The 60,948-nt window shown below is 46.5% G+C and overlaps 2 protein-coding genes across 3 annotated transcripts; one reads left to right on the top strand and one right to left on the bottom strand.

The window, feature by feature from the left end:
- Positions 1 to 2,543: 2,543 nt before the first annotated feature.
- Positions 2,544 to 19,332, bottom strand: slc5a9 (solute carrier family 5 member 9). Of its 2 annotated transcripts, none has more exons than XM_034078240.2 (14): positions 19,242 to 19,332; positions 18,703 to 18,800; positions 17,053 to 17,124; positions 14,942 to 15,046; positions 12,575 to 12,739; positions 12,163 to 12,268; positions 11,728 to 11,808; positions 11,417 to 11,622; positions 10,821 to 10,956; positions 10,588 to 10,695; positions 10,052 to 10,202; positions 5,670 to 5,838; positions 4,973 to 5,188; positions 2,544 to 4,247 (listed from the first exon to the last, which is right to left on the bottom strand). In XM_034078240.2, the coding sequence occupies exons 1-14, from the start codon at positions 19,255 to 19,257 to the stop codon at positions 3,903 to 3,905; spliced, it is 1,974 nt and encodes a 657-aa protein (XP_033934131.1). In that variant the 5' UTR covers positions 19,258 to 19,332; the 3' UTR covers positions 2,544 to 3,902. The 2 variants fall into 2 exon arrangements, with proteins under 2 accessions (XP_033934131.1, XP_033934132.1); XM_034078241.2 differs by having other exon boundaries at positions 19,168 to 19,247.
- A 9,973-nt stretch (positions 19,333 to 29,305) lies between these two features.
- Positions 29,306 to 31,648, top strand: LOC117442248 (chymotrypsin B-like). The gene is made up of 7 exons (XM_034078246.1): positions 29,306 to 29,357; positions 30,050 to 30,153; positions 30,221 to 30,300; positions 30,711 to 30,792; positions 30,868 to 31,048; positions 31,225 to 31,358; positions 31,435 to 31,648. The coding sequence occupies exons 1-7, from the start codon at positions 29,306 to 29,308 to the stop codon at positions 31,594 to 31,596; spliced, it is 795 nt and encodes a 264-aa protein (XP_033934137.1). The 3' UTR covers positions 31,597 to 31,648.
- Positions 31,649 to 60,948: the final 29,300 nt, after the last annotated feature.

Here is a 60,948-nt window from a genome sequence, read left to right as displayed (position 1 = left end):
CTGCCACGTTTAACTGAGCCATGGGTCAGCTGCCTCAGCTCAGGGGAACATGATGGAGGATGAAACATGTCACTTCCTGCCACGTTTAACTGAGCGATGGGTCAGCTGCCTCAGCTCAGGTGAACATGATGGAGAATGAAACATGTCACTTCCTGCCACGTTTAACTGAGCCATGGGTCAGCTGCCTCAGCTCAGGGGAACATGATGGAGGATGAAACATGTCACTTCCTGCCACGTTTAACTGAGCCATGGGTCAGCTGCCTCAGCTCAGGTGAACATGATGGAGGATGAAACGTGTCACTTCCTGCCACGTTTAACTGAGCGATGGGTCAGCTGCCTCAGCTCAGGTGAACATGATGGAGGATGAAACATGTCACTTCCTGCCACGTTTAACTGAGCCATGGGTCAGCTGCCTCAGCTCAGCTGAACATGATGGAGGATGAAACATGTCACTTCCTGCCACGTTTAACTGAGCCATGGGTCAGCTGCCTCAGCTCAGGGGAACATGATGGAGAATGAAACGTGTCACTTCCTGCCACGTTTAACTGAGCGATGGGTCAGCTGCCTCAGCTCAGGTGAACATGATGGAGAATGAAACATGTCACTTCCTCTCACGTTTAACTGAGCGATGGGTCAGCTGCCTCAGCTCAGGTGAACATGATGGAGGATGAAACATGTCACTTCCTCTCACGTTTAACTGAGCGATGGGTCAGCTGCCTCAGCTCAGGTGAACATGATGGAGGATGAAACATGTCACTTCCTGCCACGTTTAACTGAGCCATGGGTCAGCTGCCTCAGCTCAGGGGAACATGATGGAGGATGAAACATGTCACTTCCTGCCACGTTTAACTGAGCGATGGGTCAGCTGCCTCAGCTCAGGTGAACATGATGGAGGATGAAACATGTCACTTCCTGCCACGTTTAACTGAGCCATGGGTCAGCTGCCTCAGCTCAGGGGAACATGATGGAGGATGAAACATGTCACTTCCTGCCACGTTTAACTGAGCGATGGGTCAGCTGCCTCAGCTCAGGTGAACATGATGGAGAATGAAACATGTCACTTCCTGCCACGTTTAACTGAGCCATGGGTCAGCTGCCTCAGCTCAGGTGAACATGATGGAGGATGAAACATGTCACTTCCTGCCACGTTTAACTGAGCCATGGGTCAGCTGCCTCAGCTCAGGTGAACATGATGGAGGATGAAACGTGTCACTTCCTGCCACGTTTAACTGAGCGATGGGTCAGCTGCCTCAGCTCAGGTGAACATGATGGAGGATGAAACATGTCACTTCCTGCCACGTTTAACTGAGCCATGGGTCAGCTGCCTCAGCTCAGCTGAACATGATGGAGGATGAAACATGTCACTTCCTGCCACGTTTAACTGAGCCATGGGTCAGCTGCCTCAGCTCAGGGGAACATGATGGAGAATGAAACGTGTCACTTCCTGCCACGTTTAACTGAGCGATGGGTCAGCTGCCTCAGCTCAGGTGAACATGATGGAGAATGAAACATGTCACTTCCTCTCACGTTTAACTGAGCGATGGGTCAGCTGCCTCAGCTCAGGTGAACATGATGGAGGATGAAACATGTCACTTCCTCTCACGTTTAACTGAGCCATGGGTCAGCTGCCTCAGCTCAGGTGAACATGATGGAGAATGAAACATGTCACTTCCTGCCACGTTTAACTGAGCCATGGGTCAGCTGCCTCAGCTCAGGTGAACATGATGGAGGATGAAACATGTCACTTCCTGCCACGTTTAACTGAGCCATGGGTCAGCTGCCTCAGCTCAGGTGAACATGAAGGAGAGACTGAAGATGGCAGGATCAATAATACAGAGAATCCCAGCCAGCATGAATCATCCTTCCAGCATCAACGGAACATTAAATTAAGACTTTTCAAAGAAATCGTTGTTGAAAGCTTTGCAAAGTAGGAAGTTACACACATATATGCAGTATATACTTGTGTCTATATACTCGTATACAGAAGGATTATTCTTGTACATGTTTTGATTCGTTTGAACATTTCAGAAAAGGCTTTAATGCACCTGACTGAATTGTCTCGGATAGATGATATTACTTTATGAAAATGAGGCAATAACGATGTAGACTTTTACAAATGAAAGGTTTTTATTTTAATATATATTTCTTAGCAATAATTTAATTAATTAATCACCAAAAAAACAAAGGCTGGTTCCCTGTATTGACATCACGGTCTGTAGACCTGCTGCTCGTGAGAGAAAGAGCAGATAGTCCAGAACATCAGTCCAGAACATCAGTCCAGTTCATCAGTCCAGAACATCAGTCCAGAACATCAGTCCAGTTCATCAGTCCAGAACATCAGTCCAGTTCATCAGTCCAGAACATCAGTCCAGTTCATCAGTCCAGAACATCAGTCCAGAACATCAGTCCAGAACATCAGTCAAGAACATCAGTCCAGAACATCAGTCCAGTTCATCAGTCCAGAACATCAGTCCAGAACATCAGTCCAGTTCATCAGTCCAGAACATCAGTCCAGTTCATCAGTCCAGAACATCAGTCCAGAACATCAGTCCAGTTCATCAGTCCAGTTCATCATTCCAGAACATCAGTCCAGAACATCAGTCCAGAACATCAGTCCAGAACATCAGTCCAGTTCATCAGTTCAGTTCATCAGTCCAGTTCATCAGTCCAGTTCATCAGTTCAGTTCATCAGTCCAGTTCATCAGTCCAGTTCATCAGTCCAGAACATTAGTCCAGTTAATCAGTCCAGCTCATCAGTCCAGAACATCAGTCCAGAACATCAGCCCAGTTCATCAGTCCAGAACATCAGTCCAGAACATCAGTCCAGCTCATCAGTCTAGTTCATCAGTCCAGAACATCAGTCCAGAACATCAGTCCAGTTCATCAGTCCAGAACATCAGTCCAGAACATCAGTCCAGTTCATCAGTACAGTTCATCAGTCCAGTTTATCATTCCAGAACATCAGTCCAGAACATCAGTCCAGTTCATCAGTCCAGAACATCAGTCCAGAACAGCAGTCCAGTTCATCAGTCCAGTTCATCAGTCCAGAACATCAGTCCAGTTCATCAGTCCAGTTCATCAGTCCAGAACATCAGTCCAGTTCATCAGTCCAGCACATCAGTCCAGAACATCAGTCCAGTTCATCAGTCCAGAACATCAGTCCAGAACATCAGTCCAGTTCATCAGTCCGGTTCATCAGTCCAGAACATCAGTCCAGTTCATCAGTCCGGTTCATCGGTCCAGAACATCGGTCCAGTTCATCAGTCTAGTTCATCAGTCCAGAACATCAGTCCAGCTCATCAGTCCAGTTCATCAGTCCAGTTCATCAGTCCAGAACATCAGTCCAGCTCATCAGTCCAGTTCATCAGTCCAGAACATCAGTCCAGTTAATCAGTCCAGTTAATCAGTCCAGCTCATCAGTCCAGTTCATCAGTCCAGTTCATCAGAACATCAGTCCAGTTAATCAGTCCAGAACATCAGTCCAGTTAATCAGTCCAGCACATCAGTCCAGAACATCAGTCCAGCTCATCAGTCCAGTTCATCAGTCCAGAACATCAGTCCAGAACATCAGTCCAGCTCATCAGTCCAGTTCATCAGTCCAGAACATCAGTCCAGTTCATCAGTCCAGAACATCAGTCCAGTTCATCAGTACAGAACATCAGTCCAGTGCATCAGTCCAGTTCATCAGTCCAGAACACCAGTCCAGTTCATATGTCCAGTTCATCAGAATATCAGTCCAGAACATCATTCCAGTTCATTAGTCCAGTTCATCAGTCCAGAACATCAGTCCAGAACATCAGTCCAGAATATCAGTCCAGTTCATCAGAACATCAGTCCAGAACATCAGTCCAGTTCATCAGTCCAGAACATCAGTCCAGAACATCAGTCCAGCCTCCCAGTGGTTAGGCGAAGTACCCCCACAGGAACACGTTGATGGTCAGCAGCAGCAGGGCATTTATATTGCAGACGTTCCTCCAGAGCGGTGCCTCCTGCAGGGAGTTCAGCTCGAGGCCTTCAGGCTCCGCAGCCTCAGAGCCGGGAGCATTCAGACCGCAGAGCCTCAGAGCAGCCCTCCTCCACCATGAGGTCACCGGGCCAGAGGTCACCGGGCCAGAGGTCACCGGGCCAGAGGTCATCGGGTCAGAGGTCACCGGGCCAGTGGTCACCGGGCCAGAGGTCACCTGGGGAGCCGTGAGGTCGTGGCGAGGCTCCTGGCTGTGCCTGGACCACCAGGTGAGCCTGTAGAGCTGCAGAGAGAGGGGCTCACTTTAATAATATACCTTCTAATGTTAACCTCTGTTTACAGGCTTCACGTCCTCATTAAGAACATCAGTTACTCTACGTGCACCAACAGTTTGACACGCCCCCTCCCTCTTGTTTCACGATGCAACCCAGACTCTATCCCGGGTCTTTCTGCAGACAGTATCTCTGTAGACTGAGAAATACAATACAGCAGCTTAAAGTCTTTATTCACACACTCATTTCTGACTACCATGAGAAGTGTTGGGACCATTAGATACAGAGAGCACAGGATGAACATCATTACCTCTACTGTGGACAATTTACTTTCAAATAAACAAGCAATCCGTCTAAATGACCCCATAAATCTTCTACATTGACCCTACATTCATTTAACTACTGAAGATCAGTCCACTGAGACCCTGAACAATGTCATACATTGAGTCAGCATCCTCAATAACCCCCAGGACCCCTCAGAAGTGTCCAAATCAGCCAAGCCACAGCCCACCTAGGCTAGTATGCTAAGTAATGCTAACACGACTGATGCTAACTGTGTAAATGTCCCAACATATGCAGGTTAGCATCCAGCAGTCTCGATCTGCTGGAGGCCCTACTATACATGTATATCAGAACTATTTGGGGGTCTCAACATGTCCGGGGGTCAGGACTCTATGAGCTGCAAACACACTTTGAGGTCACAAAGAGTACATGTTTGTGGATGTATGTTCCTCACATGTTCTTCAGGGATGGGGGGCGTGGCCAGGCTGACAGCAGCGATGATGAGGCAGGTGAGAGCCAGCAGGATCAGGGCAAAGTGCAGATAGTGGACCTGAGCCAGGAGCGCAGGCCGGCCGTCAGGCTGCCCGCAGGCCGGAGCTTTAAAACTGAACTCCAGAACCATCCGGACCAGTCCCACCAGCAGCCCCCCCATCAGACCCCAGAACGCACCCTGAGGAGCACATGGACACATTCAAGAGTCACTGAGGCTGGGGACATTATAACACTATATCAAGTAGAACAATAACCCTGGTTTACTTTACACGAGAGAACCTCTGGAGAAATGTCCTCTGTCCTCACTGGTTACTGGGACCGAGATGTGGAACCAGTTTGGACATGTCAGTAAACTAATTAAAGAAAATAATTCCTCCTTACTGACTCTAAAACGACCCATGTTGTCTTTTTGCTTTATTATCTTCTCAGAGTTCCAGATAAGGGTTGTTTACATCAGCAGTTATATCAAACTGGCGAGTGTGTGTGTTTGTGTGTGTGTGTGTGTGTGTGTGTGTGTGTGTGTGTGTGTGTGTGTGTGTGTGTGTGTGTGTGTGTGTGTGTGTGTGTGTGTGTGTGTGTGTGTGTGTGTGTGTGTGTGTGTGTGTGTGTGTGTGTGTGTGTGTGTGTGTGTGTGTGTGTGTGTGTGTGTGTGTATTTACCTGCTCATTAGCACGGGGCCACAGGATGGCCATCAGGAAGACCGCGGTGATGGGAGGAGCCAGAAAGCTGGTCACTGATTGGATGTAATCGAACAGCTGTCCACTGTTGGCTGTCTGGATGACGGGAATCCACATCAGACTCACACACACCATGACCAGGACGAACACCCTAACATTAACACACATAACACATGTTACATACATGTATATAACACACATAACCCATATACACTGAACACAAATATAAACGCAACACTTTTGTTTCTGCTCCCATTTTTCATGAGATGAACTCAAAGATCTAAAACATTTTCTAAAAACACAAAATAACCATTTCTCTCAAATATTGTTCAGAAATCTGAAACAATGTGTGATGGTGAGCACTTCTCCTTTGCCGAGATGATCCATCCCACCTCACAGGTGTGGCATATCAAGATGCTGATTAGACAGCATGGTTATTGCACAGGTGTGCCTTAGGCTGGCCACAATAAAAGGCCACTCTGAAACTTGCATTTTTGCTTTATTGGGGGGGTCCAAAAACCAGGCAGTATCTGGTGTGAGGGGTAGGGGTAGGGTTACTCCTACAGGGCTCCTGTTCTCCAGCCCTGTTTTTGCAGGGTGCTGATTCTGTCAGCTGCAGCTGACCACGCCCCCCTTCAGCTGACCACGCCCCTGTAGCGAACCACACCCCCCTGCAGGAGAGGGGAGCGTGCTCTGATCAAGTCAGAAGAGGGGGAGAAAAATAGATTTCCGTCCTCCGTGTTTTATTATATTATTATATAGAGTCGTTATTCATTTTGTTTTAAAGCTCAATAAATAACAAAGAAGACCTTTGACCGGCACTTCTCTAATTTTGTCAGGAAGATTTAAACTTTAACGGACATCTTGACCGGCGAAATAAAACCTAACTGAAACTCTGCCGCACGGTCCCTGGTTCCTTGGAAGAGGCGGAGAGGTGTTTGTCATCTGTTGGTGGACTACCGGAGAGAATTACAGCGAGGGAGGGATTGCATTGAATTACAGCGAGGGAGCAAACGCTTGCCTCGGGGAGGGAGAAAAAGAGTCAGAGCGGAGAATAAACAGAAGGGCAACCATGCGCGGGAAGTCTTCTTCGCTGCTTTTGTGGCAGACTACAGCGTCTCCAGCGCTTTCGAGCGGCAATGGCCGGCCATGGCCCAAACTCTCATTCCACTGATAGGTGGAGAATTGACCAATAGTCGTAGCTCCACCGTCCTGACGTCAGGACAGTGTTCAAATCTGGATCAGTCTGTATCAGATCCGTTGCAGCCCCGTTTTTAGAGATGTGGGTATGGAGGAAAAGAGAGAGGGTTGTGTTTTCTGACACTTGGTGAGTTCCCTGGAACACCGGGGAAACATATTCATAATATTAATAATAATAACTGGGATTTCTATAGCGCCTTTCAAGGGACCCAAGGTCGCTTTACAGGAATAGGGCAAGCACAAACAAAACAAAACAAAACAAAGGTCAGACAGACAAAACAACAGATAGATTTAAGGGCCGAAAGCCTTGATGAACAGATGGGACTTGAGGGTCCTTTGAAGGCGTCCAGCGTGGGGATGTTGCGAATCTCCGCAGGGAGAGCGTTCCAGAGGGTGGGGGCTGCCACACTGAAGGCTCTGTCCCCGAAGGTTCTCAGTTTGGTGCGGGGGGTGGTGAGCAGGCCAGAGTCTGAAGACCGCAGGTTCCGGGGTGGGGCATGCGGGTGAAGGATGTCCGATAGGTACTGGGGGGCAAGGGCATGGAGGGACTTGTAGGTCAGGAGGAGGACTTTGTAAGTTATGCGGAACTTGACCGGCAACCAGTGGAGGTGGATGAGGGTGGGAGTGATGTGCTGCCAGGGCTTTGTGTGTGTGAGGACCCGATTTTTTTTTTTTTCATGTATAAAAGACGTACAAAAGTGCATTTTGCATGATAGGTCCCCTTTATCTAATACATTACTCTAATGAATTGTTGTTTATGTGTTCTTAGGTCATTATGACCCTCCTCTTCTCCTTGTACACAAACTCGCTCGGATCAGTCATCAGCCCGCATGGTTTTTCATACCACTGCTATGCTGACGACACCCAATGAGTCCTGCCCTTCCCCCGCTCAGAGACCCAGGTCGTCGCACGCATCTCTGCTCGTCTAGCTGACATCTCTCAGTGGATGTCCGCTCATCATCTCAAGCTCAACCTTGACAAGACTGAACTGCTTTTCCTTCCGGGAAAAGATCGTCCCACTCTTGACCTGACTATCAACATCGGCCCCTCTGTTGTTTCCCCGACTCAGACTGCAAGGACTCTGGGTGAGACCCTGGATAACAACCTGTCCTTCACTGCAAACATCGCTGCTGCAACCCGCTGCTGCAGATACACGCTCTCCAGCATCAGGAGGATGCCTCCCCAGCTGACCCAGAGAGCCACGCAGGTTCTGGTCCAGGCTCTCGTCACCTCACGCCTAGACTACTGCAGCTCCCTCCTGCTGGTCTGCCTGCATGCACCATCCGACCTCTGAGCTCACCCAGAATGCAGCGGCTCGTCTGGTCTTCAACCTTCCTGAATGTTCCCACACCACTCCGCTCCTCCGCTCCCTCCACTGGCTTCCGGTAACTGCTAGAATCCACTTCAAGACACTGGTACTTGCGTACCATGTTGCGAATGGATCTGGCCCTTCCTACATCCAGGACATGGTTAAACCGTGCACCCCAGCACGTGCACTCCGCTCTGCATCAGCCAAACGACTCGCTGCACCCTCGCTGCAAGGGGGGCCCAAGTTCCCATCAGCAGAAACACGTGGGTTTGCTGTCCTGGCTCCAAGATGGTGGAACGAGCTCCCATTGACATCAGGACAGCAGAAAGCTCACACACCTTCCAGACTGAAAACTCATCTCTTTCGACTCCACCTCGAGGATAGAACTACTAACAAAGCACTTATATACTAACAAAGGACTGGCTTCTCTAAAGCCAGTTGAGTAGCACTTGAAATGTTGGCTCTATGAAACCTGATGTACTTTATGATTCTGTTTTCTTCAAGTTTGTATTTTGTTGGTCGAACGCACTTATTGTGAGTCGCTTTGGATAAAAGCGTCAGCTAAATGCAATGTGATGTGCAGCTAACATGCAAACATTGCACCAAGAAATGGGGTCCCTTGGGTACTTTCCTCTCCTGTTATGGGGGAAGTACCACAATAAAAATAAGAAGTGGACGGCCCAGCTCCAGTGCCCCTTCGAGCTGCCACTGGTAGCCCATGCGGTCCTGGAAAAAATGGTTTATATATAAACGTATAACCCATGTAAAACACATGTATGTAACCCATGTAAAACACATGTATGTAACCCATTAGGGGTGTAACGGTATCCGTATTCGTCCCGCACCGTCACGGTTCGGACGTCGCGGTTCGGCACATGCAGTCACACGACGAATACGCCTCTTTTTTACGAGCCGTAAAAAAGTAATTCAAGGCAGTATCCACTACACTACATATAATCCAGGGGGCGGTATTGCGCCTAAAAGCTGTTTGCCAGCCGCCCTTAAACAACAAACGAAGAACAAGAAGAAACAACAACAAAACGAACAAAATACAAGAAGAAGAAAAGTTAGTATGGCGAGTTCAGATAACTCACAGGAGCTAGAACCCACCTGCTTCTTTTAAACCAGCTGTGGGAACATGTCGGGTTCCCTGTGGACTACAATAACGATGAAGTGTGCGAGTGGTGGATCGGACGAGGACGGTGGATCGGACGAGGACGGTGTGTCGGCGTTGTTCTACAGCGGTGCGGTATGCTAATGCCAACACACTCCAAACATGCTACATCACATCAGAAGGCATCACCCAGATTAGCCAATCACCGGAGCCCGGCAAAAGACAACAGCAGCTCAGCAGCTGATCCCCGCTGTTTGTAAGAAGCAAGAGACACGAGAGCCGAGAGACCAACATAAATAACGGAAGCTTTTGGCATAATGTTTTTCAACGACTGTGCGCTCTGGAAACACTTTCTTATTATTTATGATGTAATATTTTCAAGACATCCTTTTTAGTTTTACAGCTTGATGAAACCTTTTAGTTTGACATCAGCCATTATAGATACTATGGCCATCTGAGTGTGTGGTTTGTTTGTAACTGTTTAATGCAGTTAATTATTCAAAATGTCAGAGTTCTTTATTTTTAAACTGAAACTTGCACTACTGTTCAAACATAAATAACAACAAACCTGGAATTATGTATTTGGGACTTTTTTTTGCTTTTTCTTGTTGTACCGAACCGTGACCCCCAAACCGAGGTACGAACCGAACCGTGACTTCTGTGAACCGTTACACCCCTATAACCCATGTAAAACACATGTATGTAACCCATGTAAACACATGTACGTATCAGTCTCGGTACCTCCCCACCACCATCAGCTCCCTCTCTGTGGCTGCCGGTCTGGCCCGGTGGTACAGGTCCAGAGTGAACAGGGTGGAGCTGCTGTTAAAGATGGAGGTCAGGGAGGACATGAGAGCGGCTAGCATCACGGCCAGCATCAGCCCCCGCAGACCTGAGAGAGACAAAGGGGGAGGTTCGGCATTTAGCTTATTATATTTAAACTGTTTTGATTATTATATTTCAGTATATTTGCTCAACCCATGTTTCTAGTTATTATTATTATTTTATTTATGTTTTTTTCATTATGAATATGACTACTTCAGCAGCCAGGTACAAACATGGAGAAACAGGTGTGTGTGTGTGTGTGTGTGTGTGTGTGTGTGTGTGTGTGTGTGTGTGTGTGTGTGTGTGTGTGTGTGTGTGTGTGTGTGTGTGTGTGTGTGTGTGTGTGTGTGTGTGTGTGTGTGTGTGTGTGTGTGTGTGCGTGTGTGTGTGTGTGTGTGTGTGTGTGTGTGTGTGTGTGTGTGTGTGTGTGTGTGAGAGAGAGAGAGACTCACCCACAGGCATTAGCTCCACCACTAATTTAGGGTAGGCGATGTTGGAGCAGCCGACTGCAGCGCCACACACACTCTGACACACTGCTGGATCCACACAAGCTACCTCGTCTACACACACACACACACACACACACACACACACACACACACACACACACACACACACACACAGATTACCATATGTACTGGTTGATTGGTTGGTTGGGTAGTTAGTGGCAGCTGCATTGACTGACCTGGGAACAGTGATCGGCTGATCATGCCTGGCATGACGATGAAGAACATGGGCAGCAGCTTGAGGTACCCCCCCAACACACTGCCGCCTTTGGCATGAGACAAAGACTTAGCTGACAGAGACCTCTGGACTATAACCTACACACACACACACACACACACACACACACACACACACACACACACACACACACACACACACACACACACACACACACATATTAATCCTGTTCTATATGTGTCAAGGTTTGATGACACTGCAGGAAAGAGAGGGGGAAAGGATGCACTTTTCCCTGGGGCAGGCTTATATATGTATATACTTAAATATATATATATATATATACTTAAATATATATATACATATATAATGTACTAATACATGTATTACTCCCACACGGAGTCTGCTTTGTTGTATGGTGGTACAAACATTACCGATCTAAGAGAATACGTTGTGTAAAAGAACCTGGCAATAGACCTGATTCTGATCCTAAATACTTGCTATCCACAAAGGTTCTATATGGACCAAAGAGAGAGTGGGGGGGTGGGCGGCACAGTGTGGTGGTAGCATGCAGTGGAAATGCATTGTGGGGGATGTCACCTGGTCCGTGCACCAGACCCAGGTAGCCAGAACAGTGAGTCCGAACAGCAGGCCGGGCCAGGGGATGTCCCCCGACACGGGGTCTCTGAACAGGCTGAAGGCGTCGCTGCGAGGCAGGTGGCAGGTGGTGTTAGCAACCGTCACCGAGGGCACCGCCGACATGTAACCCTCCACAAGACCCTCGTACCAGCCGATCTCTGCAAAGGCTGGAAGACGCACACACACACACACACACACACACACACACACTTTACATCACGATATTAACGGGGGTTAGCCCCAGGTCAGCATTCGACCTGTGTCCCACCTACCTATGAACATGAGTGCAAAGGACCCCCCCACCATGATCACAGTCTGGAGTGCATCGGTGTAGATCACTGCTGCCAGGCCCCCTACACACACACATACACACACACACACACACACACACACACAATGGGGTATTTACTGGGGTTAGGACACTGGACTCTCCTCTTGTTAACACAGATCGTATTGCAGGGATCTAAGCTGTTCAAAAGATCGTTGACTTAGTGACGAGGGGACCAGAAGGTTTCAGGACTCTTTATCCACCACCTTGTGTGTGTGTGTGTGTGTGTGTGTGTGTGTGTGTGTGTGTGTGTGTGTGTGTGTGTGTGTGTGTGTGTGTGTGTGTGTGTGTGTGTGTGTGTGTGTGTGTGTGTGTGTGTGTGTGTGTGTGTGTGTGTGTGTGTGTGTGTGTGTGTGTGTGTGTGTGTGTGTGTGTGTACCTGCCACAGTGTAAACAGCAGTGACCAGCAGCAGTACTCCTGTAGACAGATAGAGGTCCCAGCCCAGCGACACCTGGATAAACAATGCCCCCGAAAATATGTCTGTCTGGGACACACACACACACACACACACACACACACACACACACACACACACACACAATACAAATGTGTCTACTCTGTCGGAGATTGTGCATTGTTTATGTGTTTATGTGTTTATGTGTTTATGTGTGTGTGTGTGTGTGTGTGTGTGTGTGTGTGTGTGTGTGTGTGTGTGTGTGTGTGTGTGTGTGTGTGTGTGTGTGTGTGTGTGTGTGTGTGTGTGTGTGTGTGTGTGTGTGTGTGTGTGTGTGTGTGTGTGTGTGTGTGTGTGTGTGTGTGTGTGTGTGTGTGTGTGTGTGTGTGTTCTCACAGATATTTTGGTGAAGATGTACAGGATGAGTGACAGCACGGACATGTAGATGCGGATCCTCTGGCCTCCGAAGCGCTTGGCCAGGTATTCGGGCATCGTGATCACCCCGGCAGAGATGTAGACCGGAATAAAGATCCAGCCCAGAGCCACCAGAACCCAGGCTGCCTGCACACACACACACACACACACACACACACACACACGCGCACACGCACATACACACACAGGTGCGCAGTAAGGGGGCGAAAAGTTAGGACGATTCTAAGGGCCCGTGACTGACAGGGGCCCCAAAATGTTTAGAACATTAAGAAAAAAATGTAAGTAACCTTTCATCAATCCTCAATAATTAACATTAATAGAACGTTATATTGATAAATTACTCACTAAACTTACGATTCATTTAACTTATTTTCTTCCAAAAGTTAATTACCCAAAGCCTCTGTACACCCCCTTCTATTTACATGTAATGGTTTGGTCCTGCCTCCAAACGCGGTGCGGCACCGGCACTTGCAGAGAGTGAAAGCATGTGAGGAGGGATGCTAGTACTTAGCCTACATACGTGAGTTGTACGATGTTTCAACGACCAACAAAGTCAGGCTGTAATAAAAGAAGAGAAATGAGAGAAAGAAAAGAGAGAGGGACTAAAGGGCGACAGCATGTCCCCCAGTTTCTCACAAGAAAAGGTGGGTGTGGTCCATGAGTGGTGGAAATTAGTCTGTTAGCTAATGTTTTTTTGTTTACTAAGCTGACATTAAAGGTGGGGTAGGTAAGTTTCAGAAACCGGCTCGAGTGCACTAACATTTGAAAGTACGCAGCCGAAAAGAATCCGCCCCTTCCTTCAGACTTCCTTACAGAGCACCTCCTCCAACACACACGAACGCGTAATGCACGCCCAATGAGGGCACGAGATACATTTGTGCGTGCAGGAGATGGAAGGCTGACAGACAGGGCGGCAATCCAATCGGATTGGATGTACTTTTTACAGTATTACGGGTTCTTCCACAGATGACATTTTTAATGGATTTGTTGTCAAAGCACTTAAGATATTCATTGCTATCGGGATGTTGAGAGCATTCCATGGAATATAACAAAAAGTGTACCTCGAGCCGGTTTCTGAAACTTACCTACCCCACCTTTAAGTACTGATAATATCTTTACAGAAAGTTCAGAGGTCTTTCATTTCACTGCTCTTTTAGCTGACATTTAAAGGTATGGTAGGTACTTAACTTCAGAAACACTTTTTGTGTTCATTGCTAACATCCCGATAGCAATGAATGAAATGCTTTGACAATAAATACATACAAAAAGGTCATCTGTGGAAGCTGTAAAAAGCACGACCAATCATCTGGATGGCCTACCTGCCTGTCAGCCTTCCATCTGTGCACAAACTGATCTCGTGCCCTCATTGGTCATGTGCGCGTTCGTGTGTGTTGGAGGAGGGGCTCTGTAAGGAACTCTGAAGGAAGGGGCAGATTTTTTTTGGTTGTGTACTTTCAAATTCTAGCGCACTCGAGCTGGTTTCTCCATTCGTACCTCCCTACCTTTAATAAATGCAGGCACATTTTAGCGCCTATTCATACTAAATCAGTTGTCCCTCCCCCCGGTGCCAGGACCAACAGATCCACCTTTAGGCTCAGCAGCCCTGTCCCCCCATAAGGCTGAACCTGAACCAGCTTTTCTCCCAACTGAAGGAGGTGAGCAGCATTGTGTTGAATGACATGTCACTTAACATATCTGAAGGGAGACTGGAATACAAAATATATATATATAACAAAAAGCTAACATCTAATTTAAATGATACATTTCAAACAGTATTTTCACACATAGCCAATGATCTACATAAAACAAAAAACTGCTTTTAGTCTATTTAGGATGATGGACAGTTTGAAGCATTGAGTGATCAGTCTGTAAACAAAATGTTAATCACAGACATTTTGGTTATGATATTAATACTAATGTTATTATATGAAAGCAGGGGTGGGGAACCTCCGGCCCCCGGGCCGTATACGGACCGCTAGACCCTTTGGTACGGCCCTCGAGGTAATTTATAAACAAATTGGCCTGTGCCTGGTGGTGGGGCCCAATGTGATATATTTTCATGGGGCCCAAAATCCCTGGCGGCGCCCCTGCACACACACACACACGGACACAGACACTCTCACACACACACACACACACACGGACACACACACTCTCACACACACACACACGGACACACACACCGAATGAAAGCACAGAAACACTCCAGGATGAGGACTACATGTTACTGTAGTCCTGAACTCTGAAGAGCTGCCCCCCTCCACCAGCAGACTGATGGGATTCATGGTGATGGATATCCCTCCCCAGGTCAAACCCTGTGTTCCTTACGTTCCACTCGAACCCCCCCACCGCGATGCCCCCGGCGGCTCCTGTTCCAGCCAGGCCGATGAAGAGGCCGCTGCCCACGTTGCTGGACATCAGAGAGGCTCCGATCTGCAGACAGCACGACAACAACATCAGCGACTGTACTCAGAGAGGTGGTTCATCACGTGGATCCATCTGACACAATGGCATGGCTGCTTCTTAACCCTTTAAACATATGCTAGGGTCCCTGAGCCTGTACTGTAGATGAGTCAGGAATAGTGATTGTACCAGTAATGAGCTATAGTCTGAAAACCAATCAGAAGAAATGACAGGGCTCATGGTCTCATTACTCCCCATGGTCATTCTCAAACTGCATCTGAATACATTCGATACATTAAATACATTCACTGTTATTCCCTGTGTCAGCAATTACATTACATTTAGCTGACGCTTTTATCCAGAGCGACTTACAATAAGTGCATTCGACCAGGAAGACACAACCTTGAAGAAAACAGAATCATAAAGTACATCAGGCTTCATAGAGCAAACACATTTCAAGTGCTGCTCAACTGGCTTTAGAGAAGCCAGTCCTTTGTTAGTATATAAGTGCTTTGTTAGTAGTTCTATCCTCGAGGTGGAGTCGAAGGAGATGAGTTTCAGTCTGGAAGGTGTGTGAGCTTTCTGCTGTCCTGATGTCAATGGGAGCTCGTTCCACCATTTTGGAGCCAGGATAGAAACCCACGTGTTTCTGCTGATGGGAACTTGGGTCCCCCTCGCAGCGAGGGTGCAGCGAGTCGTCTGGCTGATGCAGAGCGGAGTGCACGTGCTGGGGTGTACGGTTTAACCGTGTCCTGGATGTAGGAAGGGCCAGAGTCTTAAAGTGGATTCTAGCAGTTACCGGAAGCCAGTGGAGGGAGCGCAGGAGCGGCGTGGTGTGGGAACATTCAGGAAGGATGAAGAGCAGACGAGCCGCTGCATTCTGGGTGAGCTGCAGAGGTCTGATGGCACATGCAGGCAGACCAGCAGGAGGGAGTTGCAGTAGTCTAGGCGTGAGATGACGAGAGTCTGGACCAGAACCTGCGTGGCTTTCTGGGTCAGCTGAGGACGCATCCTCCTGATGCTGTAGAGCATGTATCTGCAGCAGCGGGTTGCAGCAGCGATGTTTGCAGTGAAGGACAGGTTGTTATCTAGGGTCACGCCCAGAGTCCTTGCAGTCTGAGTCGGGGAAACAACAGAGGGGCCGATGTTGATGGTCAGGTCAAGAGTGGGACAATCTTTTCCCCGAAGGAAAGCAGTTCAGTTTTGTCGAGGTTGAGCTTGAGGTGGTGAGCAGACATCCACTGAGAGATGTCAGCTAGACGAGCAGAGATGCGTGCGACGACCTGGGTCTCTGAGCGGGGGAAGGGCAGGACTCATTGGGTGTCGTCAGCGTAGCAGTGGTATGAAAAACCATGCGGGCTAATGACTGATCCGAGCGAGTTTGTGTACAGGGAGAAGAGGAGGGGACCAAGAACAGAGCCCTGAGGGACCCCTGTAGTTAATTGACTAGGGTCGGACTCGGACCCTCTCCAAGTGACCCTGTAAGTGCGGTCTTTGAGGTATGAGGTGAGGAGGGAAAGTGCAGAGCCTGAAACTCCAAGTTCTTGGAGAGTGAAGGAGGATCTGATGGTTCACCGTGTCGAATGCAGCAGACAGGTCCAACAGGATGAGGACAGAGGAGAGGGAGGCTGCTTTAGCCGTGTGCAGTTCCTCAGAGACAGCAAGGAGGCCAGTTTCTGTGGAGTGACCTGCCTTGAAACCAGACTGGTGCGGATCCAGAAGGTGGTTCTGAAGGAGATAGCAGGAGAGTTGTCTAAAGACAGGAACGGGAGGAGAGAGACAGGCCTGTAGTTTATAACATCAGACGGGTCGAGAGTGGGTTTCTTTAGGAGAGGGTTTACTCTCGCCTCCTTGAGACTGTTTGGAAAGTGACCAGAGGTTAGAGAAGTGTTGATGTAATGACCTTCCATGATTGGCTACTGGGTAACACATCTTATGTATTCAGTACAAAGCTGAACCACAGAGAGGTAAACAAACATACAAACAGATGTTGACAGGTTATGTAGAGTGAACAGTACATGAAGAGGACTACTCACCGGCCACCAGGTCATGGAGCGGCCGGCCAGGAAGTATCCCCTAACGGTGCTGCGGTTAGCCCGGGCCGACGCCTGAGAGCAGGACGGGAAGGGTTGGTTAGGACTCATCGAAGTACAAGAATACACACTTTACAGCAGATGAGAAGTACAACGTATGTACTCTCTCATTACTCTCTGACTCTCTCATTACTCTCTGACTCTCTCATTACTCACTGACTCTCTCATTACTCTCTGACTCTCTCATTACGCTCTGACTCTCTCATTACTCTCTGACTCTCTCATTACTCTCTGACTCTCTCATTACTCACTGACTCTCTCATTACTCTCTGACTCTCTCATTACTCTCTGACTCTCTCATTACTCTCTGACTCTCTCATTACTCTCTGACTCTCTCATTACTCACTGACTCTCTCATTACTCTCTGACTCTCTCATTACGCTCTGACTCTCTCATTACTCTCTGACTCTCTCATTACTCTCTGACTCTCTCATTACTCACTGACTCTCTCATTACTCTCTGACTCTCTCATTACTCTCTGACTCTCTCATTACTCTCTGACTCTCTCATTACTCACTGACTCTCTCATTACTCTCTGACTCTCTCATTACTCACTGACTCTCTCATTACTCTCTGACTTTCTCATTACTCTCTGACTTTCTCATTACTCTCTGACTCTCACTGACTCTCTCATTACTCTCTGACTCTCTCATTACTCTCTGACTCTCTCATTACTCTCTGACTCTCTTATTACTCACTGACTCTCTCATTACTCTCTGACTCTCTCATTACTCACTGACTCTCTCATTACTCTCTGACTCTCTCATTACTCACTGACTCTCTCATTACTCTCTGACTCTCTCATTACTCACTGACTCTCTCATTAATCTCTGACTCTCTCATTACTCTCTGACTCTCTTATTACTCTCTGACTCTCTCATTACTCACTGACTCTCTCATTACTCACCGACTCTCTCATTACTCAGAGACTCTCTAATTACTCTCTGACTCTCTCATTACTCTCTGACTCTCTCATTACTCACTGACTCTCTCATTACTCACTGACTCTCTCATTACTCTCTGTCTCTCTCATTACTCTCTGACTCTCTCATTACTCACTGACTCTTACTCTCTGACTCTCTCATTACTCACTGACTCTCTCATTACTCTCTGACTCTCTCATTACTCACTGACTCTCTCATTACTCTCTGACTCTCTCATTACTCTCTGACTCTCTCATTACTCTCTGACTCTCTCATTACTCACTGACTCTCTCATTACTCTCTCATTACTCTCTCATTACTCACTGACTCTCTCATTACTCACTGACTCTCTCATTACTCTCTGACTCTCTCATTACTCACTGACTCTCTCATTACTCACTGACTCTCTCATTACTCTCTGTCTCTCTCATTACTCTCTGACTCTCTCATTACTCTCTGACTCTCTCATTACTCACTGACTCTCTCATTACTCTCTGACTCTCTCATTACTCTCTGACTCTCTCATTACTCACTGACTCTCTCATTACTCTCTGACTCTCTCATTACTCTCTGACTCTCTCATTACTCACTGACTCTCTCATTACTCTCTGACTCTCTCATTACTCACTGACTCTCTCATTACTCAGAGTCAGAAACAGAAGAGTTTTACCCAGATCCCAACGAGCAGGACGAAGACGAAGTAGAGGACGAGGACAGCGATGTCAGCCGCCTCCATGCTGAGCCCTGAGGGGGGGGGCGTAGTGCTTCCTGCAGGGACACACAACCACACAATGACACACACATATACACACACAGAGGACACACACACACACAACCACAGAGGACACACAACCACAACATGACATATAACACATACACACACACAGAGGACACACAACACATACTTAGAGTAGTTTGAGTACTCTAAGTGATATATGTACTCTAAGTAGTACACAGCAGTATTACTAACACCGCCTCAGGACAGGGACACAGAAATCACTGCTTCTTCCTTATTGTTGCACACCGGATGACTCCCTGCTTAGAGCTGCTGAAACACACACACACACGCACACGCGCACACACACACACACATGCACGCGCACACACACACACACACACACACACACGCGCACACCTGTCTCATGATTAGTGTTCTGGAGTTCTGTCGAATCAACCAAACCTAACGAAGGTGAGAAAGAAGGCTCAGACCTGTAGTGGTAGACATGGCGCTCTTCTGTCACACTCGTTGTCTCCTCAGGCAGTAAATGTGTGTGTGTGTGTGTGTGTGTGTGTGTGTGTGTGTGTGTGTGTGTGTGTGTGTGTGTGTGTGTGTGTGTGTGTGTGTGTGTGTGTGTGTGTGTGTGTGTGTGTGTGTGTGTGTGTGTGTGTGTGTGTGTGTGTGTGTGTGTGTGTGTGTGTGTGTGTGTGTGTGTGTGTGTGTGTGTGTGTGTGTGTGTGTGTGTGTGTGTTGTCACCCTGAAGCTTAATGATTAATCAGCCTGTTATCCAGTGTCAGCTATCATTGGCAGAGTGAGCACAGTGGAGCCAGGAATGTGGAGTAGGGTCTCCGGGTCAGAGAGGCTGCTGGACCGTCCTTATGTTGGGCATTTACACAGTTAGCATCCATTAGCATCAGTTACACAGTTATGTTGGGCATTTACACAGTTAGCATTAGTTAGCATCAGTTAGCATCAATTAGCATCAGTTACACAGTTATGTTGGGCATTTACACAGTTAGCATCAGTTAGCAACAGTTAGCATCAATTAGCATCAGTTACACAGTTATGTTGGGCATTTACACAGTTAGCATCAGTTAGCAACAGTTAGCATCAATTAGCATCAGTTACACAGTTATGTTGGGCATTTACACAGTTAGCATCAGTTAGCTTCAATTAGCATCAGTTACACAGTTATGTTGGGCATTTACACAGTTAGCATCAGTTAGCAACAGTTAGCATCAATTAGCATCAGTTACACAGTTATGTTGGGCATTTACACAGTTAGCATCAGTTAGCAACAGTTTGCTTCAATTAGCATCAGTTACACAGTTATGTTGGGCATTTACACAGTTAGCATCAGTTAGCAACAGTTAGCTTCAATTAGCATCAGTTACACAGTTATGTTGGGCATTTACACAGTTAGCATCAGTTAGCAACAGTTAGCATCAATTAGCATCAGTTACACAGTTATGTTGGGCATTTACACAGTAGCATCAGTTAGCAACAGTTTACTTCAATTAGCATCAGTTACACAGTTATGTTGGGCATTTACACAGTTAGCATCAGTTAGCAACAGTTAGCATCAATTAGCATCAGTTACACAGTTATGTTGGGCATTTACACAGTTAGCAACAGTTAGCTTCAATTAGCATCAGTTACACAGTTATGTTGGGCATTTACACAGTAGCATCAGTTAGCAACAGTTTGCTTCAATTAGCATCAGTTACACAGTTATGTTGGGCATTTACACAGTTAGCATCAGTTAGCAACAGTTAGCTTCAATTAGCATCAGTTACACAGTTATGTTTGGCATTTACACAGTAGCATCAGTTAGCAACAGTTCGCTTCAATTAGCATCAGTTACACAGTTATGTTGGGCATTTACACAGTTAGCATCAGTGTTACGTTCCCTATTGGGCTAGGGGAACCAAAGGGAAGCGACACGACCAGAGTGGTATTGGTATTAATTATAAGTGGTTTTATTATAAAGCAAGGTGTAACAAAATGGCAGGCAGGCAGCCTGAAACAAACAAAAGGGCCAAAAGGGCACAGGTTGACAGATAACCAAACTAAGGGAGGACTCAAAAGGAGTCTAAAGGCATACAGGGAAAATAAATACTAATATACTAAATAAAGAACGAAACAAAACCTCACTTCAAGAGTGGTACAACTAACAAATGGAGTCTACACAAAACACACAGCTAACCTAAAGGCAACAGTCACAAATCCTAACGATACTCTAAACACTAGTGATGGCAGTTTGACACTGAAGCTTCGAACGGAGCTTCAACCCTGGACTTCCTATTCCATAGAAGCAGTGCTTCGAAGCTTGCTTCAAATCACGTGACATATGACGTCCGAAGCAGCAACTGCTTCAAATCACGTGACATGTGACGTCCGAAGCAGCAACTGCTTCAAATCACGTGACATGTGACGTCCGAAGCAGCAACTGCTTCATTTCCTGAATAAATCACTTGACTGGTTCGCGGTCCATTCACGCGATTCAATGCACTGCCTCGTCTCGATTCTGACAGGTGACAGATTGAAACAGTTTCGAATTTGAGTGCTTCAACACTTTATGACCGCTTTAAACAATGTGCAATGTGTGGGTTGTTGTCGTAGTTTGCGTTATTGCTGTTGAGTTGTTGTTGGTATTGCATTTGAATTGTAGTATCATTATAGAGCAAGCCAGGAAGAAAGATAGGTCGTTCTGGCTCGGGAAACACTTCGAAAGGTGGAGAAGTTGTGAACAAAAAGACAATGAGTTATATAAAAACAGTTCAATATTTTACGGAATAGATAGGCAGCCCAGTGGGTAGAGCCGGCGGCCTGAATGCGGCGATGTCCTCCGCGCAGCTGGTTCAAAGCCCGGAATGGATGTATTTTAATCATTGCTTTTCAACTTTAATAACTGATAAAAGGCCCTCTACTCCCAAAAAAATGTCCAGCACTCTCTAGTCTCTTCTCAATAACCCAATACACACAATTATCAATCTTTATTTGCAAATAGAACATGATATTCAGTCTTAGTGTGTGTGCATCGAATATTTTTCAAGGCAAATATACGGTAAACCCAATGCAGCCTTGCACTTCACCAGGAGAGGTCGCTGTAACTGAAGCTTCGAGAAATGAACCTATTTCCGACACAATTGTCCAAGTGGTTCGATGCTTCATTCAAAGCTTCATTTTGCCATCACTACTAAACACTAACTAACCTACTCTACACTCTACTAACACACAATATCACACGGAGATAAACGCACCAGATTAACCACAGAATGATGAGCAAAATGCGAGAGGCGTCTGTACACTCAACAGAGCCTCCAGAGTGATGATAGTCCGCAGCCTTTGTACTCCTCCCCAGCAGGTGTGCGCCGGCTGTGCGCTGTGATTGGACGACGTCGATCCAATCACCATCTTCAGAGGCGGACCAGGAGATGGGCAGCCAATGATGCTGGAGCAACCACACAGCTCATTTGCATAAACACACACACAGCTGAAAACACTCACAGGCAGATTAAGGAGCAGACAAACAGCAACCGTAACAATCAGTTAGTAACAGTTAGCTTCAATTAGCATCAGTTACACAGTTATGTTGGGACATTTACATTGTTAGCATCAGCTGAGTTTATTAGCATTATAGCTGTTGCAGAAAACAAGATTTATTGGCCGATTTGGACAGTTGTAACCCTAACCCCACACACAACACACACAACATCACAGACCATAACACCCCTTGGTGTTAAATACCAACTATGTGCAATATATATATATATATATATATATATGTTACGGGTCCCAAAAGCTTGGGTACCACACCAACAATAAATGATATCTGTAGAAAACAGAAAAGTACAGCAGCAATAATTAGACAGGTTGATCGTCTGGATTGCTTCTTTATTTGCAAGATCAAACACTAAAGGTGTTTCTACAACACACTCTCACTCCCTAAACGTCCTGGAGCGACGCTTGGTCAGGGTCCCGTGGCGTCCTGGAGCGATGCGCCGAGGCTCCTTCAGCTTCATAAAGGGACGCAAAGAGCTTTCAACTGATTGCAATGTATTCCCATCGGTGGCGGTATTTGACGCTCATGGAAGCACCACACCCGTTTATGTCTGCAGCTCTTAAAGGCAATGTGAGCGTCCATTCCCATTGGATAACGGAGAATTGTACACCCGGAAGTAAGTATTCCCCTTACTGTCGATTGATCTGACCGTGATATCTGCACTACACCAGATTACCTTTGTGAATTAAACAACATTGATAGGTTTAAATTGTGTGCAATGATTTTGTGTTGGTCCCCTTCGATTCGGAGAAACAACTTGTTTTCTCTGAAATGTGGAGCGCCAAAGAGACTACACTACCCACAATGCCCAGCTATTATTTTGACGACGCCTGTCCGCTTTGCGACAAATCCTGTGATTAATCTTCAAGCTCTGGGATTGGATGTTGGAGTGGCAGTGCGCCAAGGTTACGCCGAGCGTCAAGCTCTTTGAAATGGAACGAAACCACGGCAGACTATTCAAAACTGGACTCGAACGCCCCCCCAGAACTACACGTCCTGGCTATTGTGTTTCGCAACATGTTCTCTATGGCACGTCTCTACTGGGAATTGTAGTTTTAAAAGACGTTTTCGTTTTTCCCAACCTTAGAAGTTGACAGTATTAAACTGTGTACAGCTCTGGATGTTTAGGCGATAGGAACCACATTGGTGTGTACACATTTAAAACATGTAATTACTAAATGGGTGAACATCGCTTGTATCCATAATGCGCAGCATTAATATATACCCACATGACAGCTCATTGTTACTTTGTAGTTCTACTCCACTACAATTCAGAGGTTAACCTGGTATGTTTACTCCACTACTGTACATTTATAGAGTTACTTTGCAGATTCTGATTAATGATGTGAAATATAATTAACCTGAAAGCAGACTTTAGTTACACCTGAGTACAATTCAGGGAAGGTGATTGTGAAGTGCCAACAATCAGGAGAGATGTTTGATAGTTGGTGCTCGAGAAGACTAAACATGTATCTGCAGATCTCTATAGAGTATATTCATTACTCGTTATTCTCTACTTAATTAAAAACGGTATATAATTGCTATATGCACATCTGTTACGTCCCCCTCTAGGGGTAGAGGAAAACAACACACACCAGTTGGAATTGGTATAATTATAAAGGGTTTATTTGAAATAGCAGGGTAAACAAAGTGACCAAAAGGGCACAGGTTGATAAGTAACCAAACAAAAGGAGGACTCTAAAAAAGGAGTCTAATTGCATGCAGGGAAAATAAATACTAATACACTAAATAAGGAACGAAAAAAAAACTCACTTTAAAAGTGGTACAACTAACAAAAGGATTCTGTACAAAAACACAGCTGAACTAAAGGCAGCAGTCACACAATCCTGGGCTACACTAAACACTAACTAAGCTACTCTAGACACTACTCATACACAATATCACACGGAGACGGGCACACACGTTTAACCACAGTTAACAGATCTGTCTACGGACCAAGTAGCGAGAGGCGTCTGTCCACATGTCAGAGCCTCCAGAGTGATGATTGTCCCCAGGCTTTGTATTCATCTCCAGAAGGTGTGCGCCGGCTGTGCGCTGCGATTGGAGTGCGTCGGGCCCGGCGTGCTCCAATCACAATCTTCAGGGGGCGGACCAGGAGATGGCAGCCAATGACGTCAGGGCTACTGCACAGCTCATTTACATGTCACACACGCAGCTGAAAACACTCACAGACAGATTATTGAGCAGATAGAAGGCGGAGACCGTAACAACATCCCTTTCAAGATGTCAAGACTTTCAAAGGTTTATTGACTTATCATTTACACAACTACGGTGTAGTTATGCACTGAATGAAACACTCGGGTCACAGGTTCCTCAACAGCGCATTACAAGACATCTATCAATATGTGTGAATACCTCCAGCACTAAACTGTCAAATTCTGCACATTTCTTATTCTATCTACATAAGAGTATAATTAATGCGTATAATATCAGTTAAAATAAGTGCTTCAACATAGTTAACATTGCAGGAAAGCAATATATTAGACGTTAAGTACTTTGTCAGGCTTAATATTTATCTGTAGATAGATACCCCCAAAGCTTTTTTCTTATTTGAAAGAAGACCTTAACCTGAAGTATTCTTTAATGTGTTAATAAAGGTTAATTAGTTTTGTTCACATTATATATGCTTCCGTTAGGCAATATTATAAGGAATCATTCTGTAAACTTTCATTGTTATGCGGATGATACTCAACTATATTTATAAATCAAGCCTGATGAAATTAATCATCTAAATAAAATTCAAGACTGCCTTAAGGACTTAAAAACGTGGATGACCTTAAACTTTTTGATGTTAAACACGACCAAAACTGAAGTTATTGAACTTGGCCCGAAGAATCTACGAAACAAATTATCTAAAGATATACTAACTATGGATGGCATTAATTTGGCCTCCAGTGAGACTGTAAGGAATCTTGGTGTTATATTTGATCAGGATTTATCCTTTAACGCCCACATAAAATCAATCTCAAGGACACGCCTACTTCCATCTACGTAACATTGCAAAGATCAGGCATATCTTGCCTCAAAACGATGCAGAGAAACTAGTCCATGCATTTGTTACTTCTAGGCTGGATTATTGTAACTCCTTATTATCAGGGAGTACCAAGAAGTCAGTCAAGTGGCTTCAGCTGATTCAAAATGCTGCAGCTCGTGTACTAACCAGAGTTAGGAGAAGGGACCACATGACTCCTGTTCTGGCTGCCTTACACTGGCTCCATATAGAACACAGGATAGAATCGGACACTCTGAGTGGATGCAGTCACAGCCAATCGGAGTCTGATTCAGAGGGTTGCCTGTCAGTTCCGTTGCTATGGTTCCGTTGTTATGTGTACTGAAACGAGAGCCGGTATAATTCCACTTGCGAAAACAAAATAAAAATTGGAACACATTATTTTAGTGTCTTAAAAGTAGACTGAGGTATGAAGGGTTATAATTATTTTTAGTCATGTTCTGTATACACACTAACATATAAGGGTATACTTAGTGTGGTTACTCCATGTTTACAAGCTATAACTTTCTAATATCCATAACTGTATAGGCTATTAGCTTAAAACTCGTCAGGCACTAGGAAGGATCACTTCTTCTTCAGGACAGGGAAGGCTACGCAGGCTAATGTCCCGCAGAGGCTGCCTCTCTGGTGGACTCTGGTACTGCACATTACTCACGAGTTGTTTTCAACTAAAAACTTTTTTCTTTTTTTTCTATTTTAAGTGAAACATCCGGGGCTTTTCAGAAAACATCCGGGGCTTGAGCCCAGGTAGCCACCCCCTAGCGCCGCCACTGGAGCAGACCAGTCACTCACCCTTTTAGCTGATGTCAGAGCCAAGAGCAGAGCTACTTTGCCTTACAAAAACTTCAGGGGAACCTGACCTAAAGGTTCAAATGGAGCTTTACTCAGTGTGCGTAACATTAAAGCCAAAACCCATTGAGGCGACAAAGCGCGAGACACAGGTCTGCGTCTCTGTGCTCCCCGTAGAAAACGTTTTGTCAGAGGGTGACTAAACACCGTGCTGACACTAATCTACTTGGCATGATGAAATGGCAGCAGCATATGTTTCGACCGTGCTATAAGCCAATTCCTGTCCAGCAACAGGAGGAACGACAGCACGAGGCAGGGGGCCCGTAACGGGGTCCGGGCTTTTCCCTACACACCACACGGAACGCTGTCCATTTGGCTGTGCAGGATGCTCTGGTGTGTTCAGCAGCTGCGCTGATCGAACACCTCCCTGGCGATTTATGTAGGCCGCCGCTGCTTTGTTGTCTGTACAATCAACATATGCTGATTGTACAGCAACGGGGCAAAGTGCTGGATTACTCTCCATACGGAGAAACAGATATATATAAAGGCTAGATGGCTCAAGGGGGAGTCGCCAGCGTAGCTCACCAGTGGCCATCTTGCCACAGTCAACAACTACTGCTACAGCTGTTGTAAGGTGAGTGATCTGCACATAAATACTCTTAACTCGCTGAAACCTTGACTGATTTACAAACGGTTTGGTTTATTATAAACGTTATTATCATGGCTATGATACAGGAGACAACAAGACATGTTGAAAAGAAAACGTTAATGATTATAATTATAAGTATGCAGTATCATAACTACATCTTTCATGTTAATAACAAACCAAACCGTTTGAAAATTGGTTGAAAATTGAGCAATCTACGGTTATTTCAATAGAGCACCAGAGACATGATGTTATGAGTGAGCGAGCTGCCTGTGGCAAGATGGCCGCCATGTGGCAACGTCGGACTCCATTGGCCAGCAGCGGGGGTGAGTCATCTGGTGTTTATATATATATATCTATGGTCTGGATTGCTTCTTCCAATCACAGAGCTTGAGGACTGATCACGGGGTTTGTCAAGCTAAGCACATGGTGTAGTCCCAAACGATAGCTGAGGATTCTGTTTCTCCGAATCGAAGGGGATAAATACAAAAGCATTGTACACAATTCAAACCAATCAATGTTGTGTAATTAACAAGGACAATTTGGTGTTTTTTAGTCGATGAGTAGTGTAAAATCAATCGACAGTAAGGAGAAAACTTACTTCCGGGTGTAAAATTCTCCATTATCCAATGGGAATGGACGCTCGTAATACAACAGGGGACATGATCATTATCTTTTAAATAACGTTAACTAAAGGGAACAATCTATTTGACACAGCTGAAGCTCTGGCCTTCCTTAAAAACGAACTAATGTAATACAAATCAAAGTTGCATTACCCACAATGCACTGTTTTTGAGAACACAAATTCGTAACTAATGTAATTTTTACATTCTGACGAAAAATAAAAATTATTATGAATACAAATAAAATAAAAGAAGCCTCCCGTGAGTTACTACAAGCTATAAAGTAGATTTAAAACACGTTGTATAGAATAAAAGCTCACTGCGGGACGTTGTAGAAATGCGTGTGTGCACCACGACAAAGGAGCTTCATTCACTTTACATTGGGGTTGTTTGCGTGGTGCCGACACGCAAATGTAACAAAGTTCGTGACTCCACCACGCATTATGGTGTTAAGGAGTCATGGTGGAGTCACGCATTCTGGTGAGATCAGGTTGGGCTGTCCTCAGGACCGGCTGATGGACCCGTTGGACTTAGGCCTCCACGTCATGTCCATGTTTTATGAAAGGTAGTTCAGGGAGAGACGGACGAGTGACTTTCAATCCTGGAGGAAAAAACACTTTTTAGGGAAAAAGCGGTTTAGGGTTATATAAAGTATATATACCCTAGGGTTAGGGTATATATAGTATATATACCCTAACCCTAGGGTTAGGGTTATATATAGTATATATACTTTAATAGTAATAGTATATATACTTTACGTTAATATTTGAAAGGAGAAAATGTGAGCTGAACGTCCTTTAAGGAATTACTTTCATACGTTTCTCACGTATTATAAAGCTACTGCTGACAGGAGACATCTGAAGGACACGCCCACAGAAACACACAGCTGCTCAGTTCTCAGGTGTTGCATCACTTTCCCTGCAGTCTCTGCCTCGTATATTTAAATATATATGTATACAAAGTCAGACATCAGGATGTGTAATATCTCCTTCAGCTAATCTGAAGCAGCTGCTAATAAACGTTATTCAGTCTGATCCTGAAGTGACAAATATAAACTGTAAACGTAATGACTCATTTCCTTTAACTATGATCAGATTCATTGAATTTGAACGTGTTAAACGTTTTCGACTTTATTTCTGATTATGTATTTAAACATATATATATATATGTTTTTATAAGATAAGATGGAGCTTTATTGTAGGGAAGGTGTGACAGCAGCAGTGAGAGAAACACAGATGGTCCTCATGAGAGGAAACAGAGATAAAAACAACACAACTTAAATAAATAAAACAAACATAGTATCAATGTACATGTATATACATATATGTGAGTAAGGCTAAATATATATGCATTTAAACGTGCAGATATATCACTACAGTATGTTTTTTAGAGTAGCGTTTATTGTTTTACGGTCTCCCTACGGAGGCGTGTGAGACGTCAGCAGCCAATCACAGGGTAGGAGGCGGGGTCTGTGACAAATGAGACGTCAGCAGCCAATCACAGGGTAGGAGGCGGGGCGTCTGACCCTGGATCGACCTCTGTGTCTTTCCATAAACCTCACAAACAGCTGCACCAAACACAGTAGACCGAAGATGATGAACACATAATAAAATAACTCCTATATCGTTATTGGTATTAATATTATTGTTGCAATTATATTTGTCTTTGTTGTATTTCTCTTTTACTGTATTTAATATTTATTACAACTTTAATAACTTAAATATGCCTCCTGTCTTATCTTGTTAGAGGGGCGTGTGATCTGTGAGACGTCAGCAGCCAATCACAGGGCATGTGAACGGTCCAGCTGGCAGCAGCAGCAGTGAGCGCTCTGATTGGCTGTGGCACCGGCAGGCTGCAGGATAAAAGAGCAGGCGTCCCTGAACACATCATCTTCCTCACCATGGCCTTCCTCTGGATCGTGTCCTGCCTCGCCTTCGTCAGCGCCGCCTACGGTACTGATGTTTATTCTCCTGTTCCTCCTTCAGCTAGTATCCAGATGTTCTCAATCATTCAGCTAGTATCCAGATGTTCTCAATCCTTCAGTTAGTATCCAGATGTTCTCAATCCTTCAGCTAGTATCCAGATGTTCTCAATCATTCAGCTAGTATCCAGATGTTCTCAATCCTTCAGCTAGTATCCAGATGTTCTCAATCATTCAGCTAGTATACAGATGTTCTCAATCATTCAGCTAGTATCCAGATGTTCTCAATCCTTCAGCTAGTATCCAGATGTTCTCAATCATTCAGCTAGTATCCAGATATTCTCAATCCTTCAGCTAGTCTCCAGATGTGCTCAATCCTTCAGCTAGTATCCAGATATTCTCAATCCTTCAGCTAGTATCCAGATGTTCTCAATCCTTCAGCTAGTATCCAGATGTTCTCAATCCTTCAGTTTGTATCCAGATGTTCTCAATCCTTCAGCTAGTATCCAGATGTTCTCAATCCTTCAGCTAGTATCCAGATGTTCTCAATCCTTCAGTTATTTCCAGATGTTCTCAATCCTTCAGTTTGTATCCAGATATTCTCAATCTTTCAGTCCGTATCCAGATGTTCTTCTGATGCTAGCTGCATGTCGTTTAAAGTTGTCTCTACTCTCTAAATGTGTGTACTATTATATATATTGATGTTTCTACCTGACCCCCCAGGCTGCGGCACCCCTGCCATCACCCCTCAGGTGTCGGGTTACGCCCGCATCGTGAACGGGGAGGAGGCCGTGCCTCACTCCTGGCCCTGGCAGGTGTCCCTGCAGGTCAGTCTGAGCCTCACTGAATATTAACCTGACCCAGATGTTTTGTAACACCCCCTGCTTCTCTCAGCAATCCAGCGGCTTCCACTTCTGTGGGGGCTCCCTGATCAACGAGAACTGGGTGGTGACCGCGGCCCACTGCAACGTGAGGTCAGAACACACACACACACACAGACACACACACAGACACACACACACACAGACACATACAGACACACACACACACACACACATATAGACACACACACACACACAGAGACACACACACACACAAACACACAAACACACACACACACAGACACACATACACACACAGACACAGACACACACAGACACACACAGACACACACACAGACACACACACACATACACACATAGACACACACAGACACACACACACAGAGACACACACACAGACACAGACACACACACAGACACAGACACAGACACACACACACACACATACACACACACAGACACACACACACACACACACACACACGCACACACACACACAAAGGAAGGTCTAATGAAACACCACTTCCTGTTTCCTGTTTCAGGACGTACCATGTGGTGATTGTTGGGGAACACAATAAGGGCTCCGGCTCCAATGAGGACATCCAGAAACTGAAGCCCGCCCAGGTGAGACCCCGTCAGCCAATCAGTATTCAGAGCACCCCCCCTTCCTTTACCATTAACTGATCCCCCCTCCCCCAGGTGTTCACCCACCCCCTGTGGAACCCCCGCACCATCAACAACGACATCTCCCTCATCAAGCTGGCCTCGCCCGCCCGCCTGGGACCCAACGTCTCCCCCGTCTGCCTCGCAGAGTCCTCCGACAACTTCAGCGCTGGGACCACCTGCGTGACCTCCGGATGGGGGCTGACCCGCTACACTGGTGAGTCCCTATGCTAAGCTAACAGAGGCTAACGGTTAGTCGTCTCAACCCTTGTTCTGTAGCGGCTTGACGATAGGTACAGACTGGAGAGAGATCCAAATGAGGCAGTCCGTTTACCGTTAGCTGATCAGGGACAGCTGAACATTAATGGGTGCGTTTGATTTCTTCCCCTGCAGCTGCCAACACCCCCAGCCTGCTGCAGCAGGCCTCCCTCCCCCTGCTGTCCAGCGAGCAGTGCAAGCAGCACTGGGGCAGCAACATCTCCGGAGTCATGATCTGTGCTGGAGGAGCTGGAGCCACTTCCTGCATGGTGAGGCCCCGCCCCTACCTGTCTCCCCCTCTCTGTGTCTCTCCCCCTGTGTAACCGGTTTCTCTCCCCCCTGCAGGGAGACTCTGGTGGTCCTCTGGTCTGTGAGAATGCCGGAGCCTGGACTCTGGTGGGCATCGTGTCCTGGGGAAGCAGCCGCTGCTCCACCTCCACCCCCGCCGTCTACGCCCGCGTCACCGAGCTGCGCAGCTGGGTGGACCAGACCCTCGCCGCCAACTAAGCAGAGGAAACCCAGCCTGACCCCCGGCCCCCCCACTGACCCCTTGACCCCCAAACCCTAATAATAAAAACTCTGAAACTCACATACCATGTCTGTCTTTCATTAAGGTTCCTCCGGCTCAGGGGGAGCAGCTCTCACCCCGACCCCCGACCCCCTGCGTTTGTTGTTTCCATTTCTGCTATTTGTGTTTTTATAGATAAATATATACATTATATAATAGAATACCTTTTTAGGGTACCCCGACTGACGGGGAGCAATTCTCAACTTGACCCCTGGCCCCCACCCCCAAAACTTTACCATCACCCACCATGGTCTGTGTTTTGGTTGAATACATGTGTGTAGATATTCAAACAGACATGATGTGAGTCAGGTACCTCAGACTGGGGGAGCAGCTCTGACCCCCCCCTGGACGTTAGTGGTGACTGTGTGAACACCAGACACAGTGTTTCTATCTGGCTTTGTATGGATTACATTACATTACATATCATTGAGCTGACGATGTTATCCAAGGCGACTTGCAATAAGTGCAAAAACCATAAAGAATCAAACTCCGAACAACAAGGAAAGTGCAGAGATATTCACTTCAACTGTTTGTTCTTTTCAGCAATAACTTAATTGCCAGGGTAGAGACGAAATAGATGAGTTTGCGTCCGAAGATATGCAGATGTTCTGCTGTCCTGAGGCTCGTCACCATTGAATATTTCACCTCCTCCTTTCCCTCACTCGCGTCCCTTCCTTGCGTCTTAGCTCCGCCTCCGTAAGAGTGAGGGACACGAGGAGGTGACGCGAGGACAGAGGAGTCCTCAGGTAATAATTGGGATGTCCTTGTTCACTCAAACGTCACTTTTAAACGACCTCTGTTAATGATGACATGTGCACAGCTGTATCCCCTCTCATCGGGCTCAACTGAAGGACCCCTTCGAACCGGCCCATTTGTGGTTACATATTTCAATGATGAATCTTTTGGTCCTGCTTCTAAAACAAAAAGTGGTCTTGTGGCTCAACTTGCCCCGGGTTAGGGGTAAGCTGATCCAGGTCAGGGGGTAAGTTGAACCACTGTTCAAACCTGGGCATACCGACAACTAATCTTAAAGGTAACTATAAACTATAAATAACAAACCAAATACAAGTTTAGTTTTTCAAATATTTTTTAATATACATTTCGATTGAATTGATTGATTTTGTTTTAACATATTAAAAGGAAAACTAATCATACAAATGCTGATACCATTTCATACATCTTACCAATCAAAGACAGGGTAAATGCAACTTGAAATGTAGCCTACAACGAGCTCTTATGACCAACTTGGCTGCTTTCATTCATTTCTCCATTGAAAAACTGGCTCAGGGCGAAGTGAACAAATAGCCCAGCAACACACATACATTGTCAGCTGATCTAGAGTCACCAGCAAACTTCGCGAAAGTGAGATTAGAGTTTAAAAAACTATTCTGAAGGACCATCGTGGCAGGCATGTGAGACAGACAAACATTTTCCGAAATGAATGTCCGCGACAGTGCAACCAGCAATTGTTTGTGCAACACCTCCGAAACTGAACAGGGGATGTCCACTGGGGCGGCAGAACATACCCGAGTCCAGTAGATTGTTCAGGACGACTAGCGATCTTCTCCTTGTCCAGCACAGCCAAGGAAAGGCACAGCAGAAACACAACACCCGCCATTCTCCCAGTCCAGCACAACAGTATCCACGCTGTTCCCGGAGGAAGGTGGAACCAGGCCTCAGCTACAGCAGCACAGCAGAGCAGAGCAGGTGGAACCAGGCCTCAGCTACAGCAGCACAGCAGAGCAGGTGGAACCAGGCCTCAGCTACAGCAGCACAGCAGAGCAGAGAAGGTGGAACCAGGCCTCAGCTACAGCAGCACAGCACAGCAGAGCAGGTGGAACCAGGCCTCAGCTACAGCAGCAGAGCAGAGCAGGTGGAACCAGGCCTCAGCTACAGCAGCACAGCAGAGCAGAGCAGGTGGAACCAGGCCTCAGCTACAGCAGCACAGCAGAGCAGAGCAGGTGGAACCAGGCCTCAGCTACAGCAGCACAGCAGAGCAGAGAAAGTGGAACCAGGCCTCAGCTACATCAGCACAGCAGAGCAGGTGGAACCAGGCCTCAGCTACAGCAGCACAGCAGAGCAGAGAAAGTGGAACCAGGCCTCAGCTACAGCAGCACAGCAGAGCAGAGCAGGTGGAACCAGGCCTCAGCTACAGCAGCACAGCAGAGCAGGTGGAACCAGGCCTCAGCTACAGCAGCACAGCAGAGCAGAGCAGGTGGAACCAGGCCTCAGCTACAGCAGCACAGCAGAGCAGAGAAGGTGGAACCAGGCCTCAGCTACAGCAGCACAGCACAGCAGAGCAGGTGGAACCAGGCCTCAGCTACAGCAGCAGAGCAGAGCAGGTGGAACCAGGCCTCAGCTACAGCAGCACAGCAGAGCAGAGCAGGTGGAACCAGGCCTCAGCTACAGCAGCACAGCAGAGCAGAGCAGGTGGAACCAGGCCTCAGCTACAGCAGCACAGCAGAGCAGAGCAGGTGGAACCAGGCCTCAGCTACAGCAGCACAGCAGAGCAGAGAAAGTGGAACCAGGCCTCAGCTACATCAGCACAGCAGAGCAGGTGGAACCAGGCCTCAGCTACAGCAGCACAGCAGAGCAGAGAAAGTGGAACCAGGCCTCAGCTACAGCAGCACAGCAGAGCAGAGCAGGTGGAACCAGGCCTCAGCTACAGCAGCACAGCAGAGCAGGTGGAACCAGGCCTCAGCTACAGCAGCACAGCAGAGCAGAGCAGGTGGAACCAGGCCTCAGCTACAGCAGCACAGCAGAGCAGAGAAAGTGGAACCAGGCCTCAGCTACAGCAGCACAGCAGAGTAGAGCAGGTGGAACCAGGCCTCAGCTACAGCAGCACAGCAGAGAAGAGAAAGTGGAACCAGGCCTCAGCTACAGCAGCACAGCAGAGCAGAGAAGGTGGAACCAGGCCTCAGCTACAGCAGCACAGCAGAGCAGAGCAGGTGGAACCAGGTCTCAGCTACAGCAGCACAGCAGAGCAGAGCAGGTGGAACCAGGCCTCAGCTACAGCAGCACAGCAGAGCAGGTGGAACCAGACCTCAGCTACAGCAGCACAGCAGAGCAGAGCAGGTGGAACCAGGCCTCAGCTACAGCAGCACAGCACAGCAGAGCAGGTGGAACCAGGCCTCAGCTACAGCAGCAGAGCAGAGCAGGTGGAACCAGGCCTCAGCTACAGCAGCACAGCAGAGCAGAGCAGGTGGAACCAGGCCTCAGCTACAGCAGCACAGCAGAGCAGAGCAGGTGGAACCAGGCCTCAGCTACAGCAGCACAGCAGAGCAGAGAAAGTGGAACCAGGCCTCAGCTACATCAGCACAGCAGAGCAGGTGGAACCAGGCCTCAGCTACAGCAGCACAGCAGAGCAGAGAAAGTGGAACCAGGCCTCAGCTACAGCAGCACAGCAGAGCAGAGCAGGTGGAACCAGGCCTCAGCTACAGCAGCACAGCAGAGCAGGTGGAACCAGGCCTCAGCTACAGCAGCACAGCAGAGCAGAGCAGGTGGAACCAGGCCTCAGCTACAGCAGCACAGCAGAGAAGGTGGAACCAGGCCTCAGCTACAGCAGCACAGCACAGCAGAGCAGGTGGAACCAGGCCTCAGCTACAGCAGCAGAGCAGAGCAGGTGGAACCAGGCCTCAGCTACAGCAGCACAGCAGAGCAGAGCAGGTGGAACCAGGCCTCAGCTACAGCAGCACAGCAGAGCAGAGCAGGTGGAACCAGGCCTCAGCTACAGCAGCACAGCAGAGCAGAGCAGGTGGAACCAGGCCTCAGCTACAGCAGCACAGCAGAGCAGAGAAAGTGGAACCAGGCCTCAGCTACATCAGCACAGCAGAGCAGGTGGAACCAGGCCTCAGCTACAGCAGCACAGCAGAGCAGAGAAAGTGGAACCAGGCCTCAGCTACAGCAGCACAGCAGAGCAGAGCAGGTGGAACCAGGCCTCAGCTACAGCAGCACAGCAGAGCAGGTGGAACCAGGCCTCAGCTACAGCAGCACAGCAGAGCAGAGCAGGTGGAACCAGGCCTCAGCTACAGCAGCACAGCAGAGCAGAGAAAGTGGAACCAGGCCTCAGCTACAGCAGCACAGCAGAGTAGAGCAGGTGGAACCAGGCCTCAGCTACAGCAGCACAGCAGAGAAGAGAAAGTGGAACCAGGCCTCAGCTACAGCAGCACAGCAGAGCAGAGAAGGTGGAACCAGGCCTCAGCTACAGCAGCACAGCAGAGCAGAGCAGGTGGAACCAGGTCTCAGCTACAGCAGCACAGCAGAGCAGAGCAGGTGGAACCAGGCCTCAGCTACAGCAGCACAGCAGAGCAGGTGGAACCAGACCTCAGCTACAGCAGCACAGCAGAGCAGAGCAGGTGGAACCAGGCCTCAGCTACAGCAGCACAGCAGAGCAGAGAAGGTGGAACCAGGCCTCAGCTACAGCAGCACAGCAGAGCAGAGCAGGTGGAACCAGGTCTCAGCTACAGCAGCACAGCAGAGCAGAGCAGGTGGAACCAGGCCTCAGCTACAGCAGCACAGCAGAGCAGAGCAGGTGGAACCAGGCCTCAACTACAGCAGCACAGCAGAGCAGAGAAGGTGGAACCAGGCCTCAGCTACAGCAGCACAGCAGAGCAGGTGGAACCAGGCCTCAGCTACAGCAGCACAGCACAGCAGAGCAGAGCAGGTGGAACCAGGCCTCAGCTACAGCAGCAAAGCAGAGCAGAGCAGGTGGAACCAGGCCTCAGCTACAGCAGCACAGCAGAGCAGGTGGAACCAGGTCTCAGCTACAGCAGCACAGCAGAGCAGAGCAGGTGGAACCAGGCCTCAGCTACAGCAGCACAGCAGAGCAGAGCAGGTGGAACCAGGTATCAGCTACAGCAGCACAGCAGAGCAGAGCAGGTGGAACCAGGCCTCAGCTACAGCAGCACAGCAGAGCAGAGCAGGTGGAACCAGGCCTCAGCTACAGCAGCACAGCAGAGCAGAGAAGGTGGAACCAGGCCTCAGCTACAGCAGCACAGCAGAGCAGGTGGAACCAGGCCTCAGCTACAGCAGCACAGCAGAGCAGAGCAGGTGGAACCAGGCCTCAGCTACAGCAGCACAGCAGAGCAGAACAGGTGGAACCAGGCCTCAGCTACAGCAGTACAGCAGAGCAGAGCAGGTGGAACCAGGTCTCAGCTACAGCAGCACAGCAGAGCAGGTGGAACCAGGCCTCAGCTACAGCAGCACAGCAGAGCAGAGCAGGTGGAACCAGGCCTCAGCTACAGCAGCACAGCAGAGCAGAGCAGAGAAGGTGGAACCAGGCCTCAGCTACAGCAGCACAGCAGAGCAGGTGGAACCAGGCCTCAGCTACAGCAGCACAGCACAGCAGAGCAGAGCAGGTGGAACCAGGCCTCAGCTACAGCAGCACAGCAGAGCAGAACAGGTGGAACCAGGCCTAAGCTACAGCAGTACAGCAGAGCAGAGCAGGTGGAACCAGGCCTCAGCTACAGCAGCAAAGCAGAGCAGAGCAGGTGGAACCAGGCCTCAGCTACAGCAGCACAGCAGAGCAGGTGGAACCAGGTCTCAGCTACAGCAGCACAGCAGAGCAGAGCAGGTGGAACCAGGCCTCAGCTACAGCAGCACAGCAGAGCAGAGCAGGTGGAACCAGGTCTCAGCTACAGCAGGAGAGCAGAGCAGGTGGAACCAGGCCTCAGCTACAGCAGCACAGCAGAGCAGAGCAGGTGGAACCAGGCCTCAGCTACAGCAGCACAGCAGAGCAGAGAAGGTGGAACCAGGCCTCAGCTACAGCAGCACAGCAGAGCAGGTGGAACCAGGCCTCAGCTACAGCAGCACAGCACAGCAGAGCAGAGCAGGTGGAACCAGGCCTCAGCTACAGCAGCACAGCACAGCAGAGCAGAACAGGTGGAACCAGGCCTCAGCTACAGCAGTACAGCAGAGCAGAGCAGGTGGAACCAGGCCTCAGCTACAGCAGCAAAGCAGAGCAGAGCAGGTGGAACCACGGCTCAGCTACAGCAGCAGAGCAGAGAAGGTGGAACCAGGCCTCAGCTACAGCAGCAGAGCAAGTGGAACCAGGCCTCAGCTACAGCAGCACAGCAGAGCAGAGCAAGTGGAACCAGGCCTCAGCTACAGCAGCACAGCAGAGCAGAGCAGGTGGAACCAGGCTTCAGCTACAGCAGCACAGCAGAGCAGAGCAGGTGGAACCAGGCCTCAGCTACAGCAGCACAGCAGAGCAGAGCAGGTGGAACCAGACCTCAGCTACAGCAGCACAGCAGAGCAGAGCAGGTGGAACCAGGCATCAGCTACAGCAGCACAGCAGAGCAGAGCAGTTGGAACCAGGCCTCAGCTACAGCAGCACAGCAGAGCAGAGCAGGTGGAACCAGGCCTCAGCCACAGCACCACAGCAGCACAGCAGCACAGCAGAGCAGGTGGAACCAGGCCTCAGCTACAGCAGCAAAGCAGAGCAGAGCAGGTGGAACAAGCCTCAGCTACAGCAGCACAGCAGAGCAGAGAAGGTGGAACCAGGCCTCAGCTACAGCAGCACAGTAGAGCAGGTGGAACCAGGCCTCAGCTACAGCAGCACAGCAGAGCAGAGCAGGTGGAACCAGGCCTCAGCTACAGCAGCAAAGCAGAGCAGAGCTGGTGGAACAAGCCTCAGCTACAGCAGCACAGCAGAGCAGGTGGAACCAGGCCTCAGCTACAGCAGCACAGCAGAGCAGAGAAGGTGGAACCAGGCCTCAGCTACAGCAGCACAGCAGAGCAGAGCAGGACTTACTTACCCACTTACCCCCTTCTCCCCTACATCACATTACTTAGCCGTGTCATTTGTATTAGCCTTAACATGAAGTAAACCAAAATGTTAAACAGTAAGAGTAGTCATGATGGTAAGTATTTCGTGAAACATTTGAAGAGTAGCCTATCGATAAGGCAGAAATGCTTGTTTATATAGGCTAACGCTACATTAGCATCGGCGATCTTTTCTACTTATTGCTATCTGCACAAATGGTTAACATTGAACATTAAAAGACCAGGCAGTTCAGGGAGAGTCGAAGGAAGGCAGGCAGCTTTGCATGACATTCTTCTGGACGTGTTTCATTGTGATGACAGTGAGGGTGAGTCAATCTGTGTGTTGGAAAGACAGTAGTTGAGTGATTACTGAGAGAACATTATTAAAAGAGATAATTATTCAAAGTGTTGTTACTGAGCTTTTTCTCTTTTATTTCCTTTACCTCACCTGTAACTGCTGAGACCCTGAGGAACATGCACACTGGACTGACCTGCTCTGGCAACCTGACTTCCACTGTACGTATTTGGTTATGGTAAATTATTGATATACATCAAAGGCACTATGCCCCCCCCAGAGCTGCACCCCCCAGAGACACACATGTATTGAGTGTGATATTTTGCATAGGTCAAGTGAAATCATCTTTACACACTTGAAAACTGTAGGAGCGGCGACTTGTTTTGAAAATTGAATTTTTAATATCCGATAATAAAGTTGATCTGTTTTCTTTATTATTCTCTCTTCCCACCTAAATGTAAGATGTTTTAACAAGCCAAACCACTTGGAAGAAATCATGTGTAACTTAAGTTATGTTGAAAAGAAAGAGCAGTTCTGCCTCTCCCACTGGTGGAAAGTTGCTGGGTCAACTTTGTAATACTAGGTCTCACTCACAGCCTCTTGTTATTAGCCAGCTAATACAAAAAACACATACAAAGAAAAGCTGCAATTTCAACATGTCCAAGCATCCTGTATCATAGCCATGCTAATAATGTTTATAATAAATCAAACCGTCAGAGATCACTCACCTTACAACAGCTACCATAGCGCGTACCAGAGTAGCTGTTAACTGCAGCAAGATGGCGGCTGGTGAGCTACGCTGGAAAATCTCCCATGAGCAATCTAGTGTTTATATATATCTATGGCTGATTCCACCAATCAGGAGCCAGGATAGCAGACGGGTGTGTTTGTGAGGGGTAGCTGGGTCCCACTAGCAGTGAGGGAGTAGCAGCTGTTTGGCTGACCCTGAGCGCAGTGCACGTGCTGGAGCTAGGGTGACCAGGTGCCAACAAGCCACATGTGGGAGAGAAATACGTTTGTGCGGGACATGTTAATGCGTTGCTAAGAACTTACATTTAAATATAATGTCTATCCATTACAAATTCTAATTTCTATTGAAACTATTAGCTTATAAATAGTATTTACCACGTTTTACTATGGTTTCATTGTTTGCACAAACCATGCAAGTGAAGTAATTCAATATGTGTGTTTTGAATGGAATTATTTTCAACATTTATGTAATAAGGTAAAAATATTGTCTAGTGTTTTTTGGTGATATCCGAGTCTGTAAAAATGACCAGAGCCAGCTGGCAGTCTGCTGACCTGGGGCCGAGTGTTGCTCAGTGTGCTAAAAGTTTCTTAAAGCAGCTGCTGTAACCTCGACTCTTTGGTAATGCCCTTTTGGATTCAGGAGGAATGTCTCCAGAGATCCATATTTTCTTTATGAGCCTGGTATTTATTGTGAGTTTTGGTGAAGCGTCTTTTACAAACATATTCAGCTCCGTGTGCAATTGAAAAATAATTCTGGAAAATCTCACAAAAACAGTCTGGGAATCTCCCTCCGGCGGCTCACCCATAGGTTAATACATTTCTCTGCTGATTGACCTCTGACACAGATAATGGTGATTATATTCCTCTTGTTTTCTCAACACCTTTGGATAAAAGCCAGGTTTTCGAGGCGCCTGTCAATCAAATACAGGTCATCGGCAAAATGTGTGGGACAAATGATAATAAGGCTGTGCAGTCCCGCACAGAGCGGGTCACCTGGTCACCCTGGCTGCAGCATGTGGTTTGACCAAGGCCTGGGTGAAGGAAGGAGCTGTTCCCTTCACAGCTCAGTGTTTCAAGGTCAGTTAAAGTTGCTTTGAGTGTTTCTAATGAGACCAGCTCTCTGAGTTTCAGCTCAGTTTGAAGCAGGTTCCAAGCTTGAGGGGCGGCGTAACTGAACGCCCTTTTCCCAAGTTCAGTACGGACCTTCGGTTCAGTTAAAACGAAAAAGTTCTCGGAGCGAACCGATAGGATCCAGTGCATGTTCTATGTATGTACACCCTTAGATAAGGGGGAGAGCACCAAGAATAGCCTTATATATAAGGATGTGCCAATATTTCAGTCTACGCGTGGTCAGGGAAGACCATCCAACACGAGCATATAGATTGCAGTGGTGCGTCAAGGATATGAGGTTTGTTATGAATCTCAGTGCACCGTGGTAGACGGTGTCCAGCGAGTGAAGGCACTGAGAAGATGCATTCATATAAACCACATCTCCATAATCCAGACAGAAAGGTTGCAGACACAAGTCTCTTTTTGGCCTCATAGGAAAAACAAGACTTGTTTCTAAAGAAAAAACCTAATTGTATTCTTAATTCTTTCAAGAGTTCCACAATGTGTGGTTTAAAAGAGAACGAATTGTCAATTATAATTCCAAGATACTTATACTGCAACACAGATTCAACCTCTGTCCCCTGCAAGGTGGTGATAGGAGGAAGGTTCAAGACCTTGGCTTTTGCTTTCGAGAACATCATTAGCTTTGTCTTGGCAGAATTTAAAACAAGTTTCAAATCACACATGTTGGATTGTACAATGTTAAAAGCATTCTGGAGCTGACAAAGAGCCTGCTTCGGGGTGGACGCAGAACAATAAAAAACGGTATCATCAGCATAAAAATGCAAATTTGCATTCAAAACATTGTTATTAAGACTGTTAATGTAAATAATAAATAACAATGGTCCTAAAACAGATCCCTGTGGCACAACCTCGGATACCAGAAGAGATGTTGAAGTTAAGCCTTCTGCCCGCACACACTGTGATCTGCATGAAAGATAGATGGATGGACTTTTATTAATCCCTGTGGGGAAATAGTTTCTCTGCACACCATCCTGTGTTAGGAGCAGTGTGCTGCCATTTTGAACAGCGCCCGGGGAGCAGTGTGGGGAACGGTGCCTTGCTCAGGGACACCTCGGTAGCACTTGGTCTTGCCGGGACTTGAACTGGTGACCTTCCAGTTGCCAAGCCAAGTCCCTATCGACTTCGCCACCACCGCCCCTTGTTCTTGTTCTTGAACCAACAGACAGCCTTACCTGAAAGACCGATACTAACAAGTCTTTGTAACAGTAAGGCATGATCCACTTTGTCAAAGCCTTTGACAAGTCAATACAAAGTGCTGCGCAATGCTCTCTATTGTCTAAGAAGTAAATAAGATAATTTACTGCTTTTAAGGCAGCTGTTGTAGTGCTGTGTTTTTTCCTAAAACCAGATGGAAACTCAGATAAAATATTATTTATTGATAAAAACTCCTTCAGTTGGAAATTGACCAGTGATTCCAGTACTTTATTTAAAACACATCATTTGGAGATGGGTCTGTAGTTGTTTAGGTGAGTAGGGTCACCCCCTTTTAACAGTGGGAGAACAAAAGCAGATTTCCAAATAAGGGGAATTTCGTTTGTCTCCAAGGACAGATTCAAAAGATAAGCCAAGGGCAAAGCTATAAAATCAGCTGCTAACTTTAAAAAGTAAGGCTCCAGGTTGTCAGGACCAGCTGATTTTCTTGGTTCCAAACTTTTCAGGGCTTTATGCACCCCTGAGACTGTTACTGGAATACAATTAAACGGATCACCCTCCCAGATACCACCGTCAGAGCGATCAGTGGCTCCTTGAGCTATGTTCTGCGAGGTAAACAGAGAACCAGAAGCAATAAAATGTTCATTAAAACAACCAAGCATTTCTGCCTCATCAGAGATTTGAACAGAGTCCTCCTTCACAATGCAATGTGGGAGCTCGATAACATTTTTGTTTCCAGCTAATGATTTAATAGTTTTCCAGAATTTAAGGAGATTATTTAGGTTGTCTGAAGTTTCAGTAAGGAGATGATCCGCTTTGGCATTTCTGATTTTAACGGTAAATGCATTTTGCAGCTGCCTGAAGAGCAGCCAATGTGACTCAAGACCTGTACTCCTGGCTTTTGACCATGCCACATTGCACTTGTGTAGTAAATCAGAAAGATCTGATGTGAACCATGCATTGTCTCTGCCTTTTACTCTGTAGTTTCTTAAGGGGGCATGCCTATCAACTATTTTAATAAAACCATCATAAAATAATGTCCAGGCAGTTTCAACATCTGCAATGAGATTGATTTTGTCCCAATCAAATAGAAACAGGTCGTGGACAAAACCCTGCTCTACAAAATGTTTCATATCACGTTTTATGATGATACAGGCTTTTGTCTTAGGTACGTTTGTATTCCGTACCGTGGCAATGACACAGTGGTCACTGATGGCATTTGCAAATAGAGAAGCAGGGGTGTATTTATGAGAAGCATTTGTAAGGATTAGATCAATTAACCTGTTAAACCCCGAGCCTGTTTTTCAGGTTTCAGGCTCGAAAATGACATTCCCAGAACAAATGACTATAACTTCACTTCTAAAAGGTTTATATGAATAATTGTTGTTATCAAAGCAAGGTTACATCTGTGAGTTGGATGTATAAGTGTCAGAATCAATATAGATTGTTCTGTGTCAGAGTAAATTCAGATGGAACATAGCTAACAAATGTAAATGCCTGTCTCCGCCTAAAGAAAACCCATTACTTATAGTGAAGACCAACCTTGAATGATGGGTTAGTAGCCTAAAAGCTTTAGGAATCCAAAGTATAACATATAATAAGTACCCTGTATCAAGACTGAGGCAAAACAAGTGACATTTGACATTTCTAGAGAGGTTTATGAAAATAAAGTCCAGGCAGAATGTTACAACTGGAGCACACAAAAACTGATAGGACCCAAATGCACGACTCTAGACAAAAGATGATTCAAAAAAAGGTTTTACTGTGACGATAAAACAAGGTAATCCATTCACAAGGTTCAAAACGATCTGGCACTTGGCACAGGGAACACAGAATATATACAGAAGCAAGGGACTCCACAGGTGCAAACAATAAGGGCGGGCAAGTAATCAAGTCCGTGGACAAACAGGCAAGGTAGGAATCGAACTACCTGAAATGAGAAATGACAAAGTAAAACAGGAAATGGCAGACACGGACTTGACAATATAGACTCACAGAGAAATAATACTAACAGATCTGACGAGACACAACAGTACCCCCTCCTCTATGGCCGACTCCGGATGGCCCAGAGTCCTGTGGATTAAGTCTGAAAAAGTCCTTTATCAGTTTCTGATCCACAACAAAACTTGCTGGTACCCACGACCGATGTTCTGGACCGTATCCTTTCCAGTCTACAAGGAACTGTCGGCCGCGTCCTCTCTTCCTGACTGCTAGCAGTTTCTTGACGTCATATATCAGACCGCCGTCTAACATCCGGGGGGGAGGAGGAGGCTTGGATGGAGGAACCAAACGACTCTCCCGAACCGGTTTGACTTTGGCAACATCAAAGGTCGGATGGACTCTCAAGGACCTGGGCAGGCGCAGGCGAACAGCCACCGGGTTAACAACTTTCGTTATGGGAAACGGACCCACAAACCTCGGAGCCAGCTTCCTGGAGGCCAAACACAGGGGCAGATCTCTTGTAGATAGCCAAACCTTCTGCCCGGGTTTGTAGGCAGGTGCCGGACGACGATGTCGATCTGCTGTCTTTTTCATGCGAGCAGCACTCTTCAGGAGAACCTGGCAAGCTCCTGCCCAGACTCTGTGACACCGCCTCACCAGGGCATGTGCTGACGGTACAGTCACTTCCTTCTCTACTTCTGGAAACAGAGGAGGTTGGTAACCATAGGCGCAGTGAAAAGGGGAGAGACCCGTGGCAGATGTAGGTTGGGTGTTGTGGGCATACTCCACCCATATCAGCTGCTTGCTCCAAGTTGTGGGATTCTGGGACACCAGACACCGTAAACACGTCTCCAGTTCCTGGTTGATCCTCTCTGATTGACCATTAGCCTGTGGGTGGTAACCAGATGTGAGGCTGGGAGTGCCTCCTATCAGGCTGCAGAATTCCTTCCAAAACTGGGAAACGAACTGCGGCCCATGGTCTGACACCACATCTCGAGGAAATCCATGCAGCCTGAAAACATGAGATAAGAGCGCTTCTGCTGTCTCTTTAGCAGTGGGAGATTTGGGCATGGGGATAAAGTGAGTCATTTTGGTGAATCTGTCAACAACAGTGCAAATGGTGGTGTTACCTGCAGAGGGCGGCAGTCCAGGGACAAAATCCAGCGAGATGTCAGACCATGGGCGGCTTGGAATGGACAAAGGTTGCAGTAGACCCATAGGAGACTGGGTAGAGGTCTTATTCCGAGCACAGGTAGTGCAGGCTGCCACATACTCAGTAACCTCCTTCTCCATTTTAGGCCACCAAAACCTTTGCTTTATCACGTACATAGTTCGTCTGATACCTGGATGACATGTTAATACAGATGTGTGAGCCCAGTGAATCACATCAGAGCAGACAGATGGGGGAACAAAGAGACGGTTAGGGGGGCCACCACTGGGTACGGTTTTTCCCTCTAAAGCTTGATTTACCTTAGCCTCAATTGGCCATGTTACCCCTCCTATCACCCGAGTGGGCGGTAAAATGGACTCCGTCTCCTTGGAAAGAGCCTCTGGGTCAAAAAGCCTGGATAACGCGTCTGGTTTGGCGTTCTGTGAGCCAGGACGGTAGGAGAGAGTGAAGTTAAACCTATTGAAAAATAAGGTCCATCGTGCCTGTCTGGAGTTTAACCTCTTAGCCTTGCGTATGAACTCCAAATTGTTGTGGTCTGTCCACACAATAAATGGCTGTTTTGTCCCTTCTAGCCAGTGCCTCCACTCATCCAGTGCTACCTTCACGGCTAATAACTCTCTATTGCCTACATCGTAGTTCCGTTCAGCGGCAGTCAACTTACGGGAAAGGTAGGCACATGGATGGAGCTTACTGTCTTTCTCTGCCCTCTGTGAGAGGACCGCCCCGATGCCCTCGTTGGAGGCATCCACCTCCACCGTGAACTGCCGTTGGGAATCCGGGATGGTAAGTATTGGAGCTGTAGTGAAAACTTTTTTCAACTTCTGGAAGGCCTGGTCTGCCTGTGGGGTCCACACAAACTGAACAGAAGGAGAGGTGAGTACATGCATAGGTGCGGCAATAGAACTAAAATTCCTAACAAACTTCCTGTAGAAGTTAGCAAATCCAAGGAATTGTTGGACTTTTTTCCTGGAAGAGGGTGTGGGCCATTCAGCCACAGCGCTCACTTTAGCAGGATCCATCATTATCTGGTCAGGACCCAGGATGAAACCCAGAAATGAAGTGGAACTGACGTGGAACTCACATTTTTCAGCCTTAACATAAAGTTGATTGTCCAACAACTTTCTTAATACCTGACGAACATGCGAAACGTGTGAACCTTCATCACGGGAAAAAAAAAAAAATCAGGATATCATCAAGATAGACAAAAACAAAATGATTCAAAAATTCCCTCAACACATCATTTATGAGAGCCTGAAAAACGGCAGGTGCATTTGTTAGACCAAAAGGCATTACCAGATACTCATAATGTCCGCTTGGAGTGTTGAAACCAGTCTTCCATTCGTCCCCCTCCCGTATCCTCACCAAGTGGTAAGCGTTACGCAGGTCAAGTTTTGAAAAAACTCTAGCTCCTTTCAACAGTTCAAACGCTGAGGTCATAAGCGGGAGGGGGTACCTGTTCTTGATGGTTATGTCGTTTAGGGGGCTGTAGTCGATGCAAGGTCTTAGGGATCTATCTTTCTTCTCAACGAAGAAAAAACCAGCTCCGGCGGGAGATGACGAGGGACGGATAAGACCTGTTTTGAGAGAGCCGTCTATGTACTCTCTCATAGACTCTCTCTATGGAGCTGAGAGAGAGTACAGTCTTCCCTTGGGCAAGGGGGACCCAGGCAGGAGATCGATGGCGCAGTCATAGGTGCGATGAGGAGGAAGGGATGTCGCTTTAGTTTTATTGAACACCTCCTTGAGATCTCGGTAGCAGCTGGGTACGTTCGAAAGGTCAGGGAAGTCTGAGTCTTGATTATTTTCATGTTCCCTGTCATTGTCTATTATGGGCTCTCTGACAATTTCAGCAGTCTTGCCCCTGAAACACGAATGAGAGCATTCGCTTCCCCACCCCAAAACCTTACCAGTCCGCCAATCAATGTGAGGGTTATGTTTGCACAACCAGGGATAGCCCAGAATTACTGCATGCTGTGCAGAATCAAACAGATGAAAAGTCATATACTCTGAGTGTTCATGTTCAATAGTTAGTTTAAGAGGCATGGTTCTATGAGTCACTTTTCACATGGGAGTACCGTCCAGAGCGCTAGCTTCAAGTGTCTGAGTCAATGGTACGGAGGCAATTTTCAAACGTTTAGCTAACCCCCAGTCCATAAGATTAGCGTCAGCCCCTGAATCTACAAGTACTTTCAAAGCTATGCTCTGCTCCTTATTACTAACCTCAACCTGGGTCATGGATCGTGAAGGGAAATCTGCGGTTGTCAATCGGCTCACCAGCACCCTCCGTCTTACTGGTGAGCCCCGTCTTTTAACGGGCAGGACCCCAGGACATGTCCCTGCTTCCCACAGTAGAAACATAAACGCTCCCGGAGGCGCCGCTGCTTTTCCTCTGGAGACAGCCTGGCCCTTCCGAGCTGCATGGGTTCCTCTTCTGTGTTCCCCGAAGCAGGTTTCACGGTAGTAGAGGAATTGTGGGTCCGAAATCCGGGTCGTAGTGGAGATCGTGCAGGAGGTGGCGCTTTCCTGGCTTTCTCCCTCCGTCGCTCTTGCAGCCGAGTGTCTGTGCGTATAGCCAAGGTGATCATACTGTCCAAATCCGGCGGAAGATCAAGAGGAACAAGAAGATCCCGCACAGAGTCACTGAGTCCGCTCAAAAACATATCGTATAGTGCGTCTTCATTCCAACCACTGTCCGTGGCCAAAGTATGAAAATCAATGGCGTAGTCAGACACACTCTGATTCTGCTGGGAGATCTGTGTCAGGGCTCTGGCAGCTTCTCTCCCCGGTGTGGTTCGGTCAAAGATTTTTTTTATAGTCTCAGTGAATAGTTGGAGAGATTTACACACCGGAGACTCCCGTGCCCACTCCGCCGTAGCCCAGGCTTCCGCTCTTCCCGTGAGGTGGGACACAACAAATGCCACCTTGGCTAGATCACTGGGGAAAGCAGCAGGCTGGCAGGTACAATGTAGGTCACACTGCGTTAGGAAAGGACTGCAGTTACCAGACTCGCCCGAAAACTTCGCTGGAGGAGCAAGACGAAGCATGGAAAAAACAGCTGTAGGCTCTGGGGCTGGGGCAGCCACGTTGGAAGGAGCGGCAGGCACACTATCCAACCGTGTGAGTACATTATGGAGCTGTTCAGCCAGGTGATTAATTTGTGTTGTAACTATGCCTCGAAACTCACTCTGGCTGCTAGTCAGGGTCATCACTCCCTGGTTTATGTCCTTCATTTCTTCCTCCTGCTGCCGCAGACGTTGAGCCTGAGAGCAAAGCGCTGCCCTCAGGGTTTGAGAGTCGGCTGAGTCCATTTGTTGGCCAGATCGTAATGTTACGACTGGAGCACACAAAACCTGATAGGACCCAAATGCACGACTCTAGACAAAAGATTATTCAAAAAAAGGTTTTACTGTGACGATAAAACAAGGTAATCCATTCACAAGGTTCAAAACGATCTGGCACTTGGCACAGGGAACACACAGAATATATACAGAAGCAAGGGACTCCACAGGTGCAAACAATAAGGGCGGGGCAGGTAATCAGGTCCGTGGACAAACAGGCAAGGTAGGAATCGAACTACCTGAAATGAGAAATGACAAAGTAAAACAGGAAATGGCAGACACGGACTTGACAATATAGACTCACAGAGAAATAATACTAACAGATCTGACGAGACACAACACAGAATAAGCTTTGGGCACATTTGGGCACATTTGGTTCCATCAGTGCCATTTGACCTTTTTCAGGTACCAGACTATAAAAAGCATTGTATTACATTGAATCATCACTATAGGTATTCATTCCACCCAAACATTTTTTAAAAAAGAATATTTCTTTAAAAATATATATATATATATATATATATATATATATGTTTGTGTGTGTGAGTGTGTGTAGGTGTGTGTGTGCGTGCGTGCGTGCGTGCGTGTGTGTGTGTGTGTGTGTGTGTAAGTGTAAGTGTAGCTGTGTGGGTATGTAAGTGTAGCTGTGTGGGTATGTGTAGGTGTGTATGTGTAAGTGTAGCTGTGTGTGTATGTAACTGTACCAACGCATTATACAATAAAACTACACTGTAGGTCATTGTGTGTAGGTGTACTTGCACAATAACAAAAAACGGAAACATAGATAACATTTGACTCCAACTGGGGCAGATTTATTTCAAACATTTTACCAACACACTATAGGCATGTAAAAACAAACATTTTACCAACGTACTATACAATAAAACCACACTGTAGGTTTGTAAAAACAACAAATATTTTACCAACACACTATACAATAAAATCACACTAGGTATATAAAAACAACAAGTTTTTTTTTTTTAAATAAACACTCGCAAAATGTTATACCTACCTGAACTTTATACCTACCTGAATGTTCCAGTATTTAGGTCGTGCCACTCCCTGAAACAGTTCTTTTTGACAGTGAAGCACAGAGGGACCTGGCACTTCCTCCAGTACACAGGTGTCTTCACCCTTTTGAGTCCAGCATCTAGGCACCTCCTGCAGTTTTTCCTGACCTTGGTGGCATCTTCCCCATAATACTCGGGCATGCATGTGAGTGGTGGAGGAGGGGGTGGTGGAGGTGCAGGGCCTTCAGCAGGGCCTTCAGCAAACTCCAACAATTCTGCAGCAAGCTGCTCCCTTAACTCTTTATTATCAGGGAGTACCAAGAAGTCAATCAAGTCGCTTCAGCTGATTCAAAATGCTGCGGCTCGTGTACTAACCAGAGTTAGGAAAAGGGACCACATTACTCCTGTTCTGGCTGCCTTACACTGGCTCCCTATAGAACACAGGATAGAATTTAAAATTCTTCTTCTCGCCTACAAAGCCCTTAATGGGCAGGCGCCATCTTACCTTAAAGAACTCATTATACCCTACTGTCCTACTAGGGCATTGCGTTCCAAGAATGCAGGGTTGTTGGTTGTTCCTAGAATCTTTAAAAGTACAATGGGAGCCAGAGCCTTTTCTTATCAAGCTCCACATTTGTGGAATCAGCTTCCAGTTTGTGTTCGGGCGGCAGACACCCTATCCGTTTTTAAGAGTGCGCTTAAGACCTTCCTTTTTGATAAAGCTTATAGTTAGGGCTGATTAGATTCAGCCCCTAGTTTTGCTGATATAGGCTTAGTTTGTCGGGGGACATCTTACTTCTTCCTTCTCTCTGTCTATACCCGTGTACACTCATGTTCCGATTAACCCAGCTTCCCCAAATGTCTTTCTTTTTGGTGTCTATATACGCTGGGATCCGGAGTCATGGATGATCCTGCGGTCCTGTGTCCTGGATCGCGAGCGCTGGATCTTGAGTCGTGGCTGTGGTCCTGGATCATCGGTCCTGGATGGATATCCTCGTGGATTCATCTTCCTATTATACACACATGCATTTCCAAACATTTGGACTACCTATGTTGCAAATGTATTATCTTTTCAATTTACACACGGCATCTATTGCACGTCTGTCCGTCCTGGGAGAGGGATCCCTCCTCTGTTGCTCTCCCTGAGGTTTCTCCCATTTTCCCCTTTAAACTGGGTTTTCTTTGGAAGTTTTTCCTTGTACGATGTGAGGGTCTAAGGACAGAGGGTGTCGTATTGTCATACTGATATTCTGTACACACTGTGAAGACCACTGAGACAAATGTAACATTTGTGATATTGGGCTATATAAATAAACATTGATTGATTGATTGATTGATTGAAAGTCTTCTGGGTGTGTGGCTTTGTCCTGCTGGGGTCACACCTCATCTAACAAATGTGGAAAATCAAAGAGATTAGATTAATTCACTGGCTTATACTTATAGGATAATATTGGACTATAATTGAATAATATTACACCAAATAAATAAGTAAACACATGTATATTCATTCACTGGCCATTCATTTAGAAAATGTAACTCCAAAAAGACAAGTAACACCATTTAGCATTTTGCCTAATCATTCCTGTAGCTTATTGGCTAAGCTAACACTGTGATACAGTTCCACCAAACACATAAGTCATATATAAAAAGGATAATATTGGACTATAAATTAATAATATTACACCAAATAAATAAGTAAACACATATATATATATATATTCATTCACTGGCCATTCATATAGAAAATGTAACTCCAAAAAGACAAGTAACACTATTTAGCATTTTGGCTAATCATTCCCTTTGGCTAAGCTAACACTGTGATGCAGTTCCACCAAACACAAAAGTAATAATATATAAAAAGGATAATATTGGACAATAAATGAATAATATTACACCAAATAAATAAGTAAACACATATATATATTCATTCACTGGCCATTCATTTAGAAAATGTAACTCCAAAAAGACAAGTCACACTATTTAGCATTTTGCCTAATCATTCCTGTAGCTTCTTGGCTAAGCTAGTACTGTGACGCAGTTCCACCAAACACATAAGTAATATATAAAAACAGAGATTACATACCTTTCCCATGGTGGAAGTTCAACATCCGAGTCACTACTGTCCGGATCCAGGTCTGGCTGGAGGAGATCTTCATCATCCGACGAAGAGTCATCTGGTATGATCATAGCTATCGTCAGCTAGCATCTCTAGCACCTGCTCTGTGGTGAAGCTATCCCTTCTGGCTGCATAATGCGTAATGGAGCCGGAGTGGGCGTAGTTTATACCACGCAGGATCATATATTTGGAACCCATTGGTTGATTTGGGTGATTGACACCTTTTCTGAACCGTTAGAGCCAATAGAATCGAGTGACAGTTAGTAACTCCCGCTAAACACTTACGTCAAGTAGAGAGAGGTTTGCGTAAACAGCACGTGAGACAGCATTAGCTCGGGACTGTGAAACGTTGTACCTACTCTACCATGAATGTAATGATAGATTATCAGGAACAATTCTAAAGTGACTAAGAGACATTGGATTAACATTAAACAGCGTTTTTATTCCCTTGAACAAGAGCTTTGATCACAAAACAGCAACTGTAAGACATCATTATTGTTATGGTTTTGAAAACTGTTGTTTTTTTTCTTCTCTGTTCTGGCTGCTAGCTCAGTGAGTTTGTGTCATACAGTGATGATACTTATAAAAAAAATAATCTGTGGAGTATCAGCTTTGAGATGATATGTAGTTTGTGCAGAAAATATTAAGTTTTAATCTTTAGTTTAGATCTTTTTTGCTAGTTAGCACCGGAAGTAGCATCTGCCCCTTTTAGCTACGGGCTAATGCTAATGATTCTTGTGAGACTTGTGTTTTGTTTTGGTAAAAATGGTTCGTATTGTTAGTTAGTTGAGATTCTTCTCGTTAATCTGATATAACACATTAATAGGTTTTTAAATATTAAGATGCCCTGAGACACAGTGTTGTGAAAAAAGTACAGGGTCGCTCGGCGGGGACCTTCGGGCTTAACAGGTTAAAGGAGAGGAGATACCCCTGAGTTAAAGGAGAGGAGATACCCCTGAGTTAAAGGAGAGGAGATACCCCTGTGTTAAAGGGCAAGAGGAGATACCCCTGAGTTAAAGGAGAGGAGATACCCCTGTGTTAAAGGAGAGGAGATACACCTGAGTTAAAGGGCAAGAGGAGATACCCCTGTGTTAAAGGAGAGGAGATACCCCTGTGTTAAAGGCCAAGAGGAGATACCCTTGTGTTAAAGGGCAAGAGGATATACCCCTGTGTTAAAGGGCAAGAGGGTTGAGCTTTTTGGAGCCCCTCCTCCGTTGGCACTCAGTCGTTTTTTTCGAGATTTTTTTTTATCTTAATCTTTGATTATTTTAAGATATAATTGACAGTTTTATTTACTTTTGTCTTCTTTCCACGGGTGGGGGTGCATGGCTATGAGCTCCCAAATTTGGCCTGGAACCTCCAGGATTTGTGGGTTAAGCTCCATAAACTGACAAAGTCACCCAGAAATGTCACTTTTATAGCCCAAAAATATATAATACAAATACATTTAAATACTAAAAGGTACAATTGTGCTCCGAATTACCCGGAATTTGATTTATATAGCCCCATGATACTGAATACAAATCATTCTCCTGGAAAAAAGTGTTAAAATGCCTGATTAATATGTTCGTAATGCTGGCAGCAGGTTCACTGCCTTTAGCAGGGTCTCACACTCACAGGCACCTATGCAGAGATCAAGGGTGATGCACAAGGCTTTTCTACCCAGCAATGAGTCTTTGAAAGCTGGGGAAAAGTGCTGTGAATACAGGGAGAGAGCAGCCAGAGAAAAGCGGGGTGTGAGACTCACACAGAGACACAGAGAGCTCCTTGCAGCACATGGCTCTCCCACCCAGACTGCACCCAGAGGACAGGCTGCTTCACAACACTTTGTAACCCTGGAAAGCTGCTTGAATCCTGGGTACATGAGTGTTAAAAGTGCATTAAACTGTTTTAATTCAAATGCACATTTGACTACATTATCAGCCGGTGTTATGGACAGGAAACTGTCCATTTCGTCCACATTTGACTCATGAAATGTACAGGAATCTGTCACAAGTTAGACACTTCTATTATTGTTTGTTTGATACCTCATCTAAACTCTCCTGTCATTTCAGATCCCGCTTTCCTCCAGGCCCTTGTAATCAGCTCATTTCCCTCACCTGGTCTCCTCAGCCCTTCCCCTCACCTGTTACTCATTCCCTCATCACTCCACAGTATTTATACCATCTCATTATCACTTGTCCTTTGCCAGATTGTCTTGTCGTTTCCGCCAAGCTCTCCAGTGAGTGTTGTGCTCTAGTCCCGAGTTTTGTCCTGCCCAGTTTTCGATTCCTGCCTGCCTGTCTGACGGATTTACTGGTTTTGACTCTGCCTGTCCTTGACCTGGAATAAACTGAACATTACTATACTGGTTGTATCTGAGTCGTGCTATTGGGTTCTGATCTGTACCTGTGATCGTGACAGGAATCTGTCCATTTCGGCGCCATTTTACCTTAAATAACTCATTATACCATACTGTCCTACTAGGGCATTGCGTTCCAAGAATGCAGGGTTGTTGGTTGTTCCTAGAATCTCTAAAAGTACAATGGGAGCCAGAGCCTTTTCTTATCAAGCTCCACATTTGTGGAATCAGCTTCCAGTTTGTGTTCGGGTGGCAGACACCCTATCCGTTTTTAAGAGTGCGCTTAAGACCTTCCTTTTTGATAAAGCTTATAGTTAGGGCTGATTAGATTCAGCCCCTAGTTTTGCTGATATAGGCTTAGTTTGTCGGGGGACATCTTACTTCTTCCTTCTCTCTGTCTATACCCGTGTACACTCATGTTCCGATTAACCCAGCTTCCCCAAATGTCTTTCTTTTTGGTGTCTATATACGCTGGGATCCGGAGTCATGGATGATCCTGCGGTCCTGTGTCCTGGATCGCGAGCGCTGGATCTTGAGTCGGGGCTGTGGTCCTGGATCATAGGTCCTGGATGGATATCCTCGTGGATTCATCTTCCTATTATACACACATGCATTTCCAAACATTTGGACTACCTATGTTGCAAATGTATTATCTTTTCAATTTACACACGGCATCTATTGCACGTCTGTCCCTCCTGGGAGAGGGATCCCTCCTCTGTTGCTCTCCCTGAGGTTTCTCCCATTTTTCCCTTCAAACTGGGTTTTCTTTGGAAGTTTTTCCTTGTACGATGTGAGGGTCTAAGGACAGAGGGTGTCGTATTGTCATACTGATATTCTGTACACACTGTGAAGACCACTGAGACAAATGTAACATTTGTGATATTGGGCTATATAAATAAACATTGATTGATTGATTGATTTAACTCATGGAATGTACAAGAAGATAAGTACAGCAGAGTCAATGCTGTTAGCATGGTCTCAGACTCACAGGCACATAGGCAGAGATCCAGGGTGTTGCACAAGGCTTTTCTACCCTGCAATAACGGCCCGTCCACACACTGGCATGAAAAAAATCTTGATGCTGGGCGTGTCTGAAGCTTGGCGATTTTTTGCGAGCAACGCGACCAACAACCAATCACATGAATCTCCCGCCCCCGACATACAAAGCAATAGCAATGTTAAAACGAAGTAAACTGGATATAAACTCCCCAAACAGGCGAAAACCTACCAGTTTCACCCACTGTCTCTGCCACCTCCCTCCATGCCCGGTTCCTCCGGTTTGTATCCCGTTAATAGTTCTGGTCATAAAGAACCGGGTGATTTGCTACCGTAATTTCTCGTTTGGAATATGAGGAAATGAACTGCGGTCTGGTTCTCCCAGCTTGCACGCGGTTTGAATGGCTCGCGCTTGTACTGGCGGGATTTGCATAAACGGGATTTGATTGGCTGATGCCAGCTTCGAAAGCATCGGGAGCATCAAAAGTTGAACATTGCTCAACTTTTGATGCTCACGATGCTTGCAAAGCCATGCTCCGCTCCCCACAATGCAGTTCGGCGAAGATTCAAAATCTTCTACGTCACCCCATTAAAGTGAATGGGCGAAGCTTTGAAATATTTTTTTAATGCCTGTGTGTGGACGGGCCGTAAGTCTCTGAAAGCTGGGGACAAGTGGTGTGAATACAGGGAGAGAGCAGCCAGAGAAGCGGGCTGTGAGACTCACAGAGCGCACCCAGAGAGATCCTTGCAGCACATGGCTCTTGCACCCAGACTGCAACCAGAGAACAGGCTGCTTCACATCACTTTACAAGCCAGGAAAAGTGATTGAATCCTGGGTATATATGTTTTAAATAGTCTGATACCTCCAGGGCGCATCGCCGCATTTTGTTTGTTTGTAGCCTTTATTGAACCGGGTGAAGCCCCTTGAGATCAAAATATCTCTTCTTCAGGGTGACCTGCAGGACATCAGTTACATATGTAACATAAAAACAACAGAACAACAATAAGGATGACATACAACATAATGTACAGGGTACAGTTTACAAACTCTACTCACAGTGACAGGTACCGTGAGTATCAAACAGCATGGCACCCAGCGAGTTTCAGAGTGATGCAGGGGAACCAAAGTGCTCAGTTTCAAACAGCTTTGCAGACTGTTCCAAGTGAGTGGAGCTGCTCATCTGAAAGCTTTCTTTCCTAAGACAGTCCGAGCACTTGGCACATTTAATAAAACAATATCATGAGATCTCAGGCAATACGTACTTTCAATTAGTCGAGAGATCAGGGAGCAGATATAACAAGGTAGTTTACCCAGCATGGCTTTAGAGATGAACGTGTACCAGTGACTGAGCCTCCGTGCAGTTAGTGAAGGCAGACCTGCCTTGGCATACAGGGTACAGTGATGAGTAAGTGCTTTACAGTTAGTGACACATCTCAGAGCGCTGTGATACGCAGCATCTAACTTGTTCAGGCAATGGGCAGGTGCATTCATATATATTAAATCACCATAGTCCAGCAGAGGTCAAAAGGTCACAGAGCCTTTTCCTGGCCTCAAGCGAGAAACAGGACTTGTTCCTGTAGAAGAAACCTAGGCTGAAGTCGAATAGTCAATTTAGCTTAGGAACCTTCCTAAAGGAGTGAAATGACCCGGAAGTCCCTCAGTGGCAGCCATGATAAGTGCCGTTCGAATTCTCTAGAATGATGAGAATGATAGGAAAGGAGGTTTCAAACTTCCTTTATTACCTCCTTTAGCTTAGGAACCGCTGGACCTCCCTAACCGACAGGAGAAGCGAAAATGCTGCCCCACAATGCCTTGCAGCCGCAGCATTTGCCGTCACTCAACAGTCGGCCGTTCACGGAAACAACCGATTATGACGGAGAAATGATATCATGAAAGTTACGGTGCTTATTAAGCATTTTAAAACATAGGTGGTAAGTTGCCAAAGTGCTTTGTTTTGAACGTTCATCAGTATTATAATCAAAAAGAGAAATATGAACGTTAGTTTTTACTGAAATGATCAAATAAAGTCAACATCTCAGTCTTCACTGAGCTGTGTGGGGTTTGTTCAACTTCTAAAGATGTCTGAATGGTGATATACACAGTGATAGATGGTAAGGACTAACGTTTATAATAAATACATCTGTATTGATTTTAAGATCTTTAGTTCATACAATCATACGTATTGGGATCATTTGTATTAATGTGGACCGGAGGGAGAGGGTGACGAGCATAAGTTTCACTTTCATTTTTATTTCAGTTCCAGCTTTGGTCCTGAAGAATCTGTTTCTCTGTTGTCCACGTTCATAAAGCAAAGCAGCAGCATCAGAGCACGGTGCAGAGTCTCTGGATGAGTTCACAGTAGTCCCTCGTTCTTATTAAACATCCATGTTGTAGTCCGCTGGATAGAAAACTGTGGTTTCCATGGTTACCCCACAGCAGCAGACACACACAATGATGTCCGCTGGCGCATCATAAACACGTCGGATAGTGAAAGTGCATTCGGATTCTCTAAAGTACCGCAGTCTCTTCTCCCAAGTCCTTTTGAATTCTCCTATCCACTATCCCTTAACCCCGTGACGTTTCACTCAGAGGTCAAGGAATAGACGATAGGGTTAGAACTTAGGAGCTGATTTTTAAACTATCCGACTGCAGCCCTAGCCTAACCCTCAGCTGTTTAAGCAGATTAGTGACCTGAAGTTTAAAAGTGAGACAATCATCAAGCCAGATACCAAGGTATTTGTAACAGGCAACAACTTCAAGTTTTGTTCCTTGCGTAGTTACAATATCTAAAACAGGCTCTGGAGTCTGTTTAGCTTTAGAAAGAGCATTACCTTGGTTTGATCCACATTTAGAAGAAGCGTTAGTTCAGAGCGCTGAGTCTGAGTAGTGTTAAAAACAGCCTGTGATGTAACAGCAGCTCCTGAATGAGGGACCTGCACAGAACATCACGGTATCATCCGCATAAACATGTAAAGTAGCTTCATCCACATTATCACCTAAGCTGTTGATGTAGATGGAGAATAAAAGTGGACCTGAAACAGAGCCTTGAGGAACACCATTAGTGATGTTTAACCACTCAGAAGACAGTCCATCAAAGTGAACACATGGGACCTTTCAGAGAGGCAGTTCTCAAACCACCCGCTGCATGGCTGGACATGCCGACACTGAGCAGCCTCTGCTTCAAGATGAGATGATCCACGTGTCAAACGCTTTGGACAGGTCAACAAACAGAGCTGCACAACTCTGCTTATTATCTAGATACTCTCCACATCATTCACATGTTCATCGTGGCAGTGATGGTGCTGCGCTGCTTTCTGAAGCCTGACTGATGCTCAGACAGGTTGTCATGGTTACATAGAAACACCTTTACCTGTTCACTCACTTGGCGTTCAAGAGCCTGAGCCAGAACTGACCACTTAGAGATGGGCCTATAGTTATTCAATAAGGTGGCCTCCCCTCCTTTCAGCAAAGGCAGGACATACGCTGACTTCCACACTTTAGGAATTGTATTTGTGCTGAGGGAGAGGTTAGAGAGAGAAGAGAGAGGAGGAGCAATACAATCTGCAGCTATTTTTAAAAAGAAAGGCTCTACGTTGGCCGGGCCGGCCGGTTTCCTAGGATCTAACTTGGTTAAAGCTTCATGAACAACATCAACAGTAAAAGGGGTAAAACTGAAAGGGTTTTCCAGACCACGTTGTTCAGAGTCACGGACTGTGGTGTTCACAGAAGCAGAGTTAGTGACAGAATCAAATAGAGAACCACAGGACACACAGTGCTCATTAAAGCAGCTGAGCATAGAGCCCTGTCCGACAGAGAGCAGGTGCTGAGGTGAGGCACGGAGGAGCTCATCACGGATCTCACCGTGGATATCGATTTGATGGCTTAACAACATTTCCTAGGATTATTTAAGTTTTCTGTGGTAACTGACAAATAGTACTTAGACTTTGCACTTCTGACATGTGAAGTGAAGCTATTCCTCAGCTGCCTGAACGCAGCCACTCTACCTCTGAGCCTGATCTCCTAGCCTTTGCCCAGGCCTTGTTTCTCTCATGAAGGACACTGGACAGCTCAGCAGGAACCAGGGAGTGTCTCGTCCCTTCACTCTGAATGTACGCAGGGTGCATGTCTATCAATGATCTCCATAACACCAAGATACTAATAAGACCATGCGGTTTCTACATCAGCACACAGATCCATTTCCCCAATCAAACCCAAACAGATCATGAACTAAACCTGCTCCACAGAATGTTTTATGTCTCTCTTGATGATGATACGTGGTTTAACCTTTTGGACCTTAGGACCCTGATTGTGGCTACAACACAGTGATCGCTCAGATCATTCTCCATACTCCCACAGCTGAGTATTTATGGGGAGCATTAGTTAGAATGAGATCAATTAGGGAGGATTTATTAGGGACTTGATGTTAGGGCGAGTAGGACTGTCCACAATCTGAGTAACATTCAAAGAGATACAAAGGTTTTTAAAATCCTCTGACTCTGCAGCTAACCAGTCCCAGTTAACCAGTCCCAGTTCAAATCTCCAAGTAGCACTATTTCCTTGTAGTCTAGTTGAGATAAAATATTTGCTAGTGAAGACAAGGAGTCCTTGCCAGCTGAGGGGGGTCTGTAACAACTCGCCACCATGACCTGTTGACCCTTTGCCACTTCTATATTTATGGCTAAAAATTCAAATGTGGTTACACTGAACTTATTCTTAACATAAATGGCAATGCCACCACCTTTATTAGGCCGGTCGGTACGATGCACATTAAAACCATTCAAGGCGACGTCAGAGGCCAGATAGACTTATTTAGCCATGTTTCTGATAAGACAATGACGTCAGCGTCAGTCGAGCACAGATACGGACAACATCTAGTTTACCTAACAGACTGCGCACTTTCAAGTGGATGAGACCCAGCCCAGACCTAGCTTTAAGATCAGCAGGAGTAGCGATCTGACTACTACTACTGGGTGGACCAGGGTTAGGTTGGACATTTCCTGACAGTAATAACAACAACAAAAACAGGCATATTTTCCTCTTAAACGACACACATACACCGTCATCTAATATCTAACCCTGACAAAAACTTCAGGGGAACCTTATCTAAAGGTTCAAATGGAGCTTTACTCAGTGCCCGTAACACTAAAGCCAAAACCCATTGAGGCGCCAAAGCGCGAGACACAGGATTGAGTCTCTGTGCTCCCCGTAGAAAAAGTTTTGTCAGAGGATGACTAAACACCGTGCTGACACCAATCTACGTGGCATGATGAAATGGCAGCAGCATATGTTTCGACCGTGCTATAAGCCAATTCCTGTCCAGCAACAGCTGGAGGAACGACAGCACGAGGCAGGGGGCCCGTAACGGGGTCCAGGCTTAAAAAAAGTTAATGATTACAATTATAAGTATGCAGTATCATAACTACATATTTGATGTTTATAACAAACCAAACCGTTTGAATATTGGTTGAGAATTGAGTAATCTACGGTTATTTCAATAGAGCACCAGAGACATGATGTTATGAGTGAGCGAGCTGCCTGTGGCAAGATGGCCGCCATGTGGCAACGTCGGACTCCATTGGCCAGCAGCGCGGGTGAGTCATCTGGTGTTTATATATATATCTATGGTCTGGATTGGATTGCTTCTGAGAAGGGGGCAGAAGTGTCCCCCCTAAGAAAACCCAGGTGTCACCGCTCACCTGCCAAAGGTTCCACCTTGGCGCTACTTACTCTTACGGCCCATCCACACAGCGGCGTGCGTTTAAGCATGGCGGTGGGCCTGTCTGAAGCTTGGGGAGTTCTCGTGAGCAACGCGACCAACATCCAATCACATGAATTTCCCGCCCCCCAAACAGGTGAAAACCTACCAGTTTCTCCCACTGTCTCTGCCACCTCCCTCCATGCCTGGCTCCTCCGGTTTGTATCCCGGTAGGTGAACAGGGACTGATGGTACAGCACCGGGTGATTCCCTACCGCTACGATTAATTTCTCCTCCAGTTTCTGGAATATGAGGAAATGAACTGCGGTGTGTCTCTCCCAGCATACACGCGGTTTGATTGGCTAGCGCTTGTACTGGCAGATTTGCATAAACGGGATTTCATTGGCTGACGCTTCCACCGAAGCTTGAGAAGCTTCAAAAGTTGAACATTTCTCAACCTAACATCCTCTAGGGGAGGTTTTTATTTTTTATTTTGAACTTAAATGCATCAATCTGGCTCACTTTGAGGCCCATCTATCAACACCATATGAAATAGAATTGTAAACAGATTTTTTCTGAATGCTTATTT

Source organism: Pseudochaenichthys georgianus, unplaced genomic scaffold (assembly GCF_902827115.2).
Source record: "Pseudochaenichthys georgianus unplaced genomic scaffold, fPseGeo1.2 scaffold_396_arrow_ctg1, whole genome shotgun sequence".
Lineage (NCBI taxonomy): Eukaryota > Metazoa > Chordata > Actinopteri > Perciformes > Channichthyidae > Pseudochaenichthys > Pseudochaenichthys georgianus.
This window is presented reverse-complemented; position numbering and strand designations above follow the sequence as displayed.

Bases quoted from the DNA above. Each gene is read 5' to 3' on its own strand.
- slc5a9 (XM_034078240.2), bottom strand. The intron at 12,740-14,941 runs GTAAGGAACACA...GTGTGTGTGCAG, and splicing joins TGGGGGGGTTCGAGTGGAAC to GCAGCCTGGGTTCTGGTGGC. The intron at 5,839-10,051 runs GTACCGAGACTG...TGTTAATGTTAG, and splicing joins GAGCTGATGGTGGTGGGGAG to GGTGTTCGTCCTGGTCATGG.
- LOC117442248 (XM_034078246.1), top strand. From the start codon at position 29,306: ATGGCCTTCCTCTGGATCGTGTCCTGCCTCGCCTTCGTCAGCGCCGCC. The intron at 30,154-30,220 runs GTCAGTCTGAGC...TGCTTCTCTCAG, and splicing joins CCTGGCAGGTGTCCCTGCAG to CAATCCAGCGGCTTCCACTT. The intron at 30,301-30,710 runs GTCAGAACACAC...TTCCTGTTTCAG, and splicing joins GCGGCCCACTGCAACGTGAG to GACGTACCATGTGGTGATTG.